We start from the raw sequence: 69,383 nt of genomic DNA, 5'->3' as shown, positions 1-69,383 counted from the left end.
GTAGTACCACTCTTTTTTCTTTCTCTTTTTTGGGGTAGATGAACTATGAAACATAGCCCTTGCGTTTTTTCGGATTAAAAAAAAAAAAAAAAACTGTGAAACATACAGTTAAAAAAATCTTATAGTAATACTTTTTTTAATAGTAACTAAACAAATACTGTATTAGGCGAATCCATTTGTATACGTTTAAGGTTGAGTTATATAAATGGAAGTCCAGTTTATATACTTCAAGTATAAGTAAAACTAATAGGCTCAGTCTTGATGTCCGTAATCTTTTATAGGAGTAGAAATTTGATTATCAAGAATCAAATTTCAAGTAATTTGATACTCGGGGTAATTCTATTCCGACGTTTGGATTAATTAAGTAATCTTTTATAGGAATCATTTATTTTGAAAATATCCTAAAGTCAAACGTTTTCTTTCTATATTGATTGAGTCAGGAATCCAAAATTCCCATGAGGTTGGAGGGATCAGATTCCTCTTGAATTGGGAAATCAGTAATCTCATTCTCATCGTGACTCTACACAAACATAGGAATGTTAGCGTTTTGGAATCATATTCACATTCCTCTCTAAGATGTTAATCAAATAGGCAAGTTTTTTTTTAAAAAGGAAAGGAAAGTTTTAAAAAACTTATTCCCATTCCTCTTGGAGATGCTCTAACTGGCCAGAGTTGGAATGAAAGATTAACGAAGAAATAATATATTACTTCATGGCCAAATTCTTTCATCTTTGTTTTTGCCTTTCCCATCTTCTTTTTTAGTCCCAAAACAAATTCATGATCGAAGCACAACTCAAATCAAACTTGCTGTACACTTATAACTTAATCAAACAGAAACATATACATCAAATAAATTCTACAATGAATAAGCTATAAAACCAGCTTATAGCCTCCATCAACGACGAGGTCACCCTTGTGATCTCTAACAATAACAATGTCATAGTATCACCACCAATCCTTATAGATGGAAGTGATAGAGACGACTTATCACTCTACCAGTGGATGTTCGTGTCTAAAAGCACGTTAGAATGTATCATAGTCTGAACTTAAATAAATTGTCTATAGTACCTCTATTGGATAGTTTTAATTGCTATCTCCACAAAATATCAGTTACCATTTTGAGATATTTTCTATTTGAGCATATAAGACAACATTATTTTACTCAACGATACATTGCCCTAAATGATTCGATAACTACAAAGTTTACAGGAAGTGCTCTAACGATTGTAGTAGTTGTTCTCGTTTATATGCCGAGACGTTTTTAACAAAAACTGTTCTGTTTTTGTAATATAGATGAATTGCTCAGAGACTTGAAATTAATTCAAACAAAATGTACGTAATGTTTTGCAAATGGGTCAATTGTTAATTTAGTATTTCTCTATTTTGGTTATTGGTGTGTAGTAGGGGTGCTTAAGAAATGTTGGAAATTTACGGAATTTCAGATGAATGAAATCGGGGCTACCGAAGGGTCTCCCGAGGCAACCGTGCATGTCCCGGGTTCGTTATATCTGGATGCACCACAATCAATAGATGTATTGATGTGTGCACCTGTAACTCCCGTAACCCTTCCACCTTGATGGCAACATTACTCCTCTCTCTTGATGGCAGAATTTATACTCACATTATACCTCCTGGAGTTACAAATATCTCCTTCACTCTATAAGAGGGTATTCACGCTTTTTGGAGAGCACCAGAAAATTCACAGCAATCCTAACAAGTTTTGATATTCGTTCTTTGAGCGAGAGAGAAAGAGGCAGGCGGTAGTCAGTTCGCCAAGGCGGTCGATGGTGGTGTTCCGACGGCTTGCGGTTTAGCTGAGCCAACCCTAGGAGGAAGTCGCCGACGCAATCTACAACACCCACGGTAGGTGGCGAATCTTTCTTAAGGAGACTGTGGTATCACACAGGACTCGGTTCTTGATCCATAAATCTGTTTGTATCTCGTCTTTATATTCAGTCTACTGTTATTGTATTTTTGTAACTTGATTCAATAATGTAATTGTATCGTTGTTAATGAAATTATTCTCTGGAATGTTATGTGATTGCCGAATTTTTCCCAACAAGCTTAAGAAAGATTTTTTGATCTCAGATCGGCATTCGGATTTCTAGAAAACAGTTTTTGTTTTGGATCTAACCGTGTAATGAGTTGCAGATTTATATCTTGGCATGCACGAATTGTGGGTCCAAGATCAGGAAAGTGATTTTGACAACGTGTATTACTCATCAATTGGTATCTAAGTCGGTACTTGGATATTAACTGGCACATCTATTCTAATCGAAGTTATATTTCACTTTGTTCGGTTCCCAGTTATTTTTGAAGATTCCAGTTTTGGGTCATTTTTCAACCTGTTTTGACCACCCTTTTTGTCCTTTGGACCCACTCTTTAAAGCATAGGGTTTTGATTCCCTACATTGCAAGTTTGATACAATTTGCAACCTCTCTTGCGGCCAATTCTCTCCGTCTCTCTCTCTGTATCAATTGCCCCCACTTGTGCACGCCAACTCTCTCTCTCTCTCCCCACGTTTAATCATCTCTCCATTTCTGCACTTCCTTGTGCATGCAGTTTCGTAATACTTTTGTTATTGAGTGAAATGTGCTAAGTTCTGCTACGATTAAATGGTAGGTACAAAATCAGGATTAATAATCAAACCCATCAAGATAAATTGGTGCTTCACCGTTGCAATCATACCACAAATCAACATGTCTATAGCACACCATTCATTTAATTATCTACAGCTAGTTAAGCCCAAACTACTCCAAACTCTCTAATTAATTAAAGTTTCAAACTACAAATAAAAATAGTGCACAATACTCCGTTGGAAGACCTACGAATAGATTCATACAAAAGAACTCAGAACCACACAAGGATATCAAAGTACTATTATTATTATAATGGCTACCACCACACCCAAGGAAAAAACCATAGCAAGAATTAGGCCGAGTCCAAACCAATCTCTAGCCGGCTGGGTGTAATTTGTTGAGGATCCACTCGGATCAGCTGCCAACGGGAGAAGAGAAGGTGGCGCCGTGTCCGCAACTTGTCTGGTGAAAGTCACCCAAGCATTGTAGGCCTCATCCCATGAGGTGAATTTTTTATGCACAGCCCCTGAAAACCTATTAACCTGCTCACTACAAGATGGCCAATCATTGTAGATGCCTGGGTTCCGACCCACGAGCACAACATAGAATTTTTGGCCTCCCATACTTACTGTGTAATACTGCATAAAAGAGGGAGTCCAATCGCATTTTAGGTAAAGTACAAAAGTAGGAACACATAATCGTATTGGAAAAAGCCGAACAAAACCAAACATAACCAAATATCATTCCAGCAGGTTCACTATGGCCAAATAACACAAAACCCAATTGAGAAATTGCACTTACAGTTAAATGTACGAAACCCATTTGTCCATTGACAGCAGGAATACCAAAACCAACAACTTCTAACATCCAAGGAAAATCCGAATGCAAACAACACTTACAATTAGTCCAGTAGTACAACCCATTAACAAAAAGCTAAGTTAAGTGGCCAATTTTCATGCAGCGGAACTAGTACAATGCAATAAAAGTCAATATGCATCCCACATTTCAATAGCCATTTGGTCTCGTTTTTGCGCCATCAATTCCAAACCCACACGAGATGTGTTCAAAGGCTCTACTTCACCCACATCATCATCGTCAACCTCTTCATCAGTTTCTCCTTCCCATTCGATATCTTCATTGTAACCGTCAAAATATTCATCTCTCCCATGATGCATTAAGATAAAGTTGTGGATAACACAACAAGCCGTAACAATTGTTGGTTGACGGGCATTGTCATAATTAGGCATACCCTTTAATATTGGAAACCTCTTTTTCAAAACCCCAAAGCATCTCTCAATTACATTTCTCAAGGACGAGTGCTTGTAGTTGAATAGTTCGTACGGTGTGCGGAATATTGTATTCGCCCCATCCCATTGGTCCCTGTGATATCGTTGTCCTCGGTACGGAGCAAGATAACCCGGCATATTGGTGTATCCAGAATCGACCAAATAGTACTTATCTAATTCAGAAATTACTCTAGTCAGTATAGTGTGTTTCCTACTAGAATAGATCAAAAAGCAAATATGAGAACAATCTTCTTCAAATTTGAACTTACTAAGTGGTGGATGTGGGAAGTGAAAGTCCGGATTCGATACTGCCGCAAAGAAAACACGTCCATCGTGGGCGCTACCCTCCCAACCTGGGTACACAAATGTGAACTTCATGTCGAAGGAACACACGGCCATTACATTCTGTGTTTTCGTGGATTTTCTGCCGCGAAATGCTAATTCTCTAGAAGCCGGTACCCAAGCATCTATGTGTGTTCCATCTATTGCGCCAACACAATCCTATGGAGATTTTGAAAAAAATGCATTAGTGTAAGTATATATTTTTTCGGTGTGATGTGTACGGTATCGTATGTAATACATGCTTACTTGGAACCATGGATAGTATCTTCCATCATGGAGAATTTCAGGAGGCGTTTCTTGAAGATTTGGTGGTCGAATAATAAAGGGAGCTAGATTGCAAATAGCACGACGCATGATGTTGAAATGCTTGCTTATAGTATCCAAAGAACGCTGGAAGCGGTCAGCAACAACTCTATCCCGTGCATTTTGTCCACAAATGTACAAGAACATAGCCAAAGACTCCTCGACTGAGAGGTTCTTATGATCCCAATTAAGTAGTTCTCGTCGAACTAGCTCGACCGCCAATGCTCTAAACGTATGTTTGTCGACACGTAAAATATCCTTTATGTTTTGTGGATGGGAGTTCAAAAGAAACGTGGTATATTGTTGTCCTGATAAAGGACATGTTCTTTGTGGAATTTTTTGTTTCCCATCTCGTTCCATCATAGCGAGTGTTTCAAGTTCCATCAAGTCATCATCATCACTAAAATCGTCCTCGAGTTGGTAAGGCGGAATTCCACTTGATGACATGGTGATTTGCTAAAACTGTAAGCATAAAAGAAATGTCAATTGACTTTGGAATATCTAAAACTGTCATCGTTGGATTTTGACAATAGTTGTCAAAACAAGTCAATGCTTTGGCATGTTTACAAGTGTTCCATATGTGTCAGAGTATTTTGGGTGGAAACAAGGGTAGTGAGTCACACTCCGCTACTGTTCAAATCAGAAAGTCAGAGGAATGTTTTCGCCGTTTCAGTGGGAACTAAACAAAATCATGTTCCAAAACTAGACTATGTCTAATATTCTTGGCATTTCAATTATGAAAGCATCTCTAAATTGATTGCCCAAATATGCAGAGTGTTTGATAGGTTATTTGTCAGCCTTCAAATTGGTTTTTGGAAGGATGATAAATAAGTTTTTTTGGGTAAGTATATGATAAATAAGTTACTGGAACAGAATGTACATAGTTCCAATGATATTATCCTAAATGAATGTAATCATGCATTTTTTGTGCATCAAGAAAAAAACCATCATCAAGTACAGTGACTGTTTCGACAAATGGAAACAAACGTACCAGTAAAAGCAAGTAAGGAAAACAGACATAAGGCTCCTCAAGTGGAAAAATAGACATAATGCTCCTTCCATACAGTCAAGTACTGAAATGTAGCAGTCACAACAGCAATTGTTCCTCAAGTGGCCAAATAGACATAAGGCTCCAAAAAAAACAGTCATAGCACATAACTATTGGAATTTTAAAAAAAGTCATCGACTCCCTAGGTAAACAACCCATCAATTCCCGGATCCGAAGCGACTGATCCAACCCAACCTGCCATCTGGAGTCAGCTTTATAAAGCCTTCCCTATAATTGACTCCCTCAAGAAGCTTGTCATAAGCCTTATAGAAGGCAGTGTCACTAACAAATTCCTTCAGTGGGTTCATTGCTAGTAGACATGCCTCAATAGAGTAATTTTGGGCCTGAAGACGTTGTTGTGTCAAGGTTTCAAAATACTCTCCCTTTTTTTGGTTCGCGAAAGCCACTCTATCATATGCCTCTTTTTGCTCACATCGCATTGACTTACTGCTTGGTCCACCACTTCCATCAGACATTCGCTTTCTTCCATCAGAGAATGTGCTATCACTGAACTTTATGGCCTTCCCTTGATTCCTCAATTGTTGCTCCTGCTCCAACGAGGGGGCTCCTAGGGGGCTGGGTTGGCCAAAGATGCCTGTGGCCAACGAGCCGTCCAAAAGCTCGTGCAAAAGGTCATAATGGTCAAGCCCTTTACCAATAAATTTTCCGGCATCCTTATGTGCCTACAACGAATAGGAAAATTGGAAATTAGCATTCTAAAAGGTAGAATGGTGCTTGTATAAGTCAAATCATGGTTTTCTAAGGTTTAAATACCTGCAAATAGGTTACCCACACGTCCGCCGATGCAGTGACTGTTTGCATAACCGGGTCCCAACTCAACCCACTTCGCTCGGTCAGGTCTTTGAATAGCCTGTAGTCTTTTTTCAGACGGTCAAATTTCTGGTGGATCTTAATAGTTGTGTAGTCAGTCTTATTGGTCCTCTTCTTTAACTCCTCTAGGATTGCCGTCCATTGTAGGGTATTAAATGCGCGACGTTTGTTTGAGTTTGTTCCATAGTCTTTCCTCGCCTCTTCTACCATAATTTGAAGGAAAATTTCGGTGTTCTCATAACTCCAGTTGTCAGAATCGATTTTTTTACGAGTCGTCATAGGCTACCATGTGGGAAACAATTCACGCATGTTACACATTACTACAGTGAGATGAAATATGCAAGTTCATGTCATGCCTAATGAAATCAACATTACTAAGGAGTAAGAGGAGTACCACTTGGACACTGTTCTCGCCGGTGAATGAGTTTGCCGAGGGCGTAGGAGAAGAAGTGTCACGTCTTTTCCTCTTTGAAGTTGGAGTTGAGGGTTCAAATTTCAGTGATACTGGTTGGCCTAACAACAACGAACAAGAAAAAACAAATTACCCCCAAATAGTTGAAAGAAATTACAGAAATGTGAACCAAAAAAAAAAAAAGAATTTCCAGTCAGGTGTTTGACGTTCTAAAAAAAAAAAAACAGCTGCAAAACAAATCGATGCTGAACACAAAAAGCTCATTTTCCTGCATTTTAGCCCATAATTCCTGCACATATCAGTGATTTCCATTAATGACAAACAATTTCGGCATGCATATAGGAGTTTTCAGCAACCAATTAACAGATTCAGCATCTTTATGTGATATTTCTTGCACCTATTTCTAGTTTCAGCAATATAATTCCAGTTTCAGCAATTATAGGCTATAGTTTCAACACTTACAAGCAATCTCCGGGTTCATAAAATAGAGACGAGGTCATAGCAGAGTAAACGAACGAACAAAACATCAGTAGAGTAAGCTTCCAACCATAAACATCACTTTGCAGTTCATTTGGAATCGTAATTGCTTTCAGTAATTCGCAGGAATGAAAACAAACAAAATTTCACAATATGCAAAAAAAGTACTTTGTTTTCATCTGAAAAAATGCAAAAAAGCTGATGTACACTAAAATGATGCATAACATAGACCACAGTTCAACTGGAACTCATATAGTTGCAGTAGAGGAATATATATTTGCAAATTTCCAACCCCAAAAAAGAAGAAGGTGGGGGGGGACTAATATACTCTTCCTTCATTGCCGATAGGAAACCCTAATGTATTTTCTCACAAACAAGGCAAAACAAACATGTATGGAAATAGATTTGGACAGATCCAGAACACACATAACCCAACAAAAAATCAAACTCAGAACCGAGAACACATAAACAAAATCAAAGCGTATATTAGGAAAAATTGGAAAAGAACCCATGAACAAAATTGAACCATACGTCTACGTCTTCGAACGCAGGTTGATCGGAGAAGCCATCTACCACACTGAACCCCGTCTGTGCTTGGGCCTTCCGTTTTGTTGGAGTAGGAGGTAAGCAAAGAGGGAGACGAATCCTGTGGACGGTCCTTACCCATCTTTATACACCAAATGTCTTGTAATGAACAGGAATCAGTCAAATACCAGCTGTATCCGCCGATGCTATGGAGATTATCGTTGTCTTTTGAGATTTCTCAAAGAACACGGCTAGAGAGAGACCCGGCTAGAGAGAGACAGAGAGAGATAGAGCGACAGAGGGTTAGGGCAAATCTGATTCCAGAAATCGGGAATCAATTCCTCTTCAATGAGACAGAGAAAGAGCAGGACAGAGAGAGAGAGGAGTAAAGGGCAGGGAAGTCGGGAATCTCTACTGTAGCTCTGTAAAAGGCAAAAGATGGAGAGGACAGAGAGGTAGGGAGGGCAGGTTAACGTTAATGAGGGACAGGGACGTAGGGAGGGCAGGTAAACGTTAATGAGAGAGGGGAATAAATGAGGGTAGTGAGTCGCAGGGGATAATTTTCCCAAACTGGGTTCCGAACAGGAGTTTCAGTTTTTGAAAACTTAAAAACTGGGATCCGAACAAAGCCATTGTCTCAGATTTTTACAAGGGGTTTTTGAAAAAAACCTACCTTTGTGATTTTGTCTTTTCACCTCAGATTTATCAATCGGTTTTGGTAAAGTGATGGATAAAGTGGTTTGCTAACTGAGTTTGAGAAAAGCTTTGTTTTAAATTATTATCTAATGACTGATCGATTTGGAAGGAAAGGGATAAAACCACTTAGTCCTTCGTTTTAAAAGAAAAGAATAATATGTGCCAAGTATGGGAGAGTAGTACACAGTGGTATGTTGGGTGGGAAAAAAAAACAACTGCCGTTACGCGCTTTTGCGGGAAGTTATCATATTCCGATGGCAGTTTTTTATTGTTTACTTGCTCAGAAAACAAATTATTCAGAGCCATTTTTTGGACTAACTTTTGTTGGTGGAAGTTCTGTTTTTGGTGATTGCTGCCGCAGGCTGATGATGTTTGAAATGGCTATGCGGAGTAATTTTTCGGCATTGGTTCTAAAATATACTGTTTGGCTTCGGCTTTAGTTAATCGTGTGCGACTTGACCTCAGATGGCTTTGTGGTAAAACTTTTTGGCTTCGGCCTCGGTCAATCATGCATAACTCGATCATGGGTATGGTAAACTGGTTGGCTTCAACTTCGATTAGTCGCGCGCAGCTGGACCTTGAATCAGTTGTGTGGTAAACTATTGATAGGCTACGGCCTCGGTCAGTCGTGCCCAACTTGGCCTCGCATCAATAGTTGATACGGCTTTTGGAGTGGCACACTCAGCCTCGATCCTGCTTATGATCTGCTCGGTTTGGACCATGCGCAGCCAATTGTGTTGGAAAACATGTGTTTTGGACAAGAGTAGATAGGGAACATAAAATTGGTTTCTAATTTGAGAATCATATTGTATATGATCAGTTTCGTGTTGAAACGGGGAAAAGAAAAGAAAAACTGTTCTTGCTTTTACTTGCATAACAGTTACTGTTTTGGCATAATTGTGAAATTATTGCATTATGTAATAAATTCCAGTGGAGGTTTTCATATCATAAGCTACCATTTTGGATAATAAAGGCAGTAGGTCACTGATTGCTATTGTCTTGTTTGGCTTTGGGAAATCAAAACTGAGGTATTATTTTCCAAACATTAATTACTTTGTTAAAGACAGTGGGTCCTGAAAATCAGGTTTGTGGAAAAATCGTGTTATTTGGTTTTGTTTGAAATCATTACTTACATTGGTAATCAGTTTCGAGTTTTTATTGCTTAATGTGTGAATGTATATCAGTTGGAGAGTTTAGAACTGATTGAATGTGTATTTTAGCATATCCGCACAATACATGCATATATCTCGTATGATGTCAAATAAAATGGTTCTAACAATGGTAGGAATACTTGTGATGGTATTGTCCCAAGTGGTTTATCCACAACTATCTGGTGCGCCAGTGGTGCTTCCTATGGGAACATGTTCCTCTCGTTTAAGAAATGAATAGGATGGGCAAGTGGTTGCTGTTGTAAAGGTTCAAGTGACAAGACTTCTTTTCAATTAGTTGAAAGAAACACTAAACCATTTAATTTTATTCACACTGAGGTGTGGGATTTCAAAGTTATGTCCAAATACGATGTGGCAATAAGTATTTTGTTACTTTTTGTTGATATTAGCATGAAATATTGCCATGTGTACTTGCTCGAGAGTAAGAACACAATATTGGATAAAGCTCGCTCTTGTTCAGAATGAAGTTGGACATCATCTTAGCTAAGAATAAGGTGGTGGATAGTGACCGAGGTGGTAAATTCGAATTACCATCGGTGGAACTTGTGTCTAGCTAGTTCACCAAACCATTATACCTTATTCGTTTTAACAATATGGAGTTGTTAAAAGCTATATCATGCCTAAGAGGCTATGATTGATGCCAGGTTGATTAATTCTGTTTTCCACAGAATTTATGGAGTGAAGCATTTCTCTCCACATATGATGGCCTTAATGAGGTACCATGCAAGAAAGTTGATAAAATCCTAAAGCTGTAGGGGCCAATGCCTTCCTATACATCTCACAAATGTGAGGGTGTCTTGCAAAAGTGGTTGTACTTACACCTAAGAAGGTGAGAATAGGCCTAACGATTGTAGATTGTGTACGCACAATAACAACTTGTGTTATGTCTTGTGCATGAATGTGAGATATTAGATATTCACAAAAATACTCTTATGGAGTCTAGGAATGCAGTGTTTTTTGAACACATATTCCCTTATAGATCCATTGGAAAGTCAAGTTCTGCTAAACAGACCTTGCATCCGGCTAATGATAGCAGACAAGGCCGAGAAGAGGAAGTTGATATTGAACTACAATGTAGCAAGCGAGCTAGCTAGAACATCGACATCTTTTGGTCTAGATTTTCTGACTTATCCGATATAGAATGAGCCTCGGACATACAGTAAGCTGCCCTAAGGGTCCTTTGTGGAAAGAGGCCATTAAGAGTGAGATTGACTCCATACTACAAAACCATACGTGGGAACTGGTGGATTTGCCACCAGGCAGTAAGTCTCTCAATTACAAATGGATCTTCAAAGGGAAGATGAAAGCAGATGGGTCGATTGATAAGTACAAAGTGAGGCCTGTTATCAAAGGATACAGACAAAAAGAAGGCTTAGATTACTTTGATACTTACTTACCAGTCTCGAGGATTACTTCCATCCGAATGATCATCGCGATCGCAGCTTTTCATAACCTTGAGATACATCAAATGGATGTAAAAACAGCTTTTCTGAACGGTGATTTAGATGAAGAAATCTACATGGAACAACCCGAGGGTTTTTTCGCGCCAGGCCAATAAGGGAAAATATGTAGGCTTGTTAGATCATTGTATGGTCTAAAGCAAGCACCGAAACAATGGCATGAGAAATTTGACAATGCTGTGTTGTCGAGTGGTTTCAAAATCAACGAATGTGATAAGTGTGTTTACGTCAAAGACGCAGACGAAGGGTACGTCATTTTATGTCTCTACGTTGATGACATGCTCAATGTTGGTAGCAATGATAGGGTCCTTCAGTCTACCAAGGATATGTTAAACTCAAAGTTTGACATGAAGGATATGGGCCTTGTAGATGTCATTCTGGGTGTCAAGATCACCAGAACATCTGCCAGACTTGCATTGTCTCAAACACACTACGTTGGCAAGATTCTTGAGAAGTTCAACCTGTCTAATTCAAGTGTCGCAGGAACCCCTGTGGATTTAAGTCTACATTTATCCAATAATGGGGGGAAAGGTGTATCTCAATTAGAGTATTCTCAGATACTTGGGAACTTAATGTACTTGATGAGTTGTACAAGGCCCGATATAGCTTATTCAGTCCGCAGACTGAGCAGATACACGAGTAATCCGATCCAGGTCGTGATCACTGGAAGACAATAGTCAGGGTTCTGCACTATTTGAGGTATACTCGTGATTTGGGGTTGCACTACACCAAATATCCAGCAGTACTAGAAGGGTATTATGATGCGAACAGGATATCAGATATGAAGGACTCAAAATTCACGAGTGGATATGTCTTTATACTTGGTGGTGCAACTGTTTCTTGGAAATCTTTCAAATAGACATGTATAGCACGTTCTACGATGGAATCAGAGTTTATTGCTCTAGATAAAGCATCTAAGGAGGTCAAGTGGCTCTGTCAATTTTTGGAGGATATTTCAAGATGGCCGAAACCTGTGCCAGCGATTAGTATCCATTGCGATAGTCAATCTGCAATTGGTAGGGCACAAAGTAATATGTATAATGGTAAGTCTAGACATATTTGACGTAGACATCATACAATTAGGCAACTACTCTCAAGTGGGGTTGTCGCTATTGACTATGTAAGGTCAAAAGACAATATTGCAGATCCGCTAACCAAAGGGTTAAACCGAGAGCTAGTTGAGCAAGCATCGAAAGGGATGGGGCTAAAGCCACTACGCTCATAGTTACCGTGGGGGTAGCCAACCTAGTTGATTGGAGATCCCAAGATCTGGGTTCAATGAGACTATCTTTCGCGAGTAGCCGAGAAAGATTGATAAGCACCTAAGATTGCTTGATCGTGGTGCTTAAGCCCGTTAGTTAGAAGTATTTTTAGTTATTATTTGTCGCTTTTATTCAATATTGCTCGTAAGGTATTTTGTTAAGTGTTTCTGGCAAAATGCCCTTAAAAGGCGTATTTTGATTGATAAGCCAACCCCCAAGTTAGATCAAGTATTATGGCCTGGTGGAACTTGTAACAACCCTGATTTTAATTATTCATAACACGTGACTACTTGGCATGCTTAAAGTTAATCTTGTGGTTAAATAGTGTAGTTACTTTAGTTGTACGGGACGAAATACATATATATGCTTAGGATATCATTAATTGGCCAAAACTTGATAGGTGAGACACAAAGACAAGAGTACGTAGAATAATTTTTCCCTAGGAAGACAAAAATAAAACATACGTGTATTTTTTTTTCCTGGAACTTCACCGCTTCGTCCGCCTGGGAACAAACGAGAGAGAGTCAGCAAGAGGAAAAAGAAGAAGAAAAGAGGGAGAGAGTCGAGAGAGAACGGTGGAAGAGAGAGAAGAAGAAGGAAAGAGGAAGAAAGGGGAAAAAGGAGAGAAACCCTAGGGCTTGTTCTATTTGAGTTGAATTGGAGTACTAATCTGGTAATTCAACCCTCTCTTATACTTAATTTCATGTTTCTTATGTTAAATTCTATGTTCTAATTACTGAATATATGCTTTAGATAATTGGGTTCAAGTAGGATTTGGGTTATGGGTTGAAATCTTAAGAACTCAAGAACCTAGCTTGAAATCCTTTGGATTGGATGTTTAAAAGTTGTTTTGATGCATGAATTTGATGTTCTTGAAGTAGCTCTTTTATATCTATGAGTTCAAGCATGATTAGTGAGGTTTTGGTGATGAATTTTGTTGGATTTGAGTAGCAGAATTTCGTGTATGTAGCATGTGTACATAGCAGTTTTCTGACAGCAAACTGGGTCTCAATTATTAGGTAATTTCTCACTCGTAAACTTTGAATTAGGTATTGGTTCCTTCACAAGTTAGAAAGTAGACTTAAAGCCTGTTCTTTTGCCGCTGGAATCGCCCGAAACCGTTGAGAATTCAATTTATAGTGATTTTCCGAAGTCTGGGTTGAAACCAGGAAATCTGTTTCCTGACAGATTCGCGAACCAACTGTATTTACTCATTTTTCTATCCTTTAGGTTCGAATCTGACTTGGGTTCCTTCACAACTTTTGTAGTACATCCTGTTACGCAACTTTTGGCACTAGAATCACTAAAAAGCGTTAAAAGCACAATTTATAGTGATGTTTCAAAGTTGGGCTGTCCTGTGAAGCTTCTTGCTGAAAAATAATATTGGTTTACTTTCTTGAGATGAATCTAGTTGGAGAGTTGATCTCTAATGTTTTTCTAGGAATACAATTGTGAGCTAGCTATCCTTGTGTCTTGATCTTACTCTTTTTGAGATTCAGTTGAATTAGTTATGATTTATTTGGATTGAATTGAACTTAAACACTTTTAGGGCATTGTATTGAGCATAAATAGAATCATTGAGTATTGTTTAAACATGTTTCCATTTGATTGAATATTCTAGGAAGTTCGAGTCATCACGTGGATCAAGGTGAGTGACCTAATACCTAAATTACATGGTTTTATACAAGTTTTCCATTGCAAAGCCTTATCGTACATGTTTTGTACCATGATATGAACTCCACCTAAATTACATGGTTTTATACAAGTTTTCCATTGCAAAGCCTTATCGTACATGTTTTGTACCATGATATGAACTCCATGGAATATCAATGAAAGGTGGATTCGTTTTCCTATCTAGTAAAGACATTCCTACAATGTGACACACTTATACGCTAGGGATAATGCCAAGACGTCGAAGATTATCCACTACCAGGGACGCCTGGTAGCCACACACAAGACTAGTGGAATGTGCTTTATATCAAGGCTATTTTTCTATGACTAAACCTCTATGAAATGTTTTTACTGTTGTCCATGGAAAGCATGTAACTTATGTATTGGTCATTCATACGAGCTTCGGCTTATGTTATTTTTCCCACCTTTCAGGCAACGAGGAGTAGAGTGGTGGCGAGGAGCCTTTCTTTTGGACGTGCTATGTGAATAGTTGACTAGCTAGAAAGTTTGTAACTTAACTTTACTTTGGTTTAGTAAGTGCTTGTACATGGATTAAGAGTTTGTTGATACGCACAGCTCTAAGGAATTTTGGCTTGTAAGATACGTTTGTTGAGTTAATGTAATAAAATGGTTTGTTCTTCCGCTATTCGTTACTCGAGTCCCTTATAGTCATTTGATTGTAACAGGTTAACCATGTGAAATGGCCTTAGTGATTAGATCACTGGCGCTTTGTTATGACTAACACCTTTAGGGGCGGTTAGGGTAGTGACAAAGTTTTTTTTGGTATCAGAGCAATACGTTAGGACAATGAGATGCACGGTTAGTAATGACTCACACACGTACCCTCAGAGCTTAGGAAATTGAATCTATGTGCTAAGTGGGTTATATCAAATACGTTGTTGTGTAATTTCTGATGTTTTGTTATATGATTGGACATGCATACCATATGTGTTCATTATATCATCTATACAATGTGGATTTCTTCTCTTGATTAGCAAATGGAGCATAGGGATGTGCTGGAGGGAGCACAGCCACCGCCAGTGGATAGAATGGAAAGAATGGAACGGATGCTAGAGGGGATGTTGGGTGTGATGAACCGGCAGCTACAGAATCCATTAACGCCTCCGCCTGCGGTAGCTATTGGACAGCCTGTGGCAGAAATGAGTATCAAGGACTTTCAGAAGATGAAGCCTCCTATTTTTGAAGGTGGAATTGACCCGTTGAAGGCTGACAACTGGATTTTGGGCATGGAGAAAATATTTGCTGTGGCTCAGGCACAATGTCCGACGATGCACAAGGTTGTTCTTGCTACCTATAACTTCGAGGGAGAGGCGTACAGATGGTGGCTAACATAGAGGGAAAGAGAGCCAAATATGACCTGGGTACGATTCAAAGAGGTATTCTATGAGAAGTATTTTCCGCAGACACTCAAGGATGCTAAGGTCAATGAATTTATCAACTGGAAGCAGGGTCCTACTATGTCAGTATCGGAATATGACAGAATCTTTACGGATTTGAGTCGGTTTGCCCCACACATGGTTGATACAGATGCTCATAAGGCAAGAAGATTTGAGGAAGGGCTAAAGGATGGGCTACGTGAGCCGATCAAACTACTGAGATTGCAAACTCATGCGGACATCTTTCTTTGCTTCTTCACCCTATGCATGTCTTATGGCCTTACGATGTTTGACACACTTTCCAATGCTTCTTTCCATCATTTTTGGGACTCGGTGGCCGGGTGCCACATGGCCTTGTTTCTTTGGATGCTTTCGGGTTGTTCTCCTTGGTGTTCAAAATGCCTTATTTCCACTTTTTTACTTGAAACTCACAAAAACACAACCTCCGTGCAATATCATCTGAATAAAGCAAGTTAAACACGTGAGAGTGACAAAATGGAGAGAGATAAGTCCCATTATTTACACTATTTAGGGTTTATCAACCGGAACCAAATCAAAATTGAACCGGTCTTAAGATTTGGTTCTGGTTAGGTTCAACACATATATTGGTTAGGTTTTGGTTGTCAATTTTTTAAAATAATTAGAAATAGTTCGGTTACTGTTTTATAGAGAACCAGATCAATTCCGACCATATACACCCCTAGCTTGTAGACTTATTCTATCATGATTATTACAGTAACATATAAAATGTCTAAAAAGAAAACCGCCACTAAAGGGAGAAAGAATTCGGAATCTAAATATGGAACTCTACTGCTATCAATATATTGGAAAACAAGTGAGAGATTTGTCTGTGTCGACCGACCTTCCGAAGAGATCGTCTTATTAATGTTTGTGCCATTGTGCACTTATGAAAATTCAAATTCCATGTACCCAAAAAAAAGAAAGAAAGAGAAATCCAAATTCCGCTTATATCCTGCATAAAAGCCCATCTTCTAGGGCTGTCCAAGAAAAATCGAGAACTGTGAAACCAGTTCGGATTGAACCGATCTGTGCCTTTTGGATTTTGTCCATGGATTAATGGTCCGGACACGGATTTGAAAATTAAAAAACCGTGAGATACGAATTAGGATTGGATTTTTATTTTAAAACCGTGGATTAACCGAACCGAACCGTGAGATATTTAAAAATAATATATATATATATATATATTTATATGTTTGTGTGTGTGTAATATTTATAAATAATTATAATTTTACTACTTGTTATGAATTTTTTTTAACAATGTTACATTTATGTGACAATATATAAAATTTAAGGGGTAAACTGTCCAAACACTAAAATTTAAGGGGTAAATTGTAAACTATCCAAACCCTAAAATCATACCGTTGTCCACAACCCTAAACTAAAATCGTTTAGACAGAAGTATAGAACTCAGAAGTGGCGCCTCTCTCTCTCTCTCTCTCTCAACGTTCAAGACTAGGAAAAGAAAAACAACACTTCTAGTTTGAATCAATCACCAAGAGGTAATCCTTATTCCATTGATCAATTAATTGTAGCACTTTTGTTATATTCAAGACTACATATCAGCGATTCTGCATCACAATGTTTTTTGATTCAATCTAGCCCGTAATCGAACTTCGTTTCTTACTCTTAATCACACACAAGTGTATGATTTTTTATTTATGTCACCCATTTTCATAGATATGTCAAGCATGGGAGAGGCAGAAACTGCTACTGCGGATGAGGTCATGGAGAGTGATGCAGATGCTATGTCTGAGCCAGAAATCAATATATCGTTTGATGAGGAAGATGAGGTAACTGCTTCTAAATCCAAAGGAAGGCCTTTGTCTGTTGTGTGGAATCACTTTGATAGAGTCACTAGGAAAGGGCAAACGAAACCTGATCGTGCTAAATGTAAGTATTGCAGAAAAATCTATAAATGGTTGAGTGGGAATGAGACTAGTACCTTGAAAAATCACATGCTAAGTTGCTCAAAAGATCCTAACATTCAAAAACTTAAGAAACAGACAACACTAGCATATGCACAAAGAAAAGGAGAACCTCACAGTGGAATTGGGCTTTGAAAATTGACTAGAAGGCTTGTAGAGATGCTTTGGCCAAAATGATTATCATGGATGAGTTACCTTTTCGGTTTGTTGAGCGCAAGGGCTTTCGTTCTTTTTGTCGTGTGTTGCAACCTCTTTTCAAAACATTCTCACGTCAAACAGTGGCGAGGGATATTGTTGACCTCTATGCTAGCGACAAAACCAAAATAAGGAATTTGTTCAAGAAATCAAATTAAAGGATATGCCTTACCACTTATTCATGGACCTCCCTTCAGAATCTATCTTACATGTGTCTTACTGCCCATTTCATTGATAAGGATTGGAAACTGCATAAAAGGATTCTTAACTTTTGTGTGATTTCGAGTCATAAAGGTGAGGCAATTGGAAAGGCCCTTGAAGCCTGTTTGATTGAATGGGGTGTGGGGAGAATGTGTACAGTTACGGTGGATAATGCAATAGCCAACGATGTTGCAGTTTCATAGTTAAAGAAAAAATTGTCCAAGAAGAGTGGTGCATTGATCTTAGGCGGTGAGTTTCTTCACATGAGATGTTGTGCTCGTATCATAAACTTAATTGTAAGAGATGGATTGGGTGAGATTAAACAGTCAATTTCCCGGATTCGTGATGTGGTGAAGTATGTTAGGAGTTCTCCTCAAAGAGAGCAACGGTTCAAGACATGTGTAATGAGCGAGGGAATAACTAATAAAAGCTTTTATATGCCTTGATATTCCAACTAGGTGGAACTCAACTTACCTCATGGTGAGCACTGCTTTAATATTTCAAAAAGCATTTGAAAGGATTGAAGAAGAGGATCCTCATTTCCACGTTGAACTTCATATGGGGCCTCCTACCACTCAAGATTGAGACGATGCTAGGAATTTTCTGAATTTTTGGAGAAGTTCTATGAGGCCACACTACACTTGTCTGGTTCTTCATATGCCACTTCTAATTTGTATTTCAATGAAGTTATGGTAATTGATAAGTTTTTATTAGATTATTTAAAAGATGTTCATGGGATGTATGAGGGTGATGTGAGGGTTGGGAGTCGTGCAGTACTAGTTGATATGGCTAAAAAAATTAAGAAAAAATTTGATAAATATTGGGGTAAAGTGGAAAACATAAACATGACGATGTTCATCGCTATTGTGTTGGATCCTTGCTTCAAGTTAAGGTATGTCAAATTCTGTTTTAGTGAACTTTTTGATTCTGATGTGGTGGAAGAGTTGACAAAAATGATAAGGGGAGAGTTGGATCGTGTCTTTGTTGAGTATGAAAAGTTCAACTTAAATGCACTAGTTTCTAGCCAAAAGTGGAGTGGGATGGAGATTGACCAACCATATAGCGAAGGAAGTGACAAGGGAGTATCATTTGAATCCAAGTTTCAGAAACATTTAGAAGAAGAAGATGATGGGGGGAAATTAGAGATAGATAGTTACTTGGAAGAACGTTGTGAGAAGAAAGGTACAAACTTCAACATCTTAGAATGGTGGAAGGTGAACTATTTTAAGTACCCAATTCTTTCTGAAATTGCTCGAGATGCTTTAGCCATACCTGTCTCAACTGTTGCTTCTGAAGCTGCTTTTAGTACCAGAGGTCGTATTGTTGACCAATTTCGTAGTTCTCATTCTCCAAAGCTTGTTGAGTGCTTAATTTGTATGCAAGATTGGTTGCGTGCTACTCCATTGCCATTTGAAGTGGAAGAGAATATTGAAGAAATGCAAGAGCTTGAATTAGGTAATATTAATTTTATTGTGCTAATTATATTTAACTTCCATAGCTTAGTTAATTTTTGTGCAAGAATTTTATTTTATTATGATCTAACTTAGCTTCATTCATATCATTGCAGCTCTACAAAATATTTCTCTTAATCCAATTCAAGATTGATGAAATCTGGTTGCTGGAATGATGAAACCTGGACTTAAATTTGGACTTGAATGATGTAACAATGGCTGTAACTGTAATATTGCAGTTTGTAGCTTATTGCAATGTAATGTTTCCCTTATTGCTGGTCACTTGAACTGGAAATTTGTCAATCTGGACTGTAATGTTTCTCTTATTGCTCGTCACTTGAACTAGAAATTTGAAATGATATGTAATATAGTAGTTGAAGTAACTTTGTGTTTTTTAGTGTTTATGGAAGAAAATCCGTGGATAAAATCGGGATCGAATCGTAACTTACGGTTTGGAATCCAAACCGAACCGTGAGACTTTTGGATTAGGATTGGATTACTTTTTCTAAAAACCGTGAGATAGAGATTAGAATTGGATTCATATGAATCCGATCCGATCCGGATCATGGACAGCCCTATTGACATCTTCGTCTATAAACCCTATTTTCTACGTCAATAATAAACCCTATTTTCTTGATTCAAAAAAAAAAAAAACCCCTATTTTCTCTCTGTGTAGTAAACCACCGTCTCTTTTTTCTCCCGCTTTGTTCAACTCCACAATGAAACAAACCTCTCAACGGTAAAACCCTAGCTCTCTTCTCTGCCCGCCTCTCCACACTCTCATCGGATTGAAAGGGCTTCCACTCAATTACCTACCCCCACCGGTCCGATTCCACAAAATTACCGCAATGGCCACCGTCACTTCGAGGGACCTTCAAGAGATCGTCTCAAAGCTGTCCTCCGATAAAGCTAAAACTCGCGAGGTAACATTCTATCTTCAACTCAATTTTCCTTCACAAAATCGTTGCCCTAAAACGCAGGAAAACAAAATAAAAGTAGAAGACCCAATCGGACTTGTTTTCGTTTTTTTGTTTTTGTCATTTTTTATTTTTTTTATTTGTCCTTAATATGCTTTAGTTAAGGCCCTGTTTGCTTCTCGAAGGGTTGGACTAACTCTCTGGTAACTGTCCAGGGAATCTAAATTTTCTCAGTGGATGGTTATCTTACCCCTCAAAGATACTTTTGAGGGACCACATTTGTAAGACAACTCCAGCAACTGTTCGAACGGTCTTTTTTTTGTTTTGTTTTGATAATCAGATGTCGGGGCTAGCTTACGCGCACCTCAACTAATTCCGGGGCCCTGAAGTTAAGGACTGGGCAAACCTCTAGTGGCCCTGATAGTCATGAGGATTCCACTTCCTTTCCAGAATGGTTGCGGGAAGAAGGGAATAATCCTTCCTTAGCCTAGTAATAAAGCGGTTATTTTGAATGGTGAATGATGATCCTGTTTGTACACCCTGTCGTTTCTAAGCTAACCACATAAATTAGAATGAACATTACAAGTGAATCATTCACGGTGTTTCCTACATTGGTTTGATGTTTTGTGCATCATTGTACGAAGGGTTTGATTTGTGATTTTCAGGAAAGAATTAAGTTGTTGAACACTTGGTTAGAAGGCAAAAGATCCACTGGCTTTGTTAGATACATCGGACATAAAACTGTAGTGTTTAAACCGAGTGAGATATGTATTGTAAGATTTGATGTGGATACTTTTGAAATATGTCCGTTTGGTGAGGTGAAATTTTGTTCTTTTGTCGGCCTAGGGTATATATGCATAATTTGTTGAGAAGGGATTGGATAATTGTACTATTATTTTCCTTTTGTAGCCGAATCAAGGCCTTTTCTCATTACACTGCTCACCAAGTGTGTAACACTAGAGATATCCTCAAGCAAGCGGCCATTGCCAAACTTAATTTTTTCTAAAACTTTGCGCCTTGTTGTATAACGAGTGGAGGATTCCAGCCTTTCAGGTTGTCAAACGAAGGCTATGCTTCTTAGTTAATTTGATCATTTGTTTGATCATTGACCTCTAAAGATGACTGTAAAGGATCCCTTTTTAAAATTCAACTCTGTACATCCTACATCTTTCGCTAAATCATGAGCTGTCTTGAATTTCCTTATTACCTTGGGCACATTTGTCTTATTGTCCTTAGAAATGTTTTTAACTTCAACCATATATCCCCTCATTGATTAATTCAGTGGTACTACACGAATAAATGAACCACCTTAGACGGCATTACCTCTGCTTTGAGTTGTTGCCAAGTCTGGTTTATTCATACTCCCTTTGTCCCATTTTGTTTGCTCTCTCAGAAAGATTGTGCCATTTTGACCTTAAAAAAATTCAGTACTTTCGGTAATAGTAGATTTTTTGGAATGTTTTTACACCTTTCGAAAGATGTCAGTGGCCAAAATAAAAAATAAATTCTCCAAAGTACTCTTGTTAAATTTTTTTTAGGTCAAAATGGCATGATTTTCTGGTAGGAAGACAACAAAATGGGACAGAGGGAGTGCTTGGCAGCTGACAAGATGATTTATATGCTTGTGCCCATTATATGATCCTCAATGGAATAGATTGGTCAATGATGAAATGGCAGATTCGAAAGCTCGATCATAGGATGAAGTTTGTATTGAGTTTCAATTCGAATTGTGATATATGTAAATTTTAGTCTGCTTCCACTGATGAATAAACTTAGAAGTTTCGACTTTGGACTTTGGATTGAATATTTGTCCTTGGTTGGACCCTATAAATGGAAAAACACCACCCCATTCTGTTAAAGGATAACTTGGCTTTGTTGCTTCTATATAATTTTTACCGGAAACCAAAACAGAAGAAATATATGATTTTTTCACTGTATTATCTACCAAATAGAGTTGGGTTGCAAGCGACATGTTCCTCGGTGAAGTTATTTGATGCCAATCATTTATGCCCTCATTATCCTCTCACAGGCAGGAATTTGCATCTGGTCTCTATGACGAAATTGCTTTTCAACCATATCTGGGATGTCTTAAAGGATGTCCCCAGCTTTCAGCATGAGTACGGGATTTTCCTCCGCCATCTTTTGGTAGTTAAAGATTATCGAGTTCACATGAGGGTGCGAGTTTATTGCAGTGAGTCTCCCTTTACCTCGTACAACTGCTCAGGGTGCTTTAGATGCTGTCTTTTATAATTTTGTTATATCATTCTATTATCTTTGGCAAGGTTTGGTGATTTTTCACATAGAGAAGGTGCAGACAAACTTGAGTGTGAAGAATAGTACTCAATCTAATCCAAAGGAGGATGTGTTTCGTTGCATCAAGAAGGGATCTTCAGTTTACTGAACAGGAGAATAAAAGACGAGTAGAATTAAAGATTATATAGGGTCTCTTGTGTGTGCAATACAAGTGTGTGGGTAGGGGATACGCTTGCTTTGGGCATGGGTGAGGTCATGTTATCCGACGCGGGTTTAGGGTACCATATTTGACTTGTGAGTCTTGACTCTTGACTAAGTTCTCGGGGTGTGGGTGTGGTGCTGTCTGGCAACAAAATGGTTCTTGTGCTTCCCCCCAACAAGATTACTAAAAGCACCACATAAGTTATTCACTTTCTTTCCAAATCTACGATTTCGTCCATCATCAAAATTGACAGATGATTGACGAAATTGCAGATCTGGAAAACTGGGGGAAAATATGTGAAAGTGGAAATTGAAAAAGCATAACATCTGACGAGTGAAAATTACAGAAAGTTCTGCATCAATTGAAGAAGATGACGACGATTCACGTGGTGAAGTTGCCGGAGCTGGTTGTCCACATGATTTGGACGTCAGCAAGCCCGGAAACTCCTGAACCTGCTTCTCTGTCATTATGTTCAGTCTATTTGTACATGTTTCAGAGCAGAAGAGTTCGAGACATATCAATTTACATTCTCATACAAAGTTAGATTGATGATATGAATTTAGGGTTAGGTTTAGAGAAGAAGTGAAGGGTGGAGGATGTGAGACCAGGGTTCCAAAAGCTTAATCAGCCCTTTTCACCAATGTGTTTGCATATGCTAATAAGCAGACAATTACGAAACTACCTCGACTAACACAGACCGATAAAGAATACAATAACACCAACAGATTCTAACAGTTTGGGTGTTTGCGGATCCAATTTTCGTATACAATTTGGAATATATGTATATATGTTAATTTTTCCTTGTCATTGTAAAGTCCCACATCGAAACTTCAAGGGAAAAGGAAATGGTATATAAGATAACACCGACTAGGTAGGATTAACCTGAGGTTAACCTTTTGAGCCACGTAATTAAGGCTAAGGGTAAGCAGGTCAGCTGGGCAGGTTGTTACAATCACCCATTGTTTCTGTGTCTCCGTTTATTTAGAATTGCCTATCTGTGTTTGTGTTTGTTAGCTTCTTAGGTGTTTGCTTCCCTATCTGTGTTTGTGCTTCTTAGCTTCTTAGGTGGTCGCTCCTATCCTTCATACTTGTGGTCTGCCTTCATACTTGTGATCTGCTGAACTGTTTGTTTACCACTGAGGTTACATATGTATTGGACAACTTCTTCTCACAAGTGGAATGCAAATTGTCTCATATTTCAAGTCAATCTTTCACCTCAGTCTTTTGAAATAATTTCTCAAGTTCCCTTGCGGAGTTTCCCTTACTGAGAGGGTGCTTTTTTCTCATGGATTTGCCTTTTCTTGATTGACTCAATGAACTTCGTGTACATTCTAACTCTGTGTTGTCTTTCTATCGGGGCAGAAAATGATATGTGCTTGCTGCTGCTGCTCTCTCTCTCTCTCTCTCTCTCTCTCTCTCTCTCTCTCTCTCTCTCTCTCTCTCTCTCTCTCTCTCTCTCTCTCCCCCTTTAGTGTGCTCAATTTTCACCAGATTTATCACCGGGCTGTGTTACTAAAAGTTTGGGTTTTCATTTTAGTGGTTGGGAAATTGTAGTCTTGATCTTATTGTCATTTATCTATTTTATTAAGGGTTGTATAATCACAATGTCCTACAAGGGTTTGCTCATGTCTGATTACGGTTAGGGTTGCTTAAATAGCCTCCATGAGTGTTGTAACATAATTCAGTAGTACACTTACTTTTCTCTTCTCTCTCTACATTCTCACACGGGTATTTTTTAATTCGGTGCATATTTTTCGTTTGGCTATGTTGCAGTTGCCAATGTTTGTGATGTATATGTTTTGTTATCTATGTCTTGAGTCTCTTGACTTTAACTGAAGCAATTTGTCTCTAGCGTTTCCTTAAATATCGTGTCTTTTCTTTGTTACCGGTATCCATTGTCAAACATATTTTTTCGCTAGCCTCTTTCGAGTCTGACCCTATGCTACCTTTCTTCTCCAAAGACGCGATTGTTCATACAATTCAAACTGTTGATGGATTCCTGAACATGTGAAATACCGTTTTGCTCCCTTTGAGTTCTATTATGCGGATGAAGCTGCTTTAGGCCAAGTGACCTCTACTATTTTTGTAGGGAAGAGCATTGCAGGAGTTCTGGTGTCATTGACATGATTAAAATTTTCCGTCCAGATAGAGTTTTTATGGTGATGGTTCTATCCCTGGATTATGCAGATTGAATACTATTGAGTGTTCAGAGTTTAGCCTTGCTTTATTTATTGATTTTCACATCTATTCATCTAATAGCATCTGTTGTATAATTTCTCAAAGTATCTTCTGCATGATTGCTCAGTTCACCATTGAAATGCATTACAAAGATACTGCCGCAGTTCATCACAGGCACAAGTGTCACCGGTTGGCTGGAATTGAGGTGCTTATTAGTATTTTGGGGCACAGAGCTGCAAATTCTAGCACTTTTAAGTGAGTTTCTAAACACTGAAGTGATGTATTGCTTTGGGTTTATCCACTTTTAACTGCTGCCAAGATGACCTAGAACGAAAAAGAGGTACTAGAGTGCGGATTCTAAGAAGCAATATTGAGTGGGGGGTTAGTTAGGTTTACTGTTTGAAGGGGAATGGGAAGGGATAGCTGGTTCATACTCTCGTCCTTTAGAATTGGTTTTTAAATGATTGTGAGGTTTGCTCTTGGGCAGGTGTAAAATCCTGAAATTTTAAAATTCTAGTCACGTGATCCGAATAGGAACTCGACACTCTAATTTAATTCTAATAGTAAGTTAGGCTACGCGAAATGTATCGTGATCCGAATGAATGTGTGAATTCTGATTTAATTTTGTAGGGACAATTGAGTTACATCTGATACACTGTACGAGTTATTTTAAGTTAGGATTTTTCCTTGAAAATCGAACACCGCTACAATGATCCTCATATTTTTATTTGTCTATGTTGAAATTATGAGAATTTTTAGAGACCGAAATTTGTACGCGAACAGACCAGAATAGCGATGATCGGGCGCGAAGTGCCACGTGGTGCAACATGATGCTTTGTGGTGACATGTGGCATGCATGTGTGAAATGGGTGCTGATTCAACTTCTGAATCCACCGAGGTATATATATTCTTGAATAAGGATATTATATTAGTTAATGACACTTACTTAGTAATTAGGATATGAACCGCACCTCTCTTTTCTTCCACGGTTTATGCGCGCAGAGAGAGAGAGAGAGAGAGAGAGAGAGGGAAAAGGAGGCGGCCATTTTTCTCCTTTTAAGGTCTGGTCCAGCCATGGCCATCACCGTTCAACATCAATTTCTTTTCGGAAGTCAAGAAAACTTAACCGGTATCAATTCAATGGAGTAGTTCGCACGCGTGATGAGCTAGACGCTACTTTTTTGTGAGTTGCGCATACCTTAGTTACATGTCTTTTTTAAATTTTTGGAATAAAATGCCATTGCTTGAATATGCAAAAAATGTGGGATTTGAGCTTCTTACTTGGTTTAATTACTGTTGTTAAATAGAAATACTTGCGATGGCTTGTTTATAAATCTTGCTTGTTACGGTTAAAGACTAGATCATTGCAATATGTTTTGAAAACTGGAATTGTTACTGGTACATGCTTGTGATAATATGATTCATTCAAACGGTGTCCCGAGTGCTAGGGGACGAGTAAAGATACTAGTTGCGTGAAGTAATAAGGTAGGAGATGCAGCCAGGCATCACTGGGTAATGATATCTTACCACTCTTCAATGGGGTCGCTCCCCAACAGACTGGCAAAAATACCGTTGAATGCTATTATCGCTCAAAAGTGCAAAGTTGAAAGAGAAATGAAATGAAAATGGTCCATTTCTTGGACCAAAGAAATGAGCTTTCGGACAAAAATACATGTACTGGATGGTCAATGAAATATTTGAATTGTTGCTTTGAACTGTTTTATAATGTGGGGTATTTCCATGGTCAAACTTGTAACTTTGGTATACGTTTCTCACCCGAGCTTCGGCTTATGAAAACCTTTTCTAATTTTTTAGGTTAAGGTAGATAGCAAGTTGTGGGCTGAATGGGGTGCTAGAATAACCGTGGAGAATTGTGTGTAGCCTAATGGTTTGTAATTATTATACTTGTACACTTAGAAGCTCTGGGATTATGTTATTTATTCTACGCTTCCGCATACCTTGCTTATATGGTTTAAAATGACAATGATGTGAGAAATCCCTAAACTAGACTATGAGCAGGCCTTCGGCGGCTTAACACCTGCTTGGCCGGTCACGACTTCCAAGGTAGGTTTTGGGTTGTGACAGAAGGACCACTTAAGTAAGGGTGCTCCCCTGCCTAGTCTGCCTGAATTTGTTACGCACATCATATTTCAAGAGAAAGGGAGATTGCATGGTACTTTTTGCGCAACATGTTTAGAGCTTCATTGTGTGAAGTTAATTATGTGTTTTTGTTTCTCTTCGATTCAGTTTTGTTTTATATGCTGCTGGTTCAAATTTATCTTTGTCGTAATTGATTCTGTTCAAGACATCTGACAATTTGTGAATTTGGTACATAGAGCTCGTAATTTAGTCAATGGTTGTCTTATGGATCAATTGATTGTATTGGGTGTAAATTTGATGCTTCATGAAGTATAAACTAGTTTTGTTGGTGGTTTTAAGTTACCAATTCTTAAGTCTCCACTTTTGTGAATTTGAAACGAACCCGACTTCTTTATCATACTATCAAATGTAGTTGAACTTTCAGAGTTAATTTTGCTGAATCCTAGTGAGGTGACACCTTTCTTCTTCCTCTCTTCTTGTCCTCCTTTCTTGCAACTCGGCCTAGTCACTATTCTGCTGCATTCTTTCCAGTTCTCAATTCTGCTGCTTTTCTCCCCTCCATCTTGCTATGTGAAGCTGAACTCATCCATAACCCTTTCCTTACCTTTTGATAATGTAGTAATTATACAATGAGCTGCACAAGTTGGTCAAAGTAATCCTCAAGGTTTACTTGCATGTGAAATACTGCACTCTCAGTATGCATGTGGTGCTCATTGTAGAGACAAATGATAGCTAAGTTGAGGCCCTTCTCGAAGCCATCATGTAGTCTAGTTTATTTGAAAACGCCTCAAGGCTTTCATATTTATGCTTTTATGCTCCTTAGATCTACTCCATGTCTGTGGTGTGTCCACACAAGGTATGCCTTTTACACAATTTTTACGCAATCACTGCCAATTGATTTTAAGTGCTTTAACATGATATCAAAGTTAGGCTTTAGGAGGCTTTTGGACAAGACTCCCTTGATTGAATGTCCCGTTGTTTGTGCCAAAAGTGCAACTTGTTTCGTTATGATTCCAATGTTATGGATTCTTTGTTCTTAGAGCTTGTCCCACATTGGTTAATTTTAACCTTCAAAACTGATATACGAGTCTGGGTGGCTTGTTCACTCATTGCCAATGGGTCTTGAGTTGAATGCTTTAACAGGCTATAGATTTATACTCTCTCCCCCTCTATGAACCAGTCAATCTTTGCCCTAAGCAAGTGAAACGCCTATTTGGTATTATCCTTGTAGAAATAAATTATGCTAAAGAGAAGTGATGCACACAATGGTTAGGAAGGAGGAGAATTTGAGTGATGTTTCCTCTTTTTTTGATATGGCTTATTTGATGAATGGGGAATTGGCGCCCTTTAATGGCTTGGAAGACTCTTTTTATAGACTTCAAAGTTTGTTTGTTAGAAGTTTGCTTAGTTGGGAGTTGAAGGAAAGTAATCCTTCCCTTTGACCAATTTCTTGATTTGATAGATCTTTTTGATATATATGGAAGTGTGTAGGGGCCCTTTGTCAAAGGCCTTTTCCTTTTTTGACTTTCCTTTTTTGACCGGTGAGTTTTTTAGCAGCTATACCTTATGAACTAATGTTGGAATTGTCGCAGTTATGTTTTCAATTTGGCAGGGCTATTTGTTTGTTGTAATGGTTTACAAGACCAATGTTGTCGTATCATTACCTTGTTGCTCCAAACATATAGAAGCAGCCCATCACAAGAAACTACTGGGGTGCTAGGTGAACAACTTCAGGTTTATATCTTGTCTTTCATGCTGTGAAAAGTTTAACATTGTTGTGTATGTGATGTTTCTGATATATTTGTGCTGATGTTTTGGAGCAGTATTTGGTATCCAAGTTGGTTGGTTGTTGCATTCCTTTGGTATCCAACAATGATCTTTCTAGCACTCAATCTTCTCAAGTTCTGTCATTGCTTATTCAGCTTACTGTGGATTCCGACCCATCGCTCCATGACTGCATCAAAGTAAGTCTTCTTGTAATACCCATCCCGGATATTTAGTATTTTTAAACTCATATTTTAATTAAATATGTGTTTATGGGGTTTATTCATATATGATGGGTATTTAACTAAATGCTATTGGTCGGAGCATAAGTTAGGACGTGGTTCCGCTTGCATGTGATAATTTTCCTTGTGCCTTATATTGCAAAATATCCTGGGGATATTTATCTTTCCCCATTCTTATCTTGTTTCTACGTAGGGAGAGAGAACGAGGGGGGGGGGGGGGGGGGGGGGGAGGGGGAAACTCTGGGTTGCTCTTCATGGAATTATTCGAGGTATCTAGAGAGCTTCTAAATTCTTGTAATAATTACTGAATGTTTATATGTGTCTGTTGTATCGTGTTAAATTTTCAGAATTTTCTGAGAACTGTAGAAAAAGATAAAAATCATAAACTAAGTTGTGGTTAGATTGCTGGTTTTGTGCAAACAGCTTACAAATCTGTGTTATGCATCAATTTTTTTTTTAAGTTTAACAATCCTCCTGATTATGGGTCCTTATGAGTCTTAAAGATTGATAAGTTGATGATGTTTTGGCGTTAGAATTACTGAAAAGTATGAAGTATTCGATTTTTAATTAATTTTCGAACATAAACTGTTTTGTTGGAAATTGTGTTTGGCTGCACAGAATATCTGAGTTTGGAGGTGATTTTGACTAGATTCCTTTATTGTGAAAAATCAGGGGAAAAAATCAGGGATAAACTTTGACGTGTGATAATGGTGTGTACCAAATTTGGGGTTTATTAGATGCATATTCTAGGTTTGGCGGATTTTACAAGTTGGTGTGTCCCTGCTGAGTTTTGTATTTGTGCACCGACACATTTTGGGAAAATGGTCATATCTCTTTGCTCGAGTATTGGGTTTGCACACGGGTTATTGATTCTGAAACTAAACTCGTATACCTTTCGGAATACGTAGGGGTTGTGGCTTAGTTTGTACTAGGTTTAATCAGTTTTTGATTTGAAGTTGATGGACGTGCAGAAGCTGAGATTTTGGACAGGTTATTATTGAATTTCGGATGAGCATAACTTTGTTGTCCAGACTCTATGTTGGGCAAATTTTATATCAAAATTCATGTACCAGAGGTGTACTTTCTAATGGTGGTGGTCTCTTGACCTGGTTCTAAACCAATAAGAAGTTATGGTCGAAATACGACAGGATGGTCATAGTTTTCAAACCGATTTTAAGAGTTATGTCATATTTATGCTCTTACATTTGATTGGGGGCGCTTCTAAGCCTTAAGATGGACATATTTGTATTCGTTGGGTATCGTCTAATACCTTATTAGTTTTATAATTTGGTATCAAATGATTGTTAAATGGTTTAGGGGTGTTGGTGGCCTTGTTAACCTTTTTTGACACTTGTTAGCATGGTAAATATATTATGGGGTGTATGATATATTTACTTAAATATTTCAAGGGATTCGTATGCTGATATGGTAACTTGTGGCTAGGTAACAAGGCCGGTCAAATAGGAGGTGCCAAAACCGTAAGTTTGGCATATCTCAGTCGATGCAAATGTGAGTGTGTCTGATATGGTTCTTCCCAATAAAATGTTGCTGTGGTGGTGAGTGTATATCTTGCTAATCGTAGTAAGCTTTCGATATGGTTATCTTTAATGAGATATTGCTGTAATGGTAAGTGTATATCATGCTATTGTTGTTTAGCTTATGATATGTTGGGAATGTTCGTGTGTGAGGCACATCATGTTGTAAGCCATATCGCTTATTTAACGATGGTTGGGAGCATGGTGTGTGGGACACGAGATTCGGTTGTGATATGTGAGTTGTTGATTCATAGATGTTCTATATTGAATTGAACTGTTGGCTTAGTGCCCGGTGAAAGGCTTTTATGCTTTAAGTTGTTGGCTGTGTGCCCGGTGATTGGCTATATGCCAAAAGGTTTTTATGCCTTAAGTTGTTGGCTGTGTGCCCGGTGATTGACTTAATGCCAAAAGGCTTATGCCTTAAATTATTGGTTGTGTGCCCGGTGTTGCTCTTAATTACTTGATAAACTGTTGACAAGTTGAGATTGTCTTTTAGCCGTTGGATATTATTGTTGTGTTGTATTTGGAGGATGTGGTGGTTATATCTATTATATATATTTTAGTATTTTAGTATTTCAGTTATGTTGGGAATTTATATTCTTGTTGTTATTCATTCAGTTGTTGCTATATTTTGTTAAGCATTTCTATATCTCACACACTCTGGCTTTCCTTTTTGGTTTGCCAGGTAGCAGGTTGTGTAGAGTGGGTCCACTACCGGTCATCGTGTTGAGAAGTGCTTGGGCTAGCATTGGATGATTTGGATGAGCGAGTTGGTTGTAGGTAGTGAACTAAGAAGTGATTTATATAAGTTATATATAAGTTATAAATAAGTCGTCGGTGGATGTTTTAAAGTGTAGAATTTTTAAGTATTGCAAAACTATATTGTTGTTTAGTTGTGCGAGGTCGTGGTTGGTTGGTCGACACGTCGACTCATTTTTATGCTAAGGTGATAAGTTTTCCGCTGGGTGTTTATTCTGATTGGTTGTGAGGTGTGGTTTGGTTTTATGTGTGGAATGCCACGTGGTCGCGCCGACTCGAGCCCACTTTGGGTGCCGTTTGCGGGGCGGGCGTGACACTGCTGCTCCCCAGCTGTAAATGGGTCTCTTTTGGTTCTTTTTGTGCTTGTGAATGTTATCGTTTAACTTAGGTGTTGTTATTTTTAATGGTCTCTTTGATTTTACTCATTCGAATCTGTCCCTTTCAAGGAACCGGAGCCTTTCCCAGACCTAGACGAATTTGATGGGATACGGAAGTTTCAGCAGCAATTTTGTCAAGACTACTCACCAAAGGAACACTTAATAAAGGTTTATGTTAGAGTTGAAAGTGTTGGACATTTTGAGAAATTAAGGTTTGTTGATTTGGTCATTGTTTTAATTATACTTACCGCCTTTTTTTCAACCCCTTGCTTGCACAATATGTTCATTTGCAGTTTGTGAAGAGATCTTGCTACCTCCCTCTGAGATTACTACTGTGCAGGTACATGCGATATTTTCTTCTTCTGCACGAGTAAAATTTGTAATCCTATTGGCAATTTCAGTAATATTATAAATCATGTAATTTATTAGTTTAATTGCAGATTTTAGGCACCCATTTCAGTCGTTGTTAACCATCTCTATCCTAGATTCATTACTTTGTTGGGAATTTGTGTAGAGAATAATGTGATTAAGTCTGAATGTTATGAGACTCTATTTTACTTTTTTACGTATGATTATTTGAACTTGAACCATATAGTGATGAAATTAGAAACCTTTTTCCATTTTGCATATGAAGATCGGAAAAATGTGTCTAATTGAAAAAATGGTTGTGAACAGTAACTTTTTTCAAACTTATTTGCTTGTAAATTATTGTGCTTTACTGGGATAACCTCTGTTTTTGTGCTTGTAGTCTGAAAGCATTACACAAGAAATTAATCATGGGGGTAATCCATCAGAGAGAAGGCAAAACAGAGATTACTTGTGCAGAAAATTATTGGTGTTGCGACGATCAAAGTGTCCAAGCGGTTTGGAGACTACTTCGAATGTGTGGATTGGATGAAGGAAATAGTTTATTGGCATGGGTGTCGGATCTTATATCAAAGGTATTAATGTTTTGTACCCCGTTAAATTTTTTTTTTGATAGGCTTTTGTACCCCGTTATATCCTTGTTGTTTTGATTGCCCATGGTTTTGATTAGATTTTGTTAGTAATTTTCTTCTTTTTTTTCAAGTACAGGTCGGGATTGGGGATCCACATAGTGTTGTTTTTCATCTCCCTAGAGAGTCGGGTTAGACACATTTTTGTCTGGGACTTTATCCTGAAAATTCTACATAAGCAAATTTTCATTTGGACGCCGGCATATCTGAAGACCTTCTTGTTTCTCTTATGCAGCTTCTGAAGAAATATCTGATGGATGATTCTGTTAAGATAATTGATATGACGTCACAAACTATCGAGGTGAGTCCATTGTAGTCAGTTTGATCTGCCTAGGTTTTCCTAATAAGAGTTACCATACTCTACTGTAGCTGTACCTGTGCTTGCTAGACCCTACTTCATTGAGTTTGATGCATGTCTATTTTGTCTCTACTTCATTGAATTTGATGCATTTCTATTTTGTTTTGTGTTTTCTTGCACATCAAAGATAACTTTTTGGTAAGTGTGTGTGTACTTTGTGCTTGTTAGCCGTTTAAATGTTATACAAAAATTCACCTGAAGTTAGAATTAAAATCCTTGTTTCTCAGATTATGCTCAATGTAATCTGTTGCTTTGCTTCATTGCGTAGAATCTATGGAGCATGAATACAGGTGTGGTACGAGTATGGCGGTACAAAAAAATCTAAGAAAACACAATACAGATACGGCTGTGATACGTCTGAAATGTTTTATAAGTATATGTTGGGATTTGTCCCACATTGGTTAATTATCTCCTCAAAAACTAGTATATAAGCCTGGGCGGCCTCTCCACTCTTCGCCAATTGGTTTGGAGTTGGATGCTTTAACATGGTATCAAAGCTAGGCTTTCGGAGGCTTTTCCCCTTTGTTTGTGCCATAGTTGCACTTTGTTTCATTGTGATCCGTGTGTTTCGGATCCTTTGTTGACCTCTCCACGTGCGAATCAGGGGTCGCACGTGCGGGGGAGTGTTGGGATTTGTCCCACATTGGTTAATTATCTCCTCCAAAACTAGTATATAAGCCTGGGCGGCCTCTCCACTCTTTGCCAATTGGTTTGGAGTTGGATGCTTTAACATATTCAGTTTTAGGGTAATCATAATAGGGAGAAAACCTAGAGTTAATTTTATTCAACGTAAAATATATATATACAAGCTGTATAATAATTGCACTACGGTCCTAGATACTTAAACTAATTACATGATAAGACACATAATTACACTAGATACAAATAGATCCATCATCTAACACTCCCCCTCAAGTTGGTGCGAAGATATCAATCAAGCCCAACTTGAACACAATAGGATGAAAACTCTTGCTACCCAGCCCTTTTGTGAAAATATCAGTTAACTGATCTCCAGATCTCACAAACGGCATACATATCAAACCCTCGTTCAACTTTTCCTTGATGAAGTGTCGATCAATCTCTATGTGCTTCGTTCTGTCACGCTGAACGGGATTATGAGCAATGTTAATGGCAGCTTTATTGTCGCAGTAAAGTTTCATCGGAACACTATCAGCAAACCCCAAATCAAGTAACAAAGTTTGGAGCCACAAGAGCTCACAAACACCATTAGCCATAGCTCTATATTCAGCTTCTGCGCTAGACCTGGCGACTACCGATTGCTTCTTACTTCGCCAGGTAATCAGATTACCCCTAAGGAAAGTGCAATAGCCAGAAGTAGAGCGCCTATCATCCATAGAACCAGCCCAGTCAGCATCAGTGAATGCCTCCAATCGCAAATGACCATGATTAGAGAACAAAATTCCTTTTCCTGGAGCTGATTTTAGATACCTCAAAATACGATAAACTGCATCTAGATGTGAAGTACGAGGATCATGCATAAACTGACTAACAACACCTACTGCATAAGTAATATCTGGTCGAGTGTGGGCCAAGTATATTAGTCGACCCACAAGTCGCTGATACCTCTCTTTATCAGTACGCTCCCCCACATCTCCACTAAGATGATGATTCGCCTCAATAGGAGAATCTGCAGGTCTACAGCCCAACATGCCTGTTTTTTCCAAAAAATCAAGTATATACTTGCGTTGGGAAATAAAGATACCTCTATCAGACCTTGCTACTTCCATTCCAAGGAAGTATCTTAATGATCCCAAGTCCTTAATCTCGAACTCTTGAGCTAGACGAGACTTAAGGTTATGAATCTCACTCACATCATTGCCTGTCATTATTATGTCATCAACATAAACAATAAGGACATCAATCTTACCATTACTTCGCCGGATAAACATCGTATGATTTGCATGGCTCTGCTTGTAACCAAAACTCAACATAGCCTTAGAAAACCTGCCAAACCAGGCTCTAGGTGACTGCTTCAGCCCATAAAGTGCCTTCTTTAATCTACACACCTTTCCTTCACTTGCAGGAGAAGAGAAACCTGGTGGAATATCCATATAAACTTCCTCCTCTAAATCACTATGGAGAAATGCATTTTTCACATCAAACTGTTGAAGAGGCCAATTCAAGTGGGCAGCACACGAGAGGAGAGCTCGCACAGAATTCATCTTCGCTATCGGAGCAAACGTCTCCTCATAGTCAATACCGTAAGTTTGAGTAAAACCTCTGGCAACAAGCCTTGCCTTGTATCTCTCAACTGTACCATCAGCCTTTTGCTTAATAGTGAACACCCACTTGCAGCCCACTGGTTTCTTCCCTCCTGGAAGTGACACCAGATCCCAGGTGCCATTCTTTTTCAAAGTTGTCATCTCTTCTACCATAGCTCCTTTCCACGTAGGTATCTTGAATTCATCCTGCCAATTCTGTGGAATAGATATAGAGGAAAGAGAAGAGACAAATGCATGGTACGAAGGAGACAAACGGTCATAAGAAACAAACTGTGAAATAGGATGTTGAGTACAAGATCTAACACCTTTTCGAATAGCAATAGGAAGATTGTCAGGATCCATAGGAGGAGGTTCAATAAGAGAAGAATCATTACCAGAAGAGTGAGCTGAGGAATCTGGAACTGGATTGGGTGATTGTGATTGACAAGGTGGTAACGTACATGAAGACTTTCCATTTTTCCGTCTAGCATACCTCTGTAAGCCAGCTCCATGCAGTCGTTGTCGTGCAGGTAATTGTTCCTCAATGTCACCACCAATATCATGTGTTTCCCTTTCAACAAATACTGGTTCCTCTCTAGTGTTTTCCTTCTCCCCTTCACTATGATCATAGAAAAATTTCTCCCTCTCACTATGATTATAAAAAGTAAACATCTCTTCCTCCTGTTGATACTCCCCCTGAAGAGATGGTTTGGAGGGAGAATAAAAAACCTCTGTTTCCGAAAAGATAACATCCATAGAGACAAACGTCTTCCTTGAATAAGGATCGTAACACTTATAGCCTTTTTGGGTAGGCGAGTACCCAACAAAAATACACTTATGGGCTTTATGTCCTAGCTTGCCTCCAGAAGGTTTTGGGGCATGAACAAAACACATACAACCAAACACCCTAGATGGAAGAGTCGTAACTCGACAACTGCTTGGCAGGCACTTAATGGGTGTTTTAAAATTAAGGACACTAGATGGCATACGGTTGATAAGATATGTAGCAGTTAAAATAGCTTATCCCCATAAGTATTTGGGAACATTCATAGTGAACAAAAGAGATCGAGCGACCTCAGCAAGATGACGATTTTTACACTCAGCGACTCCATTTTGTTGTGGAGTGTCAACGCAAGTCGTCTGAAAAATAATACCATTATTATCTAGATATGTCCGAAAAATTTTATCAATATACTCAGTCCCATTATCACTCCGAAGAATTTTAATATGTGTATCAAATTGAGCGCACACCATCTTATGAAAAGATTTGAAACAGGAAAATACTTCATTTTTTAACTGGAGTAAGTACACCCATGTGGCACGAGAATAACAATCAATAAAAGTAACAAACCATCGATAGCCCTTTAAAGAAGTAACAGGAGAAGGACTCCAAACATCAGAATGGATAACTATAAATGGAGAATCACTTCGTTTATTAATAGGTGCATAAAAAGAGCGTTTATGTTTTCCAAACTCACAGGCTTCACAAAAAAACTGATCCCTAGGACAATGTTTAACTAAAGTAGGAAAGAGTTTCTCTAATATCTCAAAAGAGGGATGACCCAATCTACGGTGCCACCGATGTAACAAAGAAAGAGTGGAACTCATATCTGCCCGTAGAGCTTGTCCACATGATAAAGATGGCTGAGATGGATGAGGTGCATGCTCCAGATAATAGATACCACCATGTGCTTTACCATTGCCAATCACCTTCCCTGTTTCTAGTTCCTGAAAGATACAGTGAGTAGGAAAAAATGTCACAGAACAGTTTGCAGAATGGGTAAAACTACTAACTGAAAGAAGGTTAGTGGCAAAGTTTGGAATATGGAGGACTGAAGAGAGAGATAGAGGGAGAATAGCGAACAGAACCTTTCCCTGAAATAGCAGAGAACGATCCATCGGCAATTCGAACCTTATCCTTACCAGAACAAGTGGAATAAGAATAAAAAACAGAGGAACAACCTGTCATATGATCTGAAGCACCAGAATTGATAATCCAAAGAATACCAGAGGAGGCAGTAAATGCACTAGCTGGAATACCTGAATGAGCAAAATAGGATGCAGTAGGAGCTGCTGTGGAAGTAGGAGCTATAGTAGAGGAAGAATCAGCCTGAGCCATAGACGCCTGAGAGCTTGCATCTCCCTCTGAGAGAAACCGCCAACAAAATCAGAAGGTGACTGAACTCCTGTACTGAACCCAGAATCAGACAAGGTAGCAAACTCTGAAATATATGCCTGAGCCTGAGAACGCCCGGGACCACGACCTCGACCTCCACGTCCACTGCCTCGCCCACGAGAAGGACGACCATGTAACTTCCAACAGAAATCCTTGGTATGTCCAGTGTTGTGGCAATAATCACACTGGAGTGACATACGGTCTATGGTCCCACTAGTAGTACCAGACTAAGACTTTCCACTGCCAGACCCAAACTGTCCCTGCGGAATAGCAACCAATGCAGAACGATCAGAAGTAGGAGCTTGTAACATAGCACCCTTTCTGCTATCTTCCTGTTAAACAATGGCATAGGCCTCTCCCAAAGATGGAAACGGAACACGACCCAACACCTGCACTCTAATTGGATCATACTCCACATCAAGACCAGCAAGAAAGTCATACACACGCTCTTTCTCTATTCTTTTTAACCAAGCACCAGCATCAACGGAATAGACTGCTTGAAACCCCTGATAATAATCAAATTCTTGCCAGGTCCCATTGAGATCAGCAAAGTAAACAGACACAGATCGATTGTGTTGATCCATAGTACGAAGTCGCTTTCGCAACTCAAAACACTGAGCATCATTGCCCTGCTGAGAATAAGTCTGTTTGGCAATAGTCTAAATCTGATATGAAGTGTTAAGAAGTAAGAAGGGACTACGAATATCAGCCTTCATAGAATTAAACAACCAAGTCATGGCTAAAGATCGACGAGACTTAAACGTCTTGAGTTCAACATCAGTAGTAGGCTCAGTAATAGGGCCTTCAATGAACTCAGACATCCCTTTAGCTTCAATGGCTAATGTAAAAGTACAAGACCAAAGTAAATAATTTGTGCCATCCAATTTGATGGGACAAATATCCAGTGGAGAGTTATCCAGAGTCGCTACACGACTCAACTCATCCTTGCCAGTAGCGGAAGCCTGTTTTTTCTCTTCTGACATCTTGAAAGTAGAACAATAATGCCAAATAAACAATAAACAATGTTCCCAGCAACTTTAGAACTCCAAAAATAATAAATAAAGGTTCCAAAAACCCTAGAACCTCAAAAAAAATCAACTGAATACCTTCGGATCTGACTGAAACAGTGTTGAAAAAGAAAAAAATAGATTTGATCGGCGAGAACAGATCTGATCGACGGCGACGGCAAGCCCCGACTGATCGAAGCACTGTTCACAAAGCACTGTTCACGCGAGTACTGTTCATGATCACTGTTCACGCGACACACTGTTCACGAAACACTGTTCCCCCGAAAGTACTGTTCACGCAGCGACGAGAAGAACGTCGTAGGTCGCCAGGTTCTATCGCTCTGATACCATATTCAGTTTTAGGGTAATCATAATAGGGAGAAAACCCATTAGAGTTAATTTCATTCAACGTAAAATATATATACAAGCTGTATAATAATTGCACTACGGTCCGAGATACTTAAACTGATTACATGATAAGACACATAATTACACTAGATACAAATAGATCCATCATCTAACAGTATATTATCACTAGTAGGGTGCAATATATACAACTGTATGAAATAACTTTTAGCAGTAAATAGCAAGATACAATATAATCAAGTTGGCTGCATCTTGATCTAGTTAATACCAGATGATCTAGTTAATACAAGAACATCTGGTTCTTCAACTCTCTTGGGTGTTGGGATTGTGGCACGATGCCACGATCCATTTCCTAGAAATTGCATTTATATAGGCTTTATTTGTTGGGTGCATTGGAATTGAACACAAGACAAAAGAAACTAAACAATAGACTGGCCCCTCTCGCATGAAGCTCCAACCACTTGGACCCCAAGGGTGATCATAGTTTGCTATGGGGGATCTTTAACCAAAATCAGCATCAGGCCCCATGTTTGCTAAAATTTCTCCACATTCATTTTGCTGCCCTTGGAGTGTGTTGGGATGTGTGAAGTTCTGACTGGTCCCTTCATCAATTTTATTATTAATATTACTTTTGGGGAACTTCAATTGCTTGAAAGAGGTTTTGTTAATTCCGAAAACAGAATAGGGTAAAAAGAGTGCCAGACGTAAAAGCGTTTCCTCTCTCCTTATAGAAAGGTTGAGACATGACAAGAAAGCCAAGAGGGCCAAAGAACTGTAAGATAAACAGTTGTTACAGTTCCGAGCCTTTCTAAAGTAATAGCACCCTTGGCCACGAGATGGACAAAGAATATTCAATTGAAAATTGTTTCATGTTGATCACAACCTCAATCATTCTATGAATGTGCAGTGGTATTGCCTTCTCCAAAGAATGAGAAATACTATGTTTCGTAGAAACAATATAGTGAACTACAAATCAAGGAAGGGATGTAACAATCTTAAGATATGAGGATCCCATCGCTTCTGCAACAAAATAGGAACAACATTTCTAAGAAAATTGTTGTTGCATCTTCATCAGCTTTACTACTTCCTCAAAATCTGTGTATGAATGCAATCATCTATTATTCCTTTTTGTGTGATGTTCAGTAGTTGAATTAATGTGCGCAATCTGACAATAATTACCTCTAAATTTGATAATCCTTGTACTTGTATGTCCCATCTCCACAGAGTTAACTTAAATTTCTTTTTTGGATCTTTGAAAATACTGCATTTACTTAGAATATTATCGATATAGAGAAGAAATGAATGCCAAACCTACAAAGAAAGAAAAGGAAAACAACATTGTTGCCAAACTTAGGAACCTAACTACAATGATTTGGAGGAATTTAGTTAAGCCATTTAACTATAGACAAGGTCATGGTCTTTATAAGTGCATATCTTTATTGGGCTTGTTTTGATGCACTTGTCTTTTTATTGTTTCTTGATGATTGCCAACTGCACATTTGCTTCACCTTGGACTTGTGCTGACAAATGAAGATGCAGAAGCAGATAATTATATACATGTCTTCACAAGCTCCCTTGTCAAAGTCCTTTCCTTTTTCAGAACCTTTCTTGTCTGTGTGGAACTTTTTCAGCTTCAAACTATTGAATTATATTGCTCTGTGTTTGTCTAAATTAATTTGTTATGACCCTAGAATAAGAGGTTGGAGATTTTGTGAGAACTTGTTTTTAATATCCATCAGCTTGATAAAGCCTATCCCCAACTACTTGGGTCGGCTACATTTTCTTGTTTCACCATTTCATTCTCATAATCCAAGGTAGTTACCATTGTACTTCTTTTGATGTTAATACAGGGGATACTCTCGACTGAGAAGGGCCAACGAGCTTTGCTATCATTTGATTCTCTTGAGAGGTCTCTCATTGAGGTTACTATCTAATGACATCCAGTATTTATAATTCATGTCTTGATATTAATATATTAGTGTCTTGTTATCTTCCATTAATTGGTTTGAATGCTTTGGAAACATTTGATCAGCATCCTATAATGACAATGTATTGGTTCAACTTGGATCTTTTTATGCTATCATAAATATTAAGTTCTCGATGAGTTTAAATTTGATAAATAAGTGAAGCCAAACCAAACCCAAACCCAACCAAACCGAGCCTTACGTCCCATCACTTGGAGTCGGCTACATGAATCCGTTTCCTCCATTGAGCTCTGTCAAGGGCCACTTGTTCACATAGACCCATTATACTCATATCTTTGCGCACTACAGCACTAATGTCAATTTAGGTATACCCTCCCCGTAACATTGCTACCTAGAGCTATCCTATCCGCTCTCTTAACTACTGCATCTTTTGGTTTACGGTAGATATGCCCAAACCACCTTAGCCTATTTTCCCTCAACTTCTCCTCTATAAGTGCTACACCTACCATCTCACGAACAGTTTCATTTCTAATCTTGTCTTGTCTAGTCTTATCACATATCCACCTCAACATTCTCATTTCCGCTACACTCATCTTGCTCACATGTTGTTTCTTAATAGGCCAACATTCTGTCCCATAAAGTAGCGCTGGTCTTATGGTAGTTCCATAGAATTTTCCCTTCAATTTTGTGGGTACCCTCTTGTCACATAGTACACCAGTAGCACTTTTCCACTTGAGCCACCCCACTTGGATCCTATGGGTCACATCATCAGCAATCTCTCCATCTCTACTAATGATTGAGCCTAAATACCTAAAAATGATCACTCTTTGGTATCTCCTGGTCTTAAATCATCACTCTTTCTTCATGCGCACTACTGGTACCACTAAACTTGCACGCCATATACTCAGTTTTACTCCTACTTATCCGAAAACCCTTTGACTCTAATGCTTCCCTCCAAATTTCTAGTTTCGTATTAACACCTCTAGCGGTTTTATCCACGAGGACAATGTCATTTGCAAACATCATACACCATGGAATATCCTCTTGAAATTGTCTAGTCGATTCATTCATAACTAAGGCAAAGAGGTACGGGCTCAGGGCTGACCCTTGATGCAATTCTACGGTGATTGGAAATTCACTTGTTTCCCCTACTGGTGATCTAATGGTAGTGACGGCACCTTCATACATGTCTCTAATCACCTCGATATACCTTTTGGTCACTCATTTTCTCTCCAAAATCCACCATATGATGTCCCTAGGCACCCTATCATAAGCCTTTTCTAAGTCTATGAAAACCATATGGAGATCCTTCTTCTTTTGCTCTGTGTTTTTCCACCAATCTCCTTAATAGGTAGATAGCTTCCACGGTTGATCTTCCTGGCATGAACCCAAACTGTTTCTCTGACACCGTAGTCACCATCCTCAAGCGATACTCAATAACTCTTTCCCACAACTTCATCGTATGACTCATCAATTTAATACCTCTATAGTTGTTGCAGCTTTGAATATCCCCTTTATTCTTATAGATAGGTACTAAGGTGCTCCTTCTCCATTCGTCGGGCATCTTCCTAGTCATAATAATCTTGTTGAACAATTTCGTCAACCAAGTCACCCCCAAGTCACCTAGACTTTTCCTTTCTCTATTCTATAGACTTGTAGTGAATTGAAAATGATTTCTGATACTAAATACTTCAGAAATTTCCCAATTCAGTTTTTTTTTTGTTTTTGTTTTTGTTGTGAAGTTGCAAAACTAGTGGAGCCCCACAGCCACAAATCGTTCTTTCATATTGCTGATCTTGATTTCTCATTGACGCATAACTAACCTGCAATGCGTGAACCTTATTTCGTGGGTAATTTCGGTGATTTTTTCCGTACAGGTGATTTACAAAGTTTATGTGCATTGTAGGTCCACTCTAAGGGTGTTAATATGGAGCTCGTACAGAATCTGCTATTGGATCAAGAGAGGACGTTTAGCGGTAGGCCTATACTCTAATCTACATATTCATTTTGCTTTCGCTTGCAGTGATAGTAGTTTTGGGGTTTATTTGCTCTTACTTTTTTGGGAGCTTGTTCATGTCATTGAACATTATTATCACAACCTATCCCCTTATATATCTTTTCGATCTGTTTGATGAAATTGTTTTGGTAAGTGCATATCATTGTCTTTTTTTCTTTGTGGGCTTACGTATACCATTTCCATATTATCTATTTCAGTTTTTGTTGTTTTAATGGGCAAGGTAAATTTCCTGAAATTGTATTAATTGTTTGAGGATAGTGGATCTTGAGGAAGATTAACAACCTTTCATCCATAAGATTCTACAAAGAATATCTCTTTTCGGTTGGAGATTGATTTTTATCTAGGAATACTTGACTTTTGTTGGTTAAAGTTTCAATGGTCTCATAGCAAGGGGCCCGAGGGTATAATACTCCAGGCTATGCTTTACCTATCTTCTTTTTTTTTTTTTTTTTTTTTTGCTTTTGTTGATTTCAACGAGAGCTTTATTTTGTAGGTAGTTTTTTCTTGTTTTCACTTTTGTTTCTAGTGTTAATATATATTCTTTCAGTAATGTTTGTAATTAGTGTTTATTATCAGCTGATGCAATTTCACTGGAGAAGTCTTTTGTATGGAAGACTCATGAGAAAAATTTTGAGGCATGGATTTGCCCACTTGTTTATGCTCTTATTGGTTATTCCGATGATATTATTTTTAGGTAACCTTTTCCTCTTCTGTGTAACAAGCAGTGATTGTGCAATTCCACATATTTGGGGGTTTCTCAGAGCTTGCTTTTCGGTCATCAAACGTGATTCCATAGATGTATCTTTCAGATTATGCCAAGATATTGTAATGCTGAAAGCTGAAGTTGCGGAACTTCTGTTACCAAATGTTGTGGTCAACTTAGCTGGAAGGAAAAATTTGGACATTGATCTTTGCAGAATAATCTCTTTGCAGGTTATTTATTCTCGAACTATTATGGTTAATTGTCGGCTTTTGTCCTGTTTCCAGCTCTTTTCTTTTCCTTTCCGTATTTCGGCCTTTGGATTTCTTCTTGTTCATGAAAATATCATGTTTGACACATGTATTATGACACTATATCGATTACAAGTCCTCTAGGGCCCATATTTCCAAAGATTGGACACAATGCCTGGTGAAACATACAGCGACATAAGCTCACCAGTTTCATTTTCCATGGCTTAACTTTCCTTCTATAAACATACAGTAACCTGAAGTTCACCATCTACCTTCAATTGAGACAACTAAGTCTCCATTAGTAAGTGCTTCCAACCCGGCTTAGAGAACAACAACATTCCTTTCCTTGCAACAGACACAAGGTTTCACATAAATCCTAAATGACAAGTAATACAAGGATCATGTAGAAAGTTCTCTGGCAACCTTTACTGCACAAGAAACATCTAATGGGGTTTGGGGAGCTCTGAATCACCAATTTCACTACGAAGGTAATGATCAATCTCAGTAGTAATTATGCTAGTCTGCAATGAGCTATCATGCCTGTTTATAAGAGACCAAGGATGTATTCATTTCGGATATATGGTGCTCTTATGGCAACCTCAATCATGAGAAAGTTTCTATGTCGATGAAATAAACCGTGAGAAAGTTTCTCAATGTACCTAACTCCATTTCAAAGTCTTTGATTAAAAGAGCTATAAGTTTGGACACTTTCTCCACATTAGTACTTGTCAGGTGTCGCCACTGTCAGGTGAATATACGAAAAGATCTTTTGATGAACATGTGTGATCTTCATGACTTGGCTTGTATCCAGTGCACACATCCCATTCTTAGGGTAGCCCTAAGAGACCTATCAAATCATGCTTGGCCCCGAAGTGAAAACTTCAAACAATAAGAGGCCTTATCGAACTTACTTACCTTCCTTAATTTGACTCCGAGAAGAAACTTGGTGTAAAATTCGTGTCCTCTAGAATAATTGTAAGGCCGATTTCAGATTAGATGCAAATAAAAGGAAATTTATGCATTTTAGCTTTTATCCTGTGATTTGTGTTTTGAAATGGTTGGCTAAAAGAGACATGAGGTTTGACACTTTCTCCACGTTATTAATTGTCACCATTATATCATGGACATACACATGAACTATGATACTCTACCCTCTCCAATCCTCATAGCCTTGTAAGTTGTAAGACCTATCAAAACATGGGCAGATGGAGGGTTGGGCGACCAAAGTTTACAGAGTCCCCCAAATATGCTACATTACTACTTTTAAGGTGTAAAATTCCTACTAGTTGGCCCCTAATATTGGTATTGTAAAGTGATCAATGGCCCCCACAACTCAGATCTGAAATATTTTGATGAAACATTTCTCCTCTCTCTTCTCTAAGGGTATGCAAAAAGCAAATGGTAACAAATCATTCCTTTCTCTCTTTGACCATCACCCCCTTTTGTAAATGGTATATAAGTATCTTAGTTGAACTTGAATTTGTTATTGATATTTGCATGTGATGTCTCTCGGATGAATGAGGGCCTTTTTTAGTATTTCTCTCTTCACATTGAGTACCTTAATAAACAATAGCAGTTTTTTTTTTTTGTTCAATTGGTTAACATGTGGTTTGGCCACTGCATCAAACCATAAGAAAGCTATTCAATTTGCATACCTTGCTTAAGTTGACTTAGAAGAGAAATGTTGTCACATATCCATGTCATCATTTAAGTACTATGAGGGCAATTCGGATAAGAGCACATAAGAGGAGAAATGAATGCAATTTGTCTTCGTCAGGGACTCATGATGCAAAGTCTCTTCATAGTCCATTACCATGAGTAAACCGTCTTAGCTACAAGTCTCACATTGTAGTTCTCAACCGTTTCATCTTCTTCTAGAAGAACAATTACATCTTGCTTTTTTCTTGAACATGCCTGTTGATTTTTTCCCCTTTATTCTGACTGGACCTTTCAAATGTTATTGCTAGTTTGATTGTGTTTTTCCTTTAATTTTATGAATTGTATGTCCATATACGTTAAAAAGTAATTAAGTGATTTCATCGATAAAGTATCTACCCTGTTTGGTAGTGGTTATAGATCCAATATAAGCCTATAAGTTCTTCTTTCGTGGAATGTGCAGTTGGAGGAAAATATCTTGGCAGAATCCAATGCGTTGATTAAGTCGATACAGGTCATTTTGGACACACTTAATGAACTCCGACTATGTTATGTAGCTTCTTCATCTTCCTTCGGAAAAGACAATTTGATGGTTTGTATGTCACAAATTATTAATGTGCTGTAGCTTATGTTTTGAGAGTTGTTGTGGGCTTGGTTTCTTAGTCATTGATATATTTGTGGTTTATGCATAGAATACTAATACTAATAAGAATGAATGACCAGGTGGTATTGTATGGACCTATGCTATTGTGTGTTTTCATAACTTGTAGGTAAATTAGTCAAGGTCACTTTTGGTACTACAAAAGACAAACTTGGGGCTTGATGGTGTACATGGACTCAGGAGTTGGTGTTGGATGCAAGGATTTCCTAGTGATGGGATTATTGGATTCTTATTCCAGGGACTCCAAACATACTAAAATTCATTGTTTTTGAAAATACTTTTCTCCTTTAGTTTGGTAAAATAGGATTCACCCCCTAAAAAACAAAACTTGAATTGCATTGATGAGATTTGAGTCTTATTTTAATTTTTCTAGTGAAATCCTTGTGTTGCATTCATGCCCGAAGGAACATTTAGACACATATCCCATACATTCACCTAGCTGTTAAGTATCCGACACGTGCACTTGACAAATTGTAACACATGTCCGCATTTTATATAATCCAATCTGACAATTGATTACAGAAATAACAGTACCCATGTATCCCCAGTCGATGGGGTTATGGGCCGGAGAGGACTGGAGACGGACCTAACCTTTGGAAATATAGGCACGGAGTGCTCCTCTCTGAAAGTTTTTACCATTGCAATAGCGCCTCCCTATACCTCCGCAAATCAAGGAACTCATGGGGCGTTATGTCGTGTAACCATGCCCCCAAATTGAAGCCGAAAGGCATCAAAGAGGCAGGCCTAGAGACCTGATTCAATTTATGTGCTCATTATTTGCCGATTAAATAACCAAGTGAATTTTGTCCCTCAAAGCCATGCTCTATCTTGTTTTTGTTGGATCCTTGAATACATAAAAAATAGTCCTATATCTTAAATTTTCCAAAAATAGTCTTATATCTTAGATTTTCCAAAAAATAGTCCTATGTTGGATTAAATGGATAATACATTCTTGGGATGCCGGAGTATGGTGATTTCGCAATATGTAGGCTCTAAGACATAGTGAAAACATTATAGATGGAGGGAAAGAGAGCTGGGGCAGCCATAGAGTGGAGAGAGCAATGAACTCTCGTTAGGTGTGTTCTATAGGAGGAGACCTCCTTTTCTAGAAGAGGTAGGCCACAAGGCCAGCTCATCCTCAAGAGCCATGCTGAGTAAGTATGACCTTAGTGCGTAATTGGTTGATGAACACGCTCCCAAATTAAGCTCTGGGGTGATACAGAGCATTTCGGGAAGATTTCGCGGCTTCAAATTTTAAATTTACACGCTTACTCAAACCGAGTTCACAAAGTTTGGATTCATGCATTTATAGTACTGCAACTGACAATTACTTAATCCACTTCGTTGACAAATGCACTGCCGAACATCAAATCAGATTGCAGAGTCTTCTCCTGCATGTATAATTATGTACATGTAACAAAAGGTAAGTTATAGAAACAACAATAGCAGGCGAGCCTAGGACTTCTTGGTTGGAAGGCAAAAACTTTGTCAATGATCCACCAAGGGTGGATGAATTATCTTTTTGTAGCAAAACAAATCCTTTCCAGATGAACTTTATTGTTTCCTGTAATTAACGCTCATAAAACTGGTAGGACCCTATTGTTATACTCCCTTTGTCCCAATTTGTTTGTCCATTTTGGGAAATCCAACTTATTAAGGGAGCATAATCATTACACTTCCCAAACTTGAACTTTCAAAAATGCCCCCAATTTAAGTTCAAGTTGTCGTATCAATTCAAAAGAGATGGGCAAACACAGAATTTCATATTGTTTTTTTCCTTGCCTTTTTCTAATGGATAAACATTTTGGGACATAAGAAAATCAAAAAGTGGACAAGCAAAATGGAATGGAGGGAGTAATAAACTTAATTTTTTAAATTTAATATTGATGCTCAAACACATTGGAGCTTAAGTGTTTTCAAAGTTGACGCCTCGCACCCCTCCAGCACTTGCAAGGGCTCCACAAACTTGTGACTGAGGGTATGGCATATGTCTCAAGGTATCACCTGTCATATCTAAGATTGGTCTGATTGTGAGAGCAGGGACACCTTGTTGGGTGGGCCAAGCAGCTTCAATGATCCCTTCTACTCTAGGTGCCAATCCACAAGTCTGCGCCAGTTCCATGTCAGGGATTACTGAAGCATGACATAACTGACGAACCAACTCTGAATGGGGGTCTTTAGACCCTGCTCCTTCTATGTTTTGGTATGACTTTAAAGTTGGACAGATTCGAGGTGACGCGATATGAGGTGCCAATGGTAGGAGAGGCGGCTTTTCATGGCTGGGTGCTGACCCCAAGGCCTTAAGGTGGGCAAGCTCGATATGTTATGCAGGTGAGGCAATACTCCTGCCATTTACTGTGATGTCATATTTTCTGGGTCGCGTTGCAAGTGATATAGGATACTAGTACCTACAAAGTGACATTGTCAAGGTATACTATAAATAGAGTCAAAGTACGTGGGTGGTTTGTTGGATCATTTGACATTGGAGATTTGGAGATCTGTTTTGGCCGCCCCACTCCATACTTGAGCACAATGATGAGGGTACTATGGGTGGGAAGATGGAAGAATTAAGTCTTGCAAGGGACGATTGAAGAATTAAGTCTTGACCACATAGCAAGCCCTTCTTACTTCTGAAATATTGAATCGGCACAGTATTTGACCAGCAGTGATTGGCGAAGAAGAATTTGAGAAGCTTTCCCAACGCTAGAATGTATATGCTTGAGTAGTAAGTGTGCAGACCTACGCGCGCGCGCACACACAGTACAGAGTATGCAATATTGCAATATGTTTGGAAGTGTGCAGACCCTCGACCACATTATCTATATGCAGAAAAATGAAATAAAGTATTGATCCTCAGCACCCTACCAAGGAATTTTTTGCTGCCTGTAAAATTTTTGCAAATATCTCATTTGTCCCTATTGGTTGAAGTTGGATCAATGTTCTGCTCTTCTCTTACTCTCTCATGCCGAAGTAGGGATCTGAGTGACACTTGGGATTGATAAGGGTTCATACATAGTGGCACGACTATTGTGCTGTTTTTGGTAAGCTAACTACCATTGCACATTATTGTAAACCCCATAACACACTTTTTACAAATTGTGAATGTTTTAGTAGTATCATTACTATCATCTTGAAAACTAGGAAATATAACTGTCATGCAGAGTCGGCAGTAATATTGTGGGGAGCACATTTTGAAGTTTGTATTAGCAGAGAATTTCTGAAGCTTTAGTTACTAGTGCCATGCTTTAGTTTTGTTGTCAGCCTGAAACTATTATTTATTTCTGCATTTATCTCTGCTTTGTATTTCTGGGCTTCATTTTCACACAATCTTCTTTTCCGTTTATATGGTTGTGCATTTTTACTTAAGATATTGTTCTTTGTCATCACAATTAACTTTTCTTGAGTTGATCTGGTCTCAAATTCTGGGCATTAATTCAGGTAACTTACTGTTGCAATGATTCCACAGTATACTAAGCCATCCAGTTGTGGCCCAAAATCCTGTTCCACCTCTGCTAAGACAAAAGATTTTACTTCTACTTCGACTGCATTCTTTCAACATCATCGTGGGACAAGGTATGACTTTCCACTATAATCGTCAAATTTGAGTAACAAAACAAAATCAAATCCTTCAACTGAGGATATCTGAGCTTCTGGATTTTGATAATCTTTTAGTTTTTTTTTGGGTACTGTGAAAACTAACTGGTATGAGGTAGGGAAGAAGAGAAAAATAGAAGAATGAAATGAAATTGAGAAAAAGAAGAGCCAAACATACTGTGATTATCCACTCTGCATGGCCTACTAAAGATGGAAAACAAGAGTACAACTTTGCCTGTTTGACTAAGACTATATCTCGACATTCACAGTTCACTGGGTCATCTTGGTGTTTTACCAAGTTTACATGGACTCTTCTAAATCTATAAAGTACTCGCCCCTCAGATAAGGGTGAGGGATCCGGGTCCGACATCTTTGGTTCGACCTTCACCTAGCAAGCATATTTCGTACTTCTTTGTTGTCTTACCATGAAATATTGATAGAACTCTCATATGGTGCCTGAAAATTCCCTAAGGCACCCTAAACTCCAGATTTCCTAGATAATGGAAGAAATATACCAACGACATAATTAGAGTTGGACAATCTCATACACACAGCCAGCACCTGTACATCAGTCCATGTAATGTAGCATAGGTCTTTATAGTATTTCTGATTAAAACTTGTTGGTTGCCGTTACTTTTTTGTCATTAATCCTCTTCTTATACACTTATACTCATTCTCATATTTCTAGTTTAGTGAGAATTTGCTTTTGTTAAAAAGCCTGCCACAAGGAAAATCAGCACTCATTCTCCAGTAAGTTGCAGCTTATCTATCCTATCATATCATATCACTGACTTGGAGTCAGTTGTATTACAAAAGCATTGTTTAGTTATCTTATCAACGAAGCCGGCAACACCCTTAGCTATGTATGCCTAAATAACATAGTTTCTATAGTTCTAGTCACATGAAATGTTTTGAATGTCGTAGTTTAAGATTCAAAAGCTGTATGCAACAAGTACGTTTGCCAGTAATTTGATGTTACTTTCTGTAAAAGGCTTACTCTCATCAGCTAATAAAATCACATCTTATTGTAATGGGTGTCTCCTGGCTACTATATGTGTGTAGAGTAGCTAAGAAAAGACCCAGTCTTAAGTTTTCACATTTGTCTTCAGCATGCGAAAAATGTGCTATTGTTCCACTTATCAGGTAGGGTGCAGATCAAGCACATGATCTTCTGTGCTACCATATTGAAATGTCGAACATCAACTCCTTTAAAAACATAAGCTATTAGAAGCCGGGGTGACAAATTTTGTTACACCCTCAACAATTGACTTATTGCTTTCCTCCATTTGATTTCTTTCCGTTTGTCCAGTTCAGAAACATTTACTTTGATGGATATTATGACTTAGAAAACTTGGGATGCTCACTTCTTGTGACTGGTGAAACTTCCGTGATACTAATTTTGTTTTTTATTTTATTTTATTTCCAGTTTCTTGAGATGCGTTTGGTAAAATTTTTAGTTTTTTTGTTTATCAAATACTAAAAACATGAGTTGGTATATTTGCTCTAAAAACGAAACCAAAAACCTGTTTGGAAACATTTTGTTTTAAACATAAGTGAAAACGAAGACAGATAAAACTTGTTCGGTTAGTGAAATTTGATTTTGAATGGTCTCCATTTTTTTTTATATGACTTCTTTATCTTCCCTTCAACCTTCCCGAAATCCCCATCACCACCGGTGCCACCGTCAACCTCACATCACCAGCAACGTTCCAAACCCAGCCAAATCCAATTTCTAGCCCTAATTTTACTTACATCAGCAAATCAAACACAATTGTGCAGCTCCCAAACAACCAAAACACCCTCAATTAAAGTGTGGAACTTACTATAGGAACTTCAACGATAAAATTCTCGAATTGTAGAAAATCAGAGCAATACGTCCGATGATGATTTTCTGAAACAGAGATGCTCGGTGGGAGGTAGAGTTCCATAGACATTGATTGGAATGTTTCTTTTGCATCATAGCGCAAGTGGGAGAGGAATCTTCTTTATTCCGGCGTGTACTTTTTTCTGTCCCTGTGATTTGACCTTGGGTTCCGTGTGCCTAACTATTTGTATTGTTCATCCCTCAGGCACATGACTCTGTAGGACCATCTGCTTGCGCTCTCAATCCTCGCTCTGTGCTCTTTTTTCTCGCTCTTGTGAATTTTTGTTGTGTGGAATGTTTTTGAAAGATTCTTTTGCCACTCGCGCGCTCTTGGTCAGGCACGTTCATATGCATCCGTGTGTTTTGTAGGTGTTCGTCTTTTAAACATGTGAAAACATGAATTTGGTGTTTGCAGAATTTTTGAAAACTTTGTGAACATTTAGAGTAAAGAAAAGCAAAAACATTTTACCAAACACATTTGTATATTATTTATAAAAAATGTAAAAGCATAAAGAGAACTATATAAAAAACGTTATCAATCATGTCCTAGATGATTTGCCAGGTTTGAAGGTGAATAGCAAGAATTAGTCAAGAAATATTATTCATGCTTGTAGAATACTATACAAATACGTAAATATGGAAAATTATAAATTGTTATTTGGTTTTCTATATTGATGTTATTTTTTGTTTGTTTCTGAGTGGCGATTTGTTTTGGAAGGTATATTGGCTATCTGTCGATTATCTTCTTGTTACTAAAGTCAGCAATTGTGAGTACTGAGTAGAATCATATACCCTCCCTTTCCTATAACCTTCACACACTCTCCCTCTCACACTCACACATGCGCGCAATTTACATCCCTTCCCCAATCCCCCGTTCTTTGGAAATAGAAAAGGACAAATAAACAAAGAAAGTATGGGCTATTCAGAAAACAGGTTCTTGTGGACATGCCATTCTAATTCTGCTGCTGTGTATCCTAGAGCTGTGGTGCTTATTTTACTGCTGTTCTATACGTGGAGCACTGGTGCAAGGAGCATTTTAACTGCCTCACCTTGGGGAGCCCAGATTTCTCTCATGCTGATGTAGTAAGTTAATAACTTTGTTATGGTTCCAGCAATACGGTATATGCTTGTATGGTGCTTCATTCAGCATATAAGAAATATACTTTTGACCATTTTTGTAGGCTTCACAAATTTTCAAAAAAGACAAGAATTGATGTTAATTTTATTCCCTCATTGTTTCCCCTTGTGTTTTTTGCCAGCTTCCACACCACATCGCAATATTGGTCTCGGCAGTCACTCAAATCAATGAACTGGACAGCTTGTATGGGATTATCCAGTCCCACAAGGTTAGAAGTAAACTGTAAAGTTAATGTGTATTGGATTAAGATTAATCTATCCAGTTCTTGAGATAAGTTGTTGGCATCCAGGACAACATTTTCCTCTACCTCATCTGCAATATCTACTTACAGTCATAACATTGAAGCTTTTAATATACTTCATTTTTCTTCAAGTTTTGGTACCTTAATATGTTTTTAATCATAGGTGAAGGATCTGTACTTCCCCAGCTATCATGGCTTTTTTGTTATTGATTCCTAACTGGAATTGCTGTGTCTGGTTTCCATCTTATGTGATCTCTAGTTCTTATTGTATATCAGAAAACCATCGTGTTACTATTATATCTTGGATTCTTAAGGTCGCTAGGTGGTATATGACTACGTTCTACACTTCTCACATTCGTGTACTTTAGACAGATGATAATGCATAGATGGTCTCCTGCTGTCACTTGGATGTAGTTTTATTATTTGGCAATTGAGTTAAATTTAGTAAAGGATACTTATTTTCCCACCTTTGGAGAAATAGGACTCAGGTTCATTTTTATGGCATTGAGAGCCTTTCCAAAGATAGCAGATGCCTTTTTAGCCTTTTGATCAGTTGGTAGTCTAGAGAGCGTAACCCCTCCCTTGATCATTTTCTGTAGTTTCTATAGCTTCTTTTTTCTACAGTGCCGCAAGGGACTGTTTTGGATTTGCTGCTTTTCGTTTTCTGTTGCTTATGGGTGACGTTTTTTGTCATAATTTTTACCTTTTACCGGGAGAAAAATGGACACATCTGCTACTTCCTGGAATGAGTACTCTTGATTATTTGAATTTGTCTTGGCCTGAATAGCTGCGATACCCACTACAAATCCCTGTCCCAAATATTTTTATTGGGATAATAAGTATAGAGACGGTATACATTTTATTGGTTTTTTTGGTTAATTGCTGGACGAAGAAACTTTAACATTTCGTAAATAAAGCAAGCAAGAGTGCACAAGGAGCTATTTCCTTTACTGAAAGGAACAGTATTACCATTCACAGCACCTTTACTTCAGATGAAATAAAGAAAATACCAACAAAAGAATTGCCCACGAAGCCCCCTTGTCGAGAGAAGGCTTCCTTAGGGATTTCAGAAGTGCCAGAGTCTCTGGCTTCGTGACATGTTTTCCTACTGGCTGCGAAAGAAGGAAACAAATGTTAACAACTTTTAACTACTGTGGACTCAAACATGCACGATGTGTTTCTACAGTTTTTTGTGCTAGTTAGCCTGAATTCTCCTCCAACTATGACAGCAATTACCTGAGTACAATTCACCTGTTTGGTCATCTCTTGCTGAGGATGATATTATCCAATATACAGTAGTATGGTATCTGATGCATTTCTGCAATTTGGTTTGTAGGCCACAATGAGGATTACATAATACACCACAAATACAAATTATGAGAAGTTAGATATATCTATTGATTCTATTCTAAATTCATCTTTTTATTTGTTGTGATTACACGTATAGTTAGCCTCGCAAATTGTTACCTTTGAACACGAGGGAAATTGGAGCAAAGCGCTGGAGTACTATGACTTGCAGGTCAGATCTGAGGCAGAGATTCAAAGGGAAGGCTCTTCCAGACAAAAGTCTCATGAGCATTCCCCTCTTTCCTTTTCAAATACAGAAGATGAGATGAGACAAAGGAAACCATACAAAGGGCTGATTAGATCTTTGCAGCAAATGGGTTGCACTCATATGTTGGACCTATACTGCCAAGGTTTGACTTCTAGTAAAGGCCAGTTTGAGCAGGACTTGGAATTCTCTGAACTCCAGGTTAGGCTCATATATGATTTTATGTTTTATGCATATAAAGGATAATGTGATTTACAATGTTCCTTTCGCTGTTTTTGGGTCTATGTACCTAGTTATTGTCTTTTTTAATTGTTATTTTCTGGTGCTTGTTAATCGTTATCATTGATGTTTCCACTGAGTTTCTTGATAACGTCTTTCCAGTACGAGACTGCTTGGCTAGCCGGAAATTGGGATTTCTCTTTGCTGTCCATGGGAGATAGCTCTTCCTGTTTGAGTCAAGACCCTACAAGAGGGCATTTCCATGAACATTTGTACAGGTATCGAGGATTAACTGATTTTGGTTTGACTTTCCGACCTCAGTTGATTGGAACAGTAAAGTTAAATAAAGCACGGAAAACAAGTTAGGAACATATGATTCTGGATGTTGATAACTTGTTAAGGCTAGCCCTTACGCCAAGTCAAACTTGTTGTGAAACTCTGTTTTGTAGTTTACTTCCCTCTGATGGTTTTGTGGTTAATTGGTTCTACACATTGGCCTTAGTCTTTCACACTCTTACACCAGGCTTGAGCTAGAATGGTATTTCAAGTGGCTTTTCATACAAATACAGAGATTGATATGTTTTCTGCAATTTTCTCATATACACTTAAAAACTATCCTCTATCTTTTGGAACGTCAGTTGTTTGAGGGCATTGCAAAAGCTTGTGTTGTCCATTAATCATGCAAGCAAGGAGAGCACTGAATACATTTATTCTACAATAATTAAGCTTCAGGTTTTAATTCCTGTGTGTCTTCATTCTCCATTTTGCCGGACCATCACCTTTTGATCCTAGTTTTGTAATTTCTTGTTGCTTCCTGCTTGTTTAGTAAATGGCTTTATGGAGTAGCACTCTACAGAATCAAGAATTTTTCTTCTTCCTATTAGCAAAAATTAGACGTGTTACCTACTGGTAGTCTGACACTGAACACAAAATGAAAGCAGTTTATGGTATAGCGTCCAACTAAAAGTCAATTGGCAATGAGTGGATAGGCCTCAGAGGCTCATATCTTAGTTTGGGAGGTGATAGTTAGACCGTGTGGGACAAACACTAACAAAATCAAATAAAGATATTTCATAAACACATGCCGAAAAAATGGGAGGCTGAAAGTTAGTTACTAAAACTTAACCTTTAGATGGTGAACTCAGCTTTTCGTTAGTACTGGAAATTGTTGAGCATCTTCAAGGCCAATGCAATCAAGTTGGAATGATATTGATCACGTTTCAGAGGAGTAATTGAGCTTGGGGCGTTTAACTCACAGACAATAAATTTACACATGTCGTCAACAGCAATAACCGGCATCCGAAAAGAGCCCCAGAGAGCCTTTAAACTTGGCAGTTTTTTGCTACTCAAGGAATGGCATTATTCTAATCCTTATCGTCAATGACTCAAAATTCGTATATGCATGTAACATGCCTCTAGTTTATCAGGTAAAGGTTTTCCTAACCTTGGTTAATACGATCGGAATGCAGATATTCTACTATCTTGACATGGCATGGAATTTGCGCTGGCTTGAAAATATGAAGTCTAGTACTGAGATGCAGAAATTATTATCTGAACCTGATGTCCCTACCCTAGATCAGGTATTGTATTTTTGTCCTGTTTATGACAACCAAAATTCTTCAATTTTCTTCAGTACCTTTGAAATCAAGCTGAATTGTTATACAGACACAGTCACTTTTCTCAGTGGTCAGATTTACTTCATTCATGGAAACTGCATCATTTGATTGTGTGAGCATTTGCCTCCGTACCGATACAGAATGGAGTTTGTGGAAATTTTGTCAAACACATTTGTTTGCAAAGGTCTGACCAACAGTCAATCCACCTTTTCTCAGCACCTTAGACCGATGGAATAGAGCTGGCAATGCCTCTTTCTGTGTGACTGAGTTTTTAGTGTATGTCATAGCATCATTAGGCACATAAGGTTGTGGAGAGCAACTATTTTATGTCAGTTGCGGAAGAAACAACTGAGAAGTGGAAACAAACACAAAAGCAAGAAGAGGAAAGGAAGACTGGTTTTCTTCAATTTTTTTTTCTTTTTGTGTTCTGGTTTCTTAATGAATACTTTTGATAATCTCTCCCTATAGCTGTCATGGCTAAATACAGATTGGAGCTGCATACTGAAAAGAGCACAACTACATATGAATTTGTTAGAACCATTCATAGCATTCAGAAGAGTTCTTCTTCAAATATTAAAGTGCACGGATTGTACGGTGCAACATCTTTTGGATTCAGAGTCTACTCTTCGCAAGGTATCTTTGAGGAGTCAATAATTTTTATTGGTAAATCACACTTGTTTGCGTGGTCTGAAATTTTGTTTGTATTTTGAAGGGCTTTAGATTTTCTCAGGTTGCTGCTGCTTTGCACGAGTTCAAGTTCCTCTGTGCTGGAGCTGGAGAACAAAATAGTGCCCTGTATTGGCTTGGAAGGGTACGAACTTTCTCTTTAACTGTTGGTACATTAGCAGGAATAATGGAACTCCTCTCAGCTTTTGTACCATAGTCTAAGACTCTAAGGTATAGTTTACTTGACAATGCATGTTTATTGGCCTCGGGCTAACTTCATCCAATTGCAGTGCTAGAATAAGCTGCATCTGAACCAAGAAGATATAATGTTCTAAATGGCGCTTGGCGCTAGTAGGGCGGAGACCCACCTCCAAGCGCCAAGCCGCCTAGGCGGCGCCAAGCAATTTGGCGTTTTTTTTTTTTTAACAAACCATTATCCAATCAAACTATATTCTATGTATCCATAATGCAAGTTCAAAGTTCTACAAAATCATAATGCAAAGTTTAATGTTCAAACTTCAAAGTACAAACCCAAATGAGTAGCAACTAGCAAATAAGTTGAATAAGACAATAAGTAGAAATAAACGAGATCGGAGATCCCTAATGCCAAGTTCAAAGTTCATCTCCTTCCTCTAACTCTTCTCCTCTATACCCTTCCAAAACTTGATCTCCATTAGTTTAATACTATACATTTTAGGCCGCCAAAGGCCTCTAAAGACACCGATGACGCTGCCAAGGCCCGCCAAGGCCGCCGAGACCGCCAAGACCGGCAAGGCCGCCTAGGCGGCCGCCAAAACTCCCTGGGCGCCAAATCAAATGCCAAGGGGTATTGGCGTGGCGGCAGGGCACCTCCAAGCGCCTAGGCGGCCTCGGCGGCCGCCATTTAGAACACTGAGAAGATATTTGATTCTTGGGGATTTCTGGTCACAGGCAATTGTTTTTAATTCCAGGCATCTGAATGAACAAACTATACCTCATTGCCACAGATCCTTCTAGCTATTCGCCACTGACATGCATGAATACTTGTTATGTTTCTTTTGTTTTGAACCCATGACTTGGATATTTATTCTGCTTCACACTAGCTATGTCATTTCACATTCGGGGACAATTCATTGTTTAGCGCTTTCTTTTAAAGCTTATTATGGATGAGCTTTTGTACAAATGTTTTTTTTGGCATTCATATTGATCTAAAACGCCTACATGGTTCTTTCCTGCTCTTTCTCTTTTGTTTTGTAAAGAGAAGCACTTGCATGATTATGTTTCTGCGTCTTGATGTAAATTTACCTAAATGTACATATGTTTGCAGCTTGAAGAGGCTAAGCTTTTGCGGGCACAAGGTCAGCATGAGATGGCTATCAACCTTGCAAAGTACATTTCTCAAAACCACCAGTCCAGTGAAGTAATCTCGGATGTGTATTGCTTAGCTGGGAAGTGGCTTGCAGAATCGCGATCTAGCAAGTTAGTTGTACATCATATATATGAGAAAGAAGTATATATGGACGTTGATTCCTTTTGATGTATAATATATCATCATTTTTTCCTCACTCCATGGATGTGATGATCATGCAGCTCTAGAACAATATCGGAGAAGTATCTGAAACATGGAGTTATGTTTGCTGAGGATCATAACCATACGGACAAGAAGTCTATCACAAGACAAAGCCAAACACATTTCCATCTGGCATGTTATGCTGATGCTCTATATAGGAGTTATGTAGAAAGACTTGACTCTAATGAATGGCAAGCGGCAATGAGGTTGAGGAAGCATAAGGTATTTTTCACGAGAATGTTCCATAAGAAGCTAGAAAGAATCTAATGAAGGACAGTTGAATGTACTAAATGAGAGTTTGGTATATGAACACTTTGTAGACAAAAGAGTTGGAAGCACTCATTAGGCGACTAAAAAGCTCATCAAAGGCAAGCGTAGTTCACTCGTCTTTTGTTTCTTGATAACAGAAGTGCCAATTCTGCGAGAAAAAGTGAAATTCCTCCTGAGCTGACCTTGTCATGCCTTTTTTGCCTCTAAATATTCTCTGGGGGAGAAGACTGATTATTCGGTAAAAATTCAAGAATTGCAAAAGTGGCTTGCAATGGATAAAGAGGAGGATGAAAGATTTCAGGTACCACATATTGTCTGGAGTACGTGGAATCCACATACGTGAATTGTTTGACGAATAATTGGATAAAAAAATGAACATTATAATTTGTTTGTGGAACTGTAATTTTTGAATCGCAGGTTCTTTTTCTTTTTATTCAAAGTTTCAAGCATGATATGTGATATGTGCATTTGTCTGTATACCTATATGTGCTTGGTGGTCTGTAAAGATGTCTTCACAGTTTTTTTTAATCTTTTGCTTGTATATTCTTCTGATGTGATGAAAACGCTCAAAACATTTTTTTGGCAGAAACCTTATTGTTACTTATGTGAGACCAATGTAGCTAAATATACTTTCTGTGTTGTATTACACCCTTTATATCAGCTTCAGTTTTAAACGACTGCGTTGCTGATATGGTCATGCAGCCCCCTATAATAAGAATGGTTGCTTGTGTTTGCTCCACTCATTCTGGGTATCTGGCTGTCCTTGAGGGGACATGTTGAGATGACTCAAGTAGTTACGTTCCAACCTCTCTGCTTATACTTTTAGACGAGTCAGTTTTACACAAGTCTCTTACTTTCATCGATTACTATCCATCTGAATCTCAATTTTTCTTAATTTTGATTTTGTCTTCTCGATTAAACTGATAATATCTTTTACTTTCCTCAATCTTTCAGGGGGACAAGGATAATTTCCTCAGTGTAGCTCTGGAGGGGTACAAACACTGTCTGGTCATTGGTGACAAATATGATGTTAGAGTGGTATTTATTTACTGTCCAAATCATCTCTAAAGGCTAAATATCTATTAGCTGGCTCCATAATAGATTGGTCGAAGGACGTCTGACAGTATCTAAAGTACTATTCATGATCCATTTTTACATAACCAGAACAGAAAAATTGTCTTAATTTATCATTGAATGTCTGAGCAAGCGGAAATATCAGCACAACTAACCTTTTGACTGCATTCTCTGTTCTACCTGCCATTTCTATGGGTACCTATTGTGATGTCTTCTTTCAGGTATTTCGGCTTGTCTCCCGTGGTTCAGCCTCTACTCTCTGCAAATTGTTGTAAATGGCATGCTTAACACAATTGAAGAGGTACACAGAGAGCAGTTCTAGATGGTTGTAATTCAGACATTGGAATCCCTTTTGAGACAGTATTTTGCTTATAGATTAGATATATCATGGAAAGTTGGCTTTTATTGCTGTCCTTAATTTGCAGGTCCAGTCTTACAAATTTATACCGCTAGTATACCAAATTGCTTCAAGAATGGGCGTTTCCAGGTAGGAAACTTTGCTGTTATTTATCTTTCTTAGTTTTTTCACTTCTAATTTTTTAGCGAATTCTGTGGTTCTTGTTCAGCTCAGTTGTCTGATTTATCATTTTCTGCAGTTTTCTTTGGCTTCTCTAGTGAAGAAAATGGCGATTGACCATCCATACCACACCATATTTCAGGTACTTAAGTCAAAGGTCTCAGAAATCCTAATGTGTTGACTTGTAGGATGATTGTTCTTCCAAAGGAAAGACTTCTCCAGTTTGGACAATGCGCCTATAGGATATCCAAACGTGCTACCAGATTGATATGCCTCTACGATGTAGAAATTAGCTTGTAGACATTCTTTTCTTTCTAAAGTCTTACCATATGGGAGTCACTTTATATTTGTGGATGTGTATAACACTGTTGCTGTCCCTTGTTCATTTTTTTAATGTTGTGTACGTGTGTATGTAGCTTCTCGCTTTGGTCAAGGACAAGCAGCGTAGCAGGAACTCATTTGTGGTTGATATGGATAAAAAGCTTGCTGCAGAAAACCTTTTACAAGAGTTGTCTTCCTACCATGGAGCTATTATTAGACAGGTAATCTTAATTAGAATTTGATGTAAGCTTTTTCATTATGAAACTAATGCTATATCTGGAAGTTTTATTCTTCTGAAGTTTTATTGAGTTTGCTTTAAGATGTTCCTTTTTAATCATTATTCAGATGAAACAAATAGTGGAGATTTACGTCAAACTTGCTGAACTAGAAACAAAGAGAGAGGTTAGTTGTGTAGTGTAGTTTTTTACACTTTTCTTCTGGTCACTAGAATCTCGCTTTTCCGCCGAGATCAATTTGTGTAATCTGCAACATCTTGCAACAGAGTTTCGGCTAAACTACTAACAAGATCATATCAACAGGATACAAACAGAGAGGTTAATCTTCCAAGAGAAATTCGCAGTGTTCGACAGCTTGAACTTGTAAGTATCCCACTATCATAAGGATTATCTGTATCATCCTTTTGTTTCTGCAATAACCCATGACTATTATCACAACTCATAATGAAAAATTATTGGAGTGAGAATTGTTTTGATGAGGACATAGGGAAGAAACCAATTCTTAGGTTTGATGTAAATTTCTGTGGAATTCTGTAACAATTGAGATTCTCAATAAAACCATGTAAGGACTTATAATGGTATAATCTGGCTACCAGGATACATGTGTTACTAAGAGTATTCATTACTCCAAACAGTAACCTTTAGTGAGTATTAAAAACCCCTGACACCTCCGAAAAATAGTACACATTATATTGTATAACAAAACATTGCCACATGCTGTCAGCTGTTGAATGTAGTTCTTCCTTCCAGGATTGAGATTGCCTGGCAGTAAGTCAGTCAAAAAATAAACGGGGTCAATGACAAATTAGTGGTCAGATTCATCATTCATGGCATGCGAACTTTTTCCGATCTTTGGCCGTAGTGTTTAATTCTTATGACCTTGCCATTATACTGGCCTGTTGGTCCAGTTGTTTTGTTAAGTTACCAATAGTCCCCAAAGCTTAAGTTGTTAAGAAATGGGCCCTACAATTTTTATCAATCTATCTAACACCTTCCCTTACGTGCAACCCCGTCTTGCACGTGGAGATGCAAATTTTGCATATATAGAGCGAAGCAAAGGGGAGAAGTATAATGCAAACAGAGAGACTTTTAAACCCAAGACCTCTTGCAAACTGAGCTTTGATACCATGTTAAGTTACCAATAGTCCCAAAAGTTTAAGCTGTTAGGAAATGGATCCAACAATGTATATCAAGCTATCTAACATGTTTGACTTCAGTTTTGTGCTTTAGCCTTCATGCAATTTGAGAAAGAATTTGCATGAATCTTCAGGTACCGGTAGTGACATCCAGTTTTCCAGTTGACCGTAGTTGTCAATATCCTGAAGGCTCTTTCCCACACTTAAAAGGATTAGCTGAATCAGTAACGTATGTCTCACCCATACCAATGTGTTTTGGTTTCTTGTTGCCTTGCCAATCTTTCAATCTAACTTTTCTGTACTGGTAAAAATGTAGGGTGATGAATGGTATAAATGCTCCAAAAGTGGTTGAATGCCTAGGTTCAGACGGTAACAGATATCGACAATTGGCAAAATCTGGAAACGACGACCTGAGACAAGATGCTGTATGAATTTAAACTCTAGATGTGATCCTGAAATTTCTTGTCTGGGTTCTAACTGTAAAGTTACGAGAACTTTAAGGTTTTTCGTGGGTAGGGCGGAGGGATGATTGTTGAGGGATGATTTTCTGAAATTAGCATTTTTATCCTTCTGTTTCTGATATACTTTAATATACACCAAAAACTCTTTTAAGTTCTCATAAGGAAGGTACTACTTGGTATCGGTCCTCTTAAAGATGTGTTTTACAGTTCAACATGTTTAGTCAGCATATTTCCTGAGGACCATCACAAGCCCGGTTGTATTTTCTACTACACTGACAAGTTTTGCAAATGTTATTGCAGGTTATGGAACAATTTTTTGGTTTAGTTAACTCATTTTTACACAACCATCGGGATACATGGAAAAGAAGATTAGGAATACGTACATACAAGGTATTTTCTCCCTTTCCACAAAGCTGATTAAATGTTAAGCTATTTCCTTCTACTAGTTGCTAATTTGTAGAATACATGATCATATCAGGTTATTATTCTCATTAGGAATAAGTTCTTTCATTGCTCTGTTGACAGGATTTCATGCTATACACAATTACATAACCTTAGTGATGTAGAATCAAAATATAACCCGTGCCCCCTGGGAATCCCCACCTTTGGGCAAATTACATTCCACACAATTTCAAAGTAAACAAAAGCCTTTACAGATTCACTGATCTGGACAATTATGTAGGAGTCCTCTTTAAACTAGCTCGAGCGATAACACATAATTACTAAAAATAGATGGATGAAGCAACAAAGCAAGATAAATATAAATAACGACTAAGCTAAATCCTATGTTAAAATAATGTATCCTAAATAATAATGAGGCTAACAATATGAGAGAAAATCAAACAGGCCCACAATTATCCAGAGCCATAAAGATACTGTATGGGCCATCCTCCTGTGTCGACTTCAGTAGGCTTGCAAGAACCTAATGTCTGCACCAACTCTCCCGGGGTGGGCTGTTGTTACTCCTGCGGCATTTGAGAAAATCGGCTGGCTACTGTAACTCGTCTCCTGTAATCCAAGAATAATATGTGCAGGCTGAATCAGATATCAGTGGCGCCTCTGTTTACACCTTTTAACTCAAGGTTCTCAAAACGTGGTCAGATATCAGTAGCACCTCTGTTTATACTAACATTAATGCACACTCACTTATGCAGCTTCCGAGTCCTCAAAACCAACACTTAGCGACTCCAATTGTTGAGTTCCTACGAGAAAAGGCCTTCAACATTGGGATAACAATGCTTACAAGATACCATGCAAGCAATGGTACTAAATATGAGTGCAGTTTTATTTGACACCTGCAACTGCAGAACTTGTTTGTGGAGGAAGAAAAAGAAAGGGGAGGGGGTAGAAACTATGTTTATTTTCTTTGAAAAGGTTTGGTTGTTTTAGTGTACAAATCAAGGTTTATAGTGGATCCATTCTTGATTTTAATTCTTTAAACACAGACTCATTTCAAAGTTGGTCTGATGAATCCATCTATGCTCTCAAGTAGAAGCTCCCAAGAAGACTAATTTTCATTTGCTGGGACTCGAGAAATCAAATGTACCACGCTTTCCTTTCTTTTGTGTTTTTGTCACCCACTGACCTTCTTGTTGAGATTATGGATATCATTAATGAATTATTGTTTCGATGCTATTGCATATAGTGGATGATGCTTTTCTTTATTTTGTGATTTCTGTACTAAAATGTGTTTGCTTGCCTCTCAAATACAAAAGTGTTTTTCAGTAAAATGAAGGGTTGTTGATGAAACAGGTTGTTCCTTTTACTCCTAGTGCTGGTGTTCTCGAATGGGTAAATGGCACTCTTCCTCTTGGTGAATACCTTATAGGAAGGTACGCAAAATCATGTCATGCAATCATTGGTGTTAGTTTGAGTCCCATTGAAATGATTGATTAGTTCGCTACTTTAATATTTTCAAATTACAGCACGAGGAATGGAGGTGCTCATGGGCGATATGGGAAAGGAGACTGGACATTTCCAAAATGTCGGGAGCACATGACAAAGGTGAGTACCATATGTTTCTCAAGGTGTAATTAATTAATGCTGATGAGCTTGATCAAGCTATTTTTAGAGGGGAAATCGCTGTGGTAAACATGAATGGTTGATAGTTCAACAGGTCTATAGACGCTTTGCAAAATCCCAGGACTAGTAACATACCTATGAACCCTGCAGTGAATATGAAACCCATTAGAAATACGAACTAAAATGGGAGAAAATTGTGGTTTGACAGCACTCCTAATGAAATACTATTCTAGTGGATTATATGCGAACTTTGTCCTTGATGTTAGTGATATCGATGGAATCGACGTAGTTAATATAATATAGTCAAAGTGTTGTAGTATACGAATTTATTAATCTCCTATCCTGGTAAAAGTTGACCTCGAGTTCTGTAAATCTGTCAGAAAACTTCTCCATGATTTTGTCGAATTATGGAAAGTTTGTCGACCAGCCTTTTATATTGATAGCGTTACTTATGTTGATCACCAATCATGGGTCGATTACAAGTGAACAATTCCATTTCATTTGATGCTTCTTAGTACTTCTAATCTTGACGGACGTGATACCCTAATGCATTTGCTTGAAAACATAATGAATCTTGATTTCTTGAGCCTTTATAAAGTTTCATTCTACTGGGTTTCTCATCAAATTTTCTCTTCCAAAATGTGAGATGAAGGATATTTTTGTAAATTTATGATTGTCAAATTTGGTTTATAGTATGAAAGAATGCCATAAAATGATTGTGATGGGCATTTAATTGTGTAGAGAAACTTGAGTGCATGTAGAGGCATATGCCTTGTAGCCACTATTTCTAGGTTATTTTTGTTATTTAATGTGTTAACAGCATTTTATAACCTACATTCATATCTTTCTAGGTTCTTTTTGTTAATTAATGTATTAACAGCGTTTTATAACCTACGTTCAAATGTCAAGAATTAAGAACAAAGAATGTGAAAGGACCAACCCGGCCAGAAAAACAATATCCATTATTCTGATTATGAAGCTAAGTAATCATCATCTCTCCCCCTTCTTTAGGAACACAGCAAGGGCAGGGCATTTCAGGAAGTCTGTCAGAACTTCAGGTTCATACTTCTGCTGTCTATGATATCAGTCTTCAAACGTTTCTGCTCATTTGATTGACTTCCTTAATTGACACCTCTTGAAGGCCTGTCATGCATTACTTTTTCTTGGAAAGATTTTTACATCTGGATGACTGGTTTGAGAATAGACTCGCTTATACACGCAGTGTTGCAGCTAGTTCAGTGGTACGTTTGTTGAACTCTTCTGTGTTCGCCTTGAAGCAAAACCTGAGTTAAATTATGCAAATTAAGCATGCATTTCTGTTTCTTGATGATCTCTACGACTCTACCCCATTTTCAATTATGGTAATTACCATTGTTGTTCATCCATGAATTCAGTCACGTAGATTTGACTTGAGATAAAATTTGTCAAAGTAGCACTGAAGCTCACACGTTGAATTTTAGGTGGGTTACATTGTTGGTCTTGGCGATCGACATTCCATGAATATTCTAATTGATCAAGCCACAGCAGAAGTTGTTCACATAGGTCTTGGTGTTGCCTTTGAACAGGGGTTAATGTTCAAAACTCCTGAGCGGGTTTGTCTATTTCAACCTTGATATTTCTTTGACCTTGACCCTGTGTTGCCTAGCAGCTTTTATGTGATATAATCATCTAACTTTTCTTATGAACCTTTTTTGGTAGGTCCCTTTCAGACTGACGAGACATAATAGATGGTATGGGTGTTAGTGGTGTGGAAGGAGTTTTCAGAAGATGTTGTGAGGAAACTCTGTGTTATGTGGACAAATAAAGAAGCGCTCCTAACTATTGTTGAAGTATGGTTAATTTTACAGGATATTTTTCTGAGAATGACAAAGTTATGTACTTTTGAGTTCTTGACATTATCTGCACATTCCATGCAGGTTTTTATTCATGATCCTTTGTATAAGTGGGCTTTATCCCCTTTGAAGGCTCTGCAACGTCAGAAGGTATATTAGAGCTTCACCTTTTTTTATCAGAATATACACAATTGCAATTTGGCCATCTTCTAATTTGCCTTTTTGGAGAGAAACATCACAAATCACAACAGACAGAAAACTAAATGCAGAAAAAAATACACAGCATTAGATGGAATTCTTTACTGAACATTCGTGGCATCAAAATTCCTTGTTTAGAGAAAGGAGATAAACACACTATGCCAAAGTGAACAATTGTGGTCAAGTACTTGAAGGAGAAACCCTGACCAAGCTCTCTCTTAAACACTCCCGCTTTCTATGTTAACCACAAGGTGGTTTCATCAAACTACGTTCTCTTCACATGACAAAGTTACAGTGTTGGCAGACCAATAGTGGGCTAATTAAGATAAATGGTGATGACAGGTGTACTAATATCTTTTCTTCTTGTAATGGTGGTGGCTAGTAGGGATGAAAGTTTTAACTGAAAAACTGAATAGACCGACCAAACTGATGCATTTTTTACAAATTCGGTCGGTTTTAAGAGTAGTTCGGTTTGATTCGGTTTCAAATTTTGAAAAAAATATGAGATTCGGTTCGGTTTTGGTTTTCAAGTAAAATGAACCGAAAACAACCGAACCGAACCGACAGTTAACTCTTCCATTTGATTTTAATCCTAACCGTACATTTGTTTAGTACTAGCTGCCAGCCGGTGATTCTCACCACGTGCCCAACCAATGAACCAAGGAGGCAGGGAGTAAACTTGGACCGGAGTCTGGACTTCACCTCTGTCCTCTTCCCCCCCTCTCTCTGTCTATCTAGCTGCCGTCAATGGCTACGATCCACGAGCTCCATCCGAAACGGTGATGGTGTAACACAAATCTGAGTATCTCACCTCCTCAGTCCATCTCATTCTTACGCTTGAAATCAACTAGATTTCTCATTATTTTCCATCGATTGTTGCAAGAAGACGACCAAATGGGTGTGGGTGTGTCGCCTGTTCAGCGCTCGTTATCTATGCGGCATCCAAGTTCGATCTTCCTGCTGTCTGAAATCTCAAACCGAAAAACTGAAAACCAATCAAACTGAACTGATTTCCCAATCCCCGAACCGAACGGTTTCTCTCATCAACAAGTTGGTGTCGGTTCTAAATTTTGGAAAATCGATTGGTTCGGTGGAAATATTGGCGAAAAACCGACCGAACCGAACCGATATCATCCCTAGTGGCTAGTCATATGGTGAGGCAAGATTAGCAGTATGGGTGTTAATTTGTCATTTGGTATATGAACCGGTGAAGAGCTCTGCCATGGTTACCTGAAACCAATAACGGTTGGGTTGAATCAGTGACAATGTATTGCCAGGTTTTGAAGAGTGATTAATGTGATGAGACAGGATAAAGTAGAAGGGACAGACTATTTTTTGTAGTACTGTTGAGAAAAAGTGGGAACAGACATTCCTGTGAAAGAAAACCAAATTACCTTCATGTCAAGGATTTTCTGATTCTCAGAAGGGACCTTATTCCCTTTGTCTGATGGGTTCCTTGTTAACTACTCTTCATGTGGATAAGTAACAGTACCTTCTTTTATTTACGCTGGATGGAGGGACGGGGTGGTGGTCCATTATAATGTGCTCGTGACTGTAGTTTTCTTGGGCATTTTATAACTACTAAACAAAGTTATCGTGTTACCATGTGATGCTCACATAGTTAAGAGATCAACCCAATCATCCATTGAAGAAATTTATCTGATCCAAACCATTGTACTAAGCTGTGGTATTCAACAAAATGGAATGATATATTGCCCTTTTTTTTTTGTTCAAATGTTACAAGAATCTACAAAATTGAACTAACCATTGGCCATCTTCTTTTTTTGGTTCAAATATTAGAAGAATCCGCTCTACCTTGACCCCAACCCAACCCGCTAACAAGCGTCTCAAATTCCTCTCTATAGGAGTTGAACCCACAACCTCACTACATCTAATTATAGCTCTATAACGATTGGGCCAGGGGACATTGCCTTGGGACCAAAGTAATATGTACATAAACATGAAGACATCCTCATTTCAACAGCTAGCTTTTGAGGTTGAGTTTTACCCAAGACCATGAAACATGTTATCAGAGTTAGGTACTAGAGACGGGTAGGGTGCGTGTCTTTGTCCTGCACACGGCATGTGTTGCGCGTGACTGAGTAGGGCTGCAAACGAACCGAGCCGCTCGCGAGCGGCTCGTGACTCGGCTAGCTAACGGCTCGTTCGAGCTCGGTTCATCAAGCAAATGAACGAGCTCTAGCCAACATTTTTAGCTCGTTTAATAAACGAGCTGAGCTCAAGCCACTTGATGCTCGGCTCGTTGAGCTCACGAGCTGCCATATATAGTACATACATATACCAAACGAGCCATTCGAGCCAAGATATATATATATATATATATATATATATATATATATATATATATATGTATATATGTATGTATATATATATGTATATATGTATGTATATATATATGTATATATATTGGTTTCATGTCCGGGAGTCCGGATGGAAGGATTGGTCCGCACCTCTCTTCTAAGCCGTTGGATTAGATCTAACGGCTGTGATAAAAAAGGGATCTCGCGGGTCAAAAAAGACCCAGGTCAGGGGAAAATGAACGCGGGTCATGTGATTCGGGTAATACGGCTCCTATCCTTTCCCATTTGTTTACGCGTTCAGGGGAGAGAAAAGAGAGAGAGAGAGAGAGAGAGAGGCGATTCCAGAAGAACACCACGATCGAATATCCGAAGAAGAATCGATCTAACCAGAGATCTCATCCCAGGTCTCTCTCTCTCTCTCTCTCTCTCTATATCTCTGCATTTTCTGGAAAAATCAGAACGGGTTTTAGGGTTTTTTTTAATCGAACCATAACCTCAAACCCGACACCAAGGTCTCTTTCCTCTCTCTCGATCTCGATCTCTGCATTTGACTTCCAGAAATTAGGGCTTTTTTTGAACGACCGTACAAGAAGATTAGGGTTTCGTTTCAGTAAAAAGGGCCATTTTTTTGTTGTTGAGG

At 38.4% G+C, this 69,383-nt stretch overlaps 2 protein-coding genes and 1 pseudogene across 2 annotated transcripts; 1 reads left to right on the top strand and 2 right to left on the bottom strand.

Moving 5' to 3' along the window:
- Positions 1-3,366: 3,366 nt before the first annotated feature.
- On the bottom strand, positions 3,367-4,958 carry LOC131298705 (protein ANTAGONIST OF LIKE HETEROCHROMATIN PROTEIN 1-like). Its single transcript, XM_058324181.1, has 3 exons — positions 4,455-4,958; positions 4,136-4,367; positions 3,367-4,039 (listed from the first exon to the last, which is right to left on the bottom strand). The coding sequence occupies exons 1-3, from the start codon at positions 4,956-4,958 to the stop codon at positions 3,567-3,569; spliced, it is 1,209 nt and encodes a 402-aa protein (XP_058180164.1). The 3' UTR covers positions 3,367-3,566.
- Positions 4,959-5,717: 759 nt separating this feature from the next.
- Positions 5,718-8,267, bottom strand: LOC131298704 (uncharacterized protein At2g29880-like). The gene is made up of 4 exons (XM_058324180.1): positions 7,811-8,267; positions 6,785-6,903; positions 6,334-6,672; positions 5,718-6,242 (listed from the first exon to the last, which is right to left on the bottom strand). Exons 1-4 carry the CDS (start codon positions 7,944-7,946, stop codon positions 5,718-5,720), a joined length of 1,119 nt encoding a protein of 372 aa, XP_058180163.1. The 5' UTR covers positions 7,947-8,267.
- A 12,671-nt stretch (positions 8,268-20,938) lies between these two features.
- Positions 20,939-66,804, top strand: LOC131298703 (serine/threonine-protein kinase ATM-like; annotated as a pseudogene).
- The last annotated feature ends 2,579 nt before the right edge of the window (positions 66,805-69,383 follow it).

The sequence above is a fragment of the Rhododendron vialii genome, chromosome 8a (assembly GCF_030253575.1).
Source record: "Rhododendron vialii isolate Sample 1 chromosome 8a, ASM3025357v1".
NCBI classification, from domain to species: Eukaryota; Viridiplantae; Streptophyta; class Magnoliopsida; order Ericales; family Ericaceae; genus Rhododendron; species Rhododendron vialii.
This window is presented reverse-complemented; position numbering and strand designations above follow the sequence as displayed.

Excerpts from the sequence above, each read along its gene's own strand:
- LOC131298704 (XM_058324180.1), bottom strand. The coding sequence starts at position 7,946 with ATGGGTAAGGACCGTCCACAGGATTCGTCTCCCTCTTTGCTTACCTCC. Across the intron at positions 6,673-6,784 it reads GCGAGAACAGTGTCCAAGTG|CCTATGACGACTCGTAAAAA; the intron begins GTACTCCTCTTA and ends CCCACATGGTAG. Across the intron at positions 6,243-6,333 it reads TGTGGGTAACCTATTTGCAG|GCACATAAGGATGCCGGAAA; the intron begins GTATTTAAACCT and ends TATTCGTTGTAG.
- LOC131298705 (XM_058324181.1), bottom strand. The coding sequence starts at position 4,958 with ATGTCATCAAGTGGAATTCCGCCTTACCAACTCGAGGACGATTTTAGT. Across the intron at positions 4,368-4,454 it reads GATACTATCCATGGTTCCAA|GATTGTGTTGGCGCAATAGA; the intron begins GTAAGCATGTAT and ends AAATCTCCATAG. Across the intron at positions 4,040-4,135 it reads CTTCCCACATCCACCACTTA|ATAAGTACTATTTGGTCGAT; the intron begins GTAAGTTCAAAT and ends TTTCTGAATTAG.